General features: G+C 35.7%; 4 protein-coding genes and 1 pseudogene across 5 annotated transcripts in view; 1 reads left to right on the top strand and 4 right to left on the bottom strand.

The window, feature by feature from the left end:
- Window positions 1-22,729: 22,729 nt before the first annotated feature.
- Window positions 22,730-25,526, bottom strand: LOC143631642 (protein NRT1/ PTR FAMILY 1.2-like). The gene is made up of 4 exons (XM_077100339.1): window positions 25,049-25,526; window positions 24,735-24,953; window positions 23,766-24,306; window positions 22,730-23,585 (listed from the first exon to the last, which is right to left on the bottom strand). The coding sequence occupies exons 1-4, from the start codon at window positions 25,176-25,178 to the stop codon at window positions 22,730-22,732; spliced, it is 1,746 nt and encodes a 581-aa protein (XP_076956454.1). The 5' UTR covers window positions 25,179-25,526.
- Window positions 25,519-28,412, bottom strand: LOC143631643 (protein NRT1/ PTR FAMILY 1.2-like). Its single transcript, XM_077100340.1, has 4 exons — window positions 28,226-28,412; window positions 27,937-28,154; window positions 26,632-27,155; window positions 25,519-26,347 (listed from the first exon to the last, which is right to left on the bottom strand). The coding sequence occupies exons 1-4, from the start codon at window positions 28,410-28,412 to the stop codon at window positions 25,519-25,521; spliced, it is 1,758 nt and encodes a 585-aa protein (XP_076956455.1).
- A 1,193-nt stretch (window positions 28,413-29,605) lies between these two features.
- LOC143631644 (protein NRT1/ PTR FAMILY 1.2-like) lies at window positions 29,606-32,834 on the bottom strand. Its single transcript, XM_077100341.1, has 4 exons — window positions 32,564-32,834; window positions 32,279-32,496; window positions 30,543-31,063; window positions 29,606-30,437 (listed from the first exon to the last, which is right to left on the bottom strand). The coding sequence occupies exons 1-4, from the start codon at window positions 32,691-32,693 to the stop codon at window positions 29,606-29,608; spliced, it is 1,701 nt and encodes a 566-aa protein (XP_076956456.1). The 5' UTR covers window positions 32,694-32,834.
- Window positions 32,835-65,593: 32,759 nt separating this feature from the next.
- LOC143631657 (sulfite exporter TauE/SafE family protein 3-like) lies at window positions 65,594-68,683 on the top strand (annotated as a pseudogene). The gene is made up of 11 exons (XR_013153400.1): window positions 65,594-65,798; window positions 66,094-66,254; window positions 66,336-66,536; window positions 66,631-66,695; window positions 66,952-66,979; window positions 67,061-67,152; window positions 67,227-67,313; window positions 67,410-67,460; window positions 67,544-67,849; window positions 68,328-68,468; window positions 68,544-68,683. The product of XR_013153400.1 is annotated as a sulfite exporter TauE/SafE family protein 3-like (transcript).
- Window positions 68,684-70,466: 1,783 nt separating this feature from the next.
- The window catches only part of LOC143631658 (DNA N(6)-methyladenine demethylase ALKBH1C-like), a 3,690-nt gene continuing 2,067 nt past the window's right edge, over window positions 70,467-72,089 (bottom strand). The window contains exons 3-4 of the mRNA XM_077100348.1: window positions 71,731-72,075; window positions 70,467-70,816 (exon numbers count right to left, since the gene is read on the bottom strand). Of these exons, the coding sequence (XP_076956463.1) occupies window positions 70,541-70,816; window positions 71,731-72,075 (621 nt within the window). The 3' untranslated portion in view covers window positions 70,467-70,540. The remainder of the gene's footprint in view (window positions 70,817-71,730; window positions 72,076-72,089) is intronic.

Raw genomic sequence — 72,089 nt, forward strand, 5'->3', positions numbered from 1 at the left:
GTTTCCGGGAACTGTGCCGGATAGTACCTCACTTTGTAACCCCCATATCCCGTGGTATTCAAAAATATATTCACTTCTTACCAACGATCTTTCATGATGCGGCGGTTAGTCGTGACCCTCTCTCCATCGATGTGACCTAGTTGCTTCCCTCACCGACGATAATGTTAGGGATGGAACCTTGTCTCGAAAAGACCCCAAACCTACCCCTGACAAGACCAAAACCGAATCCACAACTAATACTAATGCCGAATCTAAACCCGCTCCCAACAACAATACCTCTTCCCATTACAACAAAAACCACAACAACAAATGTGAAGCCAACCATCAGAACTATGTCGTTAACCAATCCAATTACCAACCACAACAAAACCAAAATGCCCTGAACAGAGACCCTACACCGGACCTCATCCTTTACACTCCAATTGTAACCGCCATCATTTTGCTCAATCCCCGTGCCGACTTTGCACCCAATGCAATCGTTACGGTCACCTTATTAATACTTGTCGTTTGCCACCTAGTGCACAAGCCGTCCCACAACAGTCGGTGCCGCCTTCTGCTAGACCCGCTAATACACCATATGCCCAACGTGGTGCCCCTACCACCCGTGCATGTTAATATGGTGGAGACCCTAATCATTTCCGCAACATGTGCCCCCAGCTTAGCCATGCTCATCAAGATCAAGCTATAACCGCACCCTACTACGCTACCCATGCTCATCAAGTCCAAACCTATCAACCCCACGTCCTTCTCCTCTCGTCAATCAAGATCATTCTTACTTAACCCAAACTTATCAAATTTCGTACCCGCAAGCTCGAGTTTACTAAACATACTTTAATCAAACCCCACTCTTGTAACCCTTTCAAGATTAACCTATTTAAGCTATTACGAATCAATCTACCTCGACTGCTCAAGTTCTTATGAATCCAACTCATCAAGGTGATCCAAGTCTAATTAATTAAGCTACTAAAGGACTCTGAAGACTTTTACTGATTTCATTATTCTATCTTAATTTATTTTGTCTTTTTTTTTTCATTTATGTATTGTAACGACTCCTTATGGTATCGAATAATTTCAATTTGAATTATTTATCCTTTGCATATCTTATCTCATAAATAAAGTTTATCCTATTTTTAATATCGTACCGCTAACTTATATTCTTTCGCTTGTTCAGCACTATCCATTTTTATCTTAACTTCAAGTAATCCTTTTCCAATTTTCAATATTTATACATTTATAAATTTCACCGTTTTTATTAATCAACTCAAAAGTTCATTTTATTCTTAGAAATGTTTAAAATTTATTAAAAATTTTGCTTTCACACAAAGTTATGTCTTTCAAATGTTTTGTAACCCACACGATGGGACGAATTATGTGGACCATCTGACTATCTAAATAATTATGGGTCGACATGTAATTATCCAAATCCTCATATGGAAATCCTATATATACACCGTTGGTATATCCTCATATGGAAATCCTATATAATCCTATAATTATGGGACAACGGTTCAAATGAGAAGATGATAAGGACATGTGGATACGCCGTTGGTATATCCTATATATAAGTGCCCTTATCGTATTTTCATTTGGAGCGTTTTTCAGCCACTCGAAGTTCCATGTTATGGTAAAATTTTATTTAAAAAGTTTTTCCTTAAAGTTAAATGATTTTCAACACGATTATGTTTTAGTTTTCCTTAATTTCCTCGACGAAATTCCCTAAAGTAGGGGAGACTGTAACATTTTGAATTTTCGTATTTGGATAATCCAAATTGGTTTTGCATGTTTATTACTTTTAAATATTTATATAACTTTGAGTTTTGTAACATCCTACTTTTGGTTATAATTATAAAATAAATTTCGTTTATTTCTTAGTAGGTCGTTATCGGTTTAGATGAATAGAAAAAGAGTTGGTCTAGTGTTGGGTGAATGGATATGGGTTATGGACTTGGGTATGAAAAAAAGAAGGAAAGACCATGGGCTTAAGCCCATGATCCCTAAATATATAAACCATAATCACCATTAATTCCCTCATTTCACACATATTCCATACACCACCAAAACACACACTTAAGCTCTCTCTCTCTCTAGCCGAAATATAGAAGAGAAAACCGATCCCGACCCAAGGTATGATAGTATTTTGCTGTATGAGCTTAAACCCGTTAGGTATAGTCACGAAACGACGAGCCGACACCGTTAAACCGTTTAACTCACGAGATCCGGGTAGAATCGGGTATAAACCGAACCTAAGATGAGCTTAGGGATCACCCTAGCTCATATCTGGATCGAAGGGGACGAAAAACGGTGGAAAAAACGATTAGAATCTCGTTTTTCCGGCTAAAACAAGGTTTTCCGGCGATGACGGCGCCGGAAAAACATGTACGAGGTTGTCAGGGAATGTTCTGACATTCCCTGACCTAACCCTAGTTCGCTATGGGAATCTAACGAATTAAAAGGTAATTCGTTAGTTGATTCGTATGAGGGGGCATAACGAACTAGCCTTAGTTCGTATCTGATTCGTTAAGGGAAAGGGTAGCGAATTACCCTGGATTCGTGATAGTTAGTTCGTTAAAAGAAATAACGAATTAGAGGGTCCAATTCGTTGCTTTGACTGGTTCGCTATATGGACTGATTCGTTAAAGAGTCCAGTTCGTTAAGGGTTCAATTCATTATAGAAACCAGTTCGCTAAGATAAGCCAATTCGTTATGAATCAGTTCGAATTAAAAGTTTAACAGAATGACAGAATGGTCCCTGGAATTAGAAAAGAATGACTTAATTACAAAGAAGCCCTTGGACTTTTAAGTAGCAAATTATTTAATGATTCAAAATTCTAATGGAAAATGTGTTAAGACAGTTAATAGAAATAAAAAATGTTAAGACAGTTAAGACAGTTAATGGAAAATGTGTTAAGACAGCTTAAAGCCAGCCAGGGGCTCTGCCCCTTGGACCCCGCTAGGGGCTGCCGCCCCTAGAACCCCCGCTGCTAGGGGCGCTGCCCCCGGAACCCCGTTCATTGAGGGTCATAATTAAACTAGAAAGACGATATGTGTAGTGATAGTTTATTGATACGTATAATTATTATACAGTTAGTCGTGCACAGCTCAATAAGGGAATAACCGTAAATGGTGACCGCAACCGCATTGAGGTGAGTTTCTAGCCCCACTTCCTTGTTATCTTTTCGGGGCTGTGTGCATACTCGATGTGGTAGTTAATACACTTACCTTACGTGATAAGTGTATGCCTTGTATGATTTATGTATTACAATTGCTTGAAGGAGCGTGAACGATCTTCGGATATTGCATGTGCCGTCAAGTGTTAGTTAAAGGTATGACTGATATGTATGATGTACGAATGACGTATGTATGATGTATGAACAATGTAAATATGAAATGTTGATGGTACGTGAACGCTCTTCGGAGATTGCACATATTGTCAAGGAAAGTATGTAAATGACATGTATGTTATAGTAGCACGAATGTAGGGAACCGACCCTAATAATGTCGGCGAATGTAGGGAACCGACCCTAATAATATCGGCGAACGTAGGGAACCGACCCTAATAATATCGGCGAAGGTTATAGGGCGAAATGCTCTTTAAAACGTATATGTATGAATGAAAGTATGTATGTAAGTATGAAGGAAAGAATGAAAGTACGTATGTATGTAAGTATGTAAATAAATATGAAGTATGTACCTTCGGGTGCATATATCAGCATGTGAATGTATGGTATGACGTTTGATTAACTAGAACTCACTCAGTGTAGCTGACTTTTATTATGCACGCAGGTGAGTAGAATGAGGAAACTTGTCTGAGGGGAAGCACATGGCATGGATTTGAAGACACTGGCATCTCAATGAAGTGTTATGTTATGATGTTCTAAAAGACAATGTTTTATGTTTAAATAATTTGAATGCCCATTAAGACAAGAAAGAGTGGTTATGTAATATAATGGTTTGAATGTTTTAATATTCCGCGAATGTTTTTATTAACTCTGATAGTATGAACTGCGTTTATGAGTAAATCCGACGTTAAAGTGAGGCACCGGTAATGGGGCCTACAAGTTTAATACTCAAACACCCCTTAACTAAACTTTAACCCATTCTTGCACCCTCCACCATAGACTATGGACTTGTTTGCAAAATTTCAACATTATCTTCTTCTCTGTACCTCTTCCCGTCGCCATCTTCATACCCCCCCCCCCACTTTGCTTGGCCCTTAATTCACGATATAATCATGGAAATTAGCTATTCCAAATCGTTTGCCAATTAGTAATGAATCCCACCGACACTCTAATTGAAGAAAATGTTAACGAATTGATATCAAACTTCGTTAATTTCTAACCAGGGATGTCCTTACCATATTACCCTATAAATACATCATGATAATTCAATTAAACTCTTCCACGAGATCCTCTCAATCTCACGGCACCAAAACCTAACCCAAATTCATCATATCACACTGCCAAGACCGTTCTTGGATTCCATGTTGGCCGCAAGTTTTGTGTTCTTCGTTCACCATCAATTCATGATCGTTTCTTGTATTTAATTGGTGCAAATTGGTTATCCTTGATCGTATAACATAAACCCTAAATCAATTGTTGTAAACATTTTCTTAATTGATCAATTTTATTGTTAGGGTTTATGTTTGATTAAGGATGATGAACATCAGGTATAAGTTATATTATTTTGTTTTCATCATATGAACAAGTTAGCCACCTGCCCCGGTGGTAGGTGCACTTTGCTTAAACCCACTGAATCGGCCAAGGCGCGGATTCGAGCCCCCTAAACACGGTTTGGGTTTTTAATTTTTAATTTTTTAATTTTATTATTTTTTTTATCAAATATTAAATAAATAACAATTAATATGCATTATTTTAATTAATCGAATCCCGGTTATGTTAAAAACCCTCGTTTTCTCGATAACCTATATGCGTATAGTTGTTTAATGTAAAGATTTAAAAAATAGTATTAATAATAATAAATGTTAACATTATTAACTTTCACTTAAACCCTAACGAGACTCAAACTCATTCTAAATCGTGTTCTACTCTGTTATAATTTATGTTATCCTTATTAATTAGAAACCTTTTTATGTGTGTCTTGAAAAGCTTAAATCGATATTCTTGTCATCTCATTAATCCATTCTTCAATGTGAGAAGATCATTTCCCTCTTTTTAAAGTCTTTTAAATGTTTTGGGGACTTTTGCGTACCTAGTTTTATGTTTCAATAATTTATATATTTTGATGAGAAAGATCACAACATAAATCACATTATCTGTTAACGTCCTAGATCACACTTTTATTTAGATATTATCATGCCAATAACCTAAAATCGATTTATAGATATATTTTGTCCATTTTAAACTTAACAAGTATTTTGATGTCCACATTATATGTTAAGGTATATATTGAGCACGACACTTATGTGGTCCCCGTTTAGTCCGAAAAAATTCAAACTCCATCATACCTCAGGCATAATTTATGTTCATCAGTATCACCCCCGAATTGACTTTGACCCCTAATGATTATCAAGACATTTTGAGCTTAAATAAACTTTTTGCAATTTTTTCTTTTGAAACATTAAAGGTTGAACCATGGACTTACTAGCTAAACGGACTTACAAGCCTTCATATATAGTGTTTTGTCACACCCCAACCTAAGGCAAAAATGTCAGGACCCGAACTGATTGTTCACAGCTCTCAAGTTACTATCATGCAATATTTAAAAATACAATATCTATTAATTTAAATTAAATATTTCAAATAAAAATCAAACCAACAAAGTACATAATCTGAGCTTAAAAGCAACAATATAATTTAAATTTAAAATTTAAAGTTATGTCTTGATTTATTTCTTCTAATATAATTATCTCTAAGTTCTTCACAAAATCTTGATATCATTTTAAACGATAACCTGCATACGCGTATAAAATAAAAATAAAGTTATCAACACAAGGTTGAGTGAGTAAAACACCAGTTAGTTAAATATAATATAATATAAAAAGTGCAAAAACTGTCCTTATGAGTTATACAATCAAGCCAATGAGCAATTAATGAGTGTCGGTAAAACCATTGCCTTGCGAAGTGGGCATTCGCTACTACTACGGTCATATGATCATACTAATAATATGAATATGATGGACCTCTGTGAATGCGTTCAAATAAACAAATCAACATATAACAAGTTAGGCAATAATTGATAACACCCAAGGTTAACGTTTGCTATTGAGAGTACTAATAATATGTAAATACTGTAGATACGAACATGTCCCCAAAACATTTAAAAGATTGTAAAAGAGGGAGTGATTACTCACCTTATTAAATAAGCAAGAGGAATGAGTTCGATAAGAACGATAGTAAATAAGCGTCACGCTCGTCGAGAAATATCAACAGAAATATCTAAGTAAGAGTATTAGCGGATAAATAACTATGGATTAATGAATGGATTCCATAGATTTAAGATTGATTGGATGTTTGTGAAAAAATAATCTATTTAAATTTATTATATATTTATAAAGGTTATTTTTAATTAAAAATTGTAATAATGTATAATTATGTATAAAAATACATCCGTTTATAATATACTTGTACTAAGAATTATTTTAACATGTTACATAATAAGATATATTTTAGTTATGTATTATAAATTAAAAACCCTATTAAAATTTTATTATTGTTAAATCCTTTATAAATTTTTAATACTTATTACACATATATATACATATGGTTTTATGACTTTATCAAAGGTACGAGAAAACGACTAATTAACACGTCGGTTATGATAAAATATTAACTAATTATTATATTTATATGGTTTATATTGTATTTTATTGATTTGAAAGAGTTAATATAATAATAAAAAGGGATTTCCAAAAATAACATAACCAAAAACAGTTGGGGGAGACTCGAACCTGCGCCCCCAGTCGGCCTAACCATGAACAAACACACCCAAACTAACTGAGCTGGGGTGTCAGTTGGTTAGATCCTAAAACGAATTAGTATATACAAAAAACAGTTTTATCCCAATTCATAAGTAAACCCTAGCAAGATCAATTGGCCAAAACGTTAATTGTTTGGCCGATTAGCCATAGGGTTAAAATAAATTTTTACATCATGACGAATAGAACCATGTATCAATTTACCTTTAACGATGTTTAACCGATGATTAAATAGAACGATGAGCCGACGGCAAGAACAAGATGGCCAATTGATATCAGTAGGTTACGATAATATAATTGATTATCGGGGTTTAACTTGCGACGTCACAGGGAAGGTGCAGGCAATTTTAACTGAAATAATACAACTTCTATATGTTATAATACCAATTAGGTTAGACGGTTTGATAAATATGCAAAATTGATCTCATTCTACGATTAAAGTGTCGGTGTAAGTCGTTTAGGTATATGATATATTATTCACAGATCAATTCCTTGTTTACACGAAGATAAACTTCAAGAAATCAACATGGATATGGGTTTACAGGTTTGGGTAACGGGTCGTATATAATATTTTGACATATTTGCATATTGGTCCCTAGACTATAGATAAGGATACATAAAGAGTTTAAACTATAGTTAGGGTTTGTGTATATATCTCAAAGTTATTATTGAACATAAATAAATATAATAAACAATAATAATAAAGTTATAATAAAAAATTAATAGGTGCGATATTTTATTGATAAAATTACCCGAACATAGAAACGAGTCGGGTAACGGTTACAAAAAATTTAAACGAAAAATTCGAATTGTTTCATGTTTAGGACTTACTTGTTTGCCCCAAATTACGTGGTTCTAATATACCCCTTTTTGTTTGACAATTTATCAACACCTTTTGTTGAATTTGAATACTTTAAGTATTTTGCAGTTTTTCTACTTTAACATTTTGATTATCAATATTTTTTTCCTGACCGGTAACGGTTCATGTATGATTGACTAATAACATTTTTGCCTTCATCGATATGACTTATATTGGAGTTGGTATCGCTTCATAACCATATAATTACTAGCGTAGGCGGTAATTTAAGTTTATATCACTTTGACATTTACTCATTTGTCAAGCATATCAACACATCAAGCAATAATCTTATTCTTTTTGATCTACTCTTTTCATGTGCTAGGATCATTAGAGATTATTTCTTATCATTTTTCAAATGTCGGATCAATTTCTCAAAATTTTATAATTTTTAAATATCCGACTCCCTCTAAACGGGATAACTTTTTGAAACTCTTTTCTAATTTTCTTAATAAAATATAAATTATTTTTGGTAAGTCAAATGACTCATTTTTGTTTTTCTTAAAATAAAAGTGAAAATCTTTTTGGTGAGTTAAACATAACTCATTTTCTCCCTCTAAAATTGTTACATATTTAAAAAAAATATTTACAAATTTATATACAAAAAACATGAATCAGTTTTGATCAAAGGAGATCATGCCCAATCACTCAACAACAAACAAAAATCGGGCACGATCAAAGGCTTTTGTAAAAAGGTTGGCAAAGGTGTAATCTGTGTGGACCCTTTCAATATTGACAAGTTTCCGGTCATAAAAATCACGAATGGAATGCATTCGGATGTCAATATGTTTTGTCTTGGAGTGTTGGACCGGGTTTTTAACGATACACACTGCTGCTTCATTATCACACTTGATAGGGGTGTTAAACAAATTCAAATCGAAATTCAGCAACTGATGCTGGATCCAAATCACTTGTGAATAGAAAGCGGAGGAGACAGTGTATTCAGCTTCAGCAGTTGAGGTGGATACGGTGACTTGCATCTTGCATTGCCAAGAGATTAACCTGTTGATGTAGATGTGGTTCTCTAATAAAAAACAAGTATTTTAAAGTCCTAAATACATATAACTAGTATGGGTAAGTAAGGTCGTCTCCATAGGGAATCAGTGGAAAGTGCAAGTAAAACTCATATTTTATCTATTAATTAATTAAGGTGGACAGACGGTGTTAAGCGGTTTAGAAAAGTTGATTTGTAAGAACACACAATTATAACTTAAAGGTTGTAAACAATTATGAGAAAATGATTCACTTCATGTTCAAGTAATGTGATGACCAACTAATCACATATTCATAAAGATTAATTACGCCGTTATTATTAAACCTATTAGTTGGGTTGTGAGTACAAACGATACACTAACTGAATTGTTGACACAACTGAACCCCAATTTACCAAATTACCAGTTTAGCGTATGAAAATCAATTATAAGCAATGGCTAACGATTACTAGTTCAATGACATATGAGCTAACCCTACATGTGATGAACACAACCAGAAAAGTGATGCAAAGTTTGATAATTAAAATCATAAACTGTTTAAACAACCAATTCATAATGTAAAACAAGAGTAAAGACAATCAATCAAGTTTAACTCATTCAAAACATAGAATCTGATCAAATTTAGTTTACAAAAAACCCTAGCCTAAATTGAATACAATGGTTTTAGCCTGACATCGGCATCACTAAGGATTCGCTTATCTGATGAAAGGATGAAAGCATGCAATGAACTGACGAACTAGAGGCTTCGGGATGGTGGAAAATCGTCCTAAGGCTTGTACTTGGTTGCTGGAAGGAAGGATATCTCAAATGGGGGCTGAAAACTCAATATATTAAAGCTAAGTTAATTTTTCCCGTCAAGAGTCTCTTTTGCGTAGCGCTAACATCCTCTGACTATGTCCTTCACGTCGCGCGAAGGACAAAATAGCCGTGCCTTCATTCCTGAACTTCGCGTAGCGCTAACATCACCTCAGGACCCCTTCGTGCGGCGCGAAGGGAGACCTGACACATCTTTATTTTGTTTTCTTCTTTTATTATGCATAGGAAAACGTGTTGATCATTATGCTTCGTTTACATCCTCATTCCAAGCCCGTAATTCACCCCGATAAGCAACCTTAGCATCTTGTATCCTGAAACACATAAACACGCTTGAAGTACCAAAGTTCACATAATATTTCAACTAAAAGCAAACAATTAATATAATAAAATACATGACTTTAACCCGACCATCACTTGTCTCCCAGGAACTGACATCCACCCGATGTTGACTTTCTATCAAGATTGCATCCCCCATAATCGTTATCGGTGTAAGCATGCAATACTTGAGGGGAGTCTTTGGGATACCAAATACCTAAGCAAGGTGTTCCCTTTAGATACTGAAAGATACGCTTTACAGCGGTTAGGTGAGATTCTTTCGGATCACACTGATATCTGGCACACTGACAGACAGGGAACATAATGCCTGGTCTGTTGCAGTGAGATACATCAGGGAACCAATCATTGGCCGATAAATACGTTGATCAACTTATTTTCCACATGGATATGTAGTTAGCACTGGTCGGGTAGCAAGCGAAGTGATGAAAGGAGTGGAGTTCTTGAACCCAAATTTTAGAACGATGTCACGAACATATTTCTCTTGATGTATTAAAATCACGCCCGATTCCTGTTCAACTTGAAGTCCTAGAAAGAAAGTCATCTCCCCCAATGAGCTCATTTAAACCCAATTTTGCATGACTTGTGCAAACTCTCTACACAATTTATTAGATGTGGAACCAAAGATAATGTCATCAACATATACATGGACCAGAATCTAATCATCCTTCACCTTCTTTATAAAGAGTGTTTGATCAATAACACCTCTTCTATAGCCATTCTTCACGAGATGTTATGCTAATGTAGCATACCAAGCACGAGGTGTCTGTTGATGACCATAAAGAGCTTTATCAAGACAATAAACATGTTTTGGATTATCAGGATCTTCAAAACATGGTGGTTACTTGACATATATTTCTTCTTTCACTTTCTCATACAAGAAGACAATCTTCATATCCATCTAATGTACTTTGAAGTTCAGGTATGAAGCATAGGCCAAAGAGAGACGAACTGCCTCATACCTAGCAACAGGAGTATACACCTCATCGTAATCAAGACCTTCACGCTGAGAAAAACCTTGAACAACCAATCGTGCCTTATTCCACATAATGTATACCCATCTTGTCCCAATTGCTTTCTTGTTTTCTGGCTTCTTAGCCAGCCTCCATACATTGAGCTTTTTGAATTGTAACAGCTCATATTGCATAGCTTCAAACCGTGAGTTTCCCTTCAGAGCTACCTTAAAGTCCTTCGGTTCGACCTTTGAAATAAAACAAGCAAAAAGACATCTATTAATAGTTTCATATTTTCTCCTTGTTTGGATGTCGGTTGAAGAAGAACTAATGATGTAATTTGTGGGATGTCTTCGATGGATGGGTAGTTGGGGTACTAGGGTGACATGTTCCACTAGAAGATCAACCATCAGACTCTTAACATGATGAAATATGCGAGGAGCATTGATCAAAACATCATTGGCTGAGTGAAAGATGTCAGGTTGATCAACTAGATGTTCTTGTCCAATGGGTTCATCCCAACGATGTTCATCAAATGGAAGAGCAACTACAGTAACCGGCGTTGACACATTTTTATTAGACTCACTAGCAACATGCTCGTCAGTAGCAACAACTTGTACAATTTCATCCAAGAGGGAGGTGTGGCAACATATTCTACCACGCTTAGTGATGCTTGAATGTTTTGTCACACCCCAACCTATGGCGAAAATGTCGGGGCATGAACTGATTGCTCACAGCTTTTCAAAGGTTACTATCATGCATTATTAAAGTGTCAATATCTATTAAATAAATTTCCAAATAACAATTATCCATGCAAAATCCAAATACACAAGTACATATATCAATCAATAACAATATATCTCATTAAGTTTTCTTCTAGCATAAATCCTTAAGTGGTCTTGTACTTCACATCAAACGATAACCTGCATATGCGTTGAAAATAAAGAAGTTTTTTCAACACAAGGTTGAGTGAGCAACACACCAGTTTAAATGTTCATATAGAAAATAAGTATTTGCAAAAAGTCATATGAGAATAACAAATTAACCAAATGAGCAAGTATAACTGAGATGTCGAGAAGCACAAAGCTATAACGTGTGGCGTATGATCATACTAGACTGAGATTATGTTGGACCTCTCCGAATACGGAAGCATACAAAGCAAATAAGCACATAAACAAGTAAGGTATAAGTTGTTAACACATAAAACAATAGTTGCAGTTTTGAGTATAAGTATATATAAGAAATATGATTTACGCATATGTCCCCAAAATGTGGAAAACGAGTAAAAAGAGGGGAATGTGGTACTCACCTCGATAAACGCACAAAATTGATTGAGAATATTAAGAATGCGGGAAAGTCACACACGAACGATAAAGCCTAATAAAGAACAAAGAGAAGTACGGACAAGCTAAGTAAAGTTCAAGATAGATTATGAAAACTCGATAAGTTGATATTAAATTAATATTATATCCCTTAAATATAAATATAGAAAAATATTATATGAATAATTATTAGTTTGTTAATTGTATATAAAGTATATAAAAATAAATCGCGTATTTAAAAAATAAATATTGTTAGTTTGTTATTTTATAAATATGTTATAATTAACGTTTGCTTATAATATATATGTTAAAATATAAACATTAGTTTTCGTATATATACATATATTTTCACATATACGGACGAAAGATGTGAGAAAACAAAAGCTCTAAAGGGTCGGCTCTTAATAAAATAGCTTTATTTGTTTATTAATATTAATAATATACTTAATAAAATGTTTAAAATAAATATCAAAAATAAAACTGAAAATCGGGGTGGCAGGGTCTCGAACCTGCGACCTGCCCCCCATAAGTTATATGAACTAGCCAGCTGGGCTTAACCAGTACATGCAATATAACCCATAACCAAGTAATTATAAACAGAAACGAATTTCAATTAGTTTGAACATAAACCCTAACAAATCGGTCTGCTCAATCTCGTTATAATAGACAAAACCGATTATGGGGCTTTTGTTTAACATCAAAACACGATCCTATGTATGTATTTATTTACCTCGAACAATGAACGGAAGCGGTTTAATCGCTTCAAACAGGTGTTGGCCACGAAAGTTAATGAACGAGCAAGAAAACAGAAAAGTTAATATTATTAAGTATAGGGCTATTGTTGGCGACGGCTGAGGAAAGGCTGGTGTGAATTTGATTGCGTTTATGAGATAGTTTATATAGAAACAATATTAGGGTTCCATGCGTGAATAATAAGCTAAGGCCCATGTTCTGGATCCTTCTAAACGTAATTGAATGAGGGATTAGGGTCAGCTAGACGTGAATTACAATCTAGAAGTATATAATTAGATTTTGGATGATGTATTTGGGCTCAAGAACAAACTAGGTTTAAATTATACGTTTGGGTTCGGGTTTGGGTAAGGATATCCATTTAAAGAAATGGGTTATACAATACTTACAATCTAATCCCTGATGTTTAAAGATGGACACGAGAAGTTGAAACTATATGATTTGGGATAAAACAATAAAGATTTAATTATAAATAATTATATATTAATAAAATAATCGATTTTGCTCGATAAACGCCAATTATATTTATTTAATAAAAATAACCCGAACATTGTACCGAATCGGGTAAAAGTATAAGTTTGAAAACTCAAGTTGTTACATGTTTGATGCGAGTTCTGTGTGAACTTGTTCCACATCGTCGGCTGGTTGAGTCATCTGAATCGGAGTCAGATACATGTTCAACAGCAACCAACTCAGTTGAATCAGTGTATTGAGGAGTAGGGTTGTTAACAACTTGATTATTATTTTCTGGATGGGGAACTGCAGGTGGTACAAATCACTTGGAAGGTCCAACAATTAGATTCACATCAGATAGACTGTTGACCAGTGTTTACATCAACAACGGTTCAGGCAGAGAAGATGGAACTTAAGTGTTTGCAAGTAGGGGTGTCCAAAGTACCTAAACCCGATTAACCCAGCTCGGACCCGAATAAGTTAATTTGGGCCGGGTTAATAGGGTCACAAAGTATTAATCATGTTATTCGGGTTAACCCGAATTCCCCCGAATTGTTAATAGGGTCGGGTTTCGGGTTCATTTTTGGAAAAAAAGTCAGATTTCAGGTTAACCCGAATAACATGATTAGTGGTGATACTTAACTTTATAAACAATGATGAAAAGGTGAAATAAGCACTATAAAAATAATATTGTAAGCTTTATAAAGGATTTAATTATTCTACTTTTTCATGAATCGTTCGGCAGAAAATTAATTTATGTTGTATTCATTTAATTAACCGAACAAACATTAACACATGTTTCACTTATTCATTTATCTCGTTCGTTTATGATGGTTTATTTAAGTTTGCTTACGTTCATTCATGTTCATTTACATATTAATAGAGAAGTATTAAATACTATTTGCATTTAGAAATTATATAACCCTAATATGTTCTATATATGTTTGTTTGTGTTTATTTAAATGCGTTCATTTATGTATGTATGTGTTCGTTAATGTATGTACATATATATTCCTTCATGTTCGTTTATCTTTGTTTAATTGTGTTCATTTGTGTTCGTATTAATTTTAAATGAACGAACATAAATGAACACGAACATGTTTAGTTTTTAACCAACGAACATGAACACAAATAGTTGTTCAATTAAGTGTTCGTGTTCGTTAAAAGTTAAAAGAACGAACACGGAAATACCTTTGTTCATGTTCGTTCGGTTCGTTTACATGCATATACATATAATTATAAGATAATTATTTGAAAAATAAATTGAAAATTGAGTGGAATGAAAAATTTTGCAACCTACAAGTTACAAACACACAATATAACTTAAAAATATAAAGTAACATGGTTAACCCGACTAACCCAACCCGAATAACCCGAACCTGACTAACCCGAAACCCGAATAACCCGAAGCTTAATAGGGTCGGGTTTCGGGTTAGATATTTCTAAGGAAAACCCGACTAACCCGATCCGGTTAACCCGAAACTCGATCGGGTTGACCCCATGAACACCCTTATTTGCAGGTGGTGGGGTTGACATGCCACGAAACTCGTTGAACAGGTAGTCATAGTCAAACAACCAGTTAGGTCCCGTGCGAGCATCAATAGCGTTATGCTCTTGCCAGTCAACATTGAAGGATTCCACTATCATCTTAGTCTTCTTGTTGTAAACACGATAAGCGGTTTTGTTGGGAGCATATCCAACAAAATAACACTCGTCGGCCTTTTCAGCAAACTTATGATCTTGCTGAGCACCTGTATGGAGTATGGTGCATGGGCAACCAAATGTTTGAAGTAGTTAAATTGCGGCTTAGCCTTGTAGTAGACTTCTAAAGGAGTCTTCTTCAAGCGCTTGTTGATGATCACACGGTTTTGTATGAAGCAATCAAAAATGATAGCATCATCCCAAAATAACAATGGAATTGGAGTCTGACAACATAGTTCTTGCAGCTTCGATCAGTGTTCTGTTTCGGCGTTCAGCTACTCCATTTTGTTTAGGAGTGTATGGTGCACTAAATTGGCGATTTATTCCATTTGAATGACAGAATTCATCCACAGTCTTGTTACAAAACTTAGTTCCGTTGTCGCTTCTGATACACTTCACCTTCTTGTCTGTTTTCCACTCCACAAGAGTAATGAACTTGATTAAAAACTGGGCGGTTTCATCATTGTGCCCTAAAATGAAAGTCCAACTGAAACGAAAATAATCATCAGTAATCACAAGACAATATGTGTAAGGCCCCGTTGCCAGTTCCCTACATTTGGACATTGGATTTACTCATAAACACAGTTCTAAATATCAGAGTTAATAAAAACATTCGCCGAATATTAAAACTTTCATAAAACATTACAAATTAATCCATAACTTTGCCTTATCAAACAATTTGTCTTTCAAATCAAAACATAATTTATAAAATGTCTTGAGTCTTCATTTGTCACGTCTCCCCACTCAAGCTAGCTGTCTCATCCTACTCACATTCGTGCATACTAAAAGTCAGCTACGCTGAGTGAGTTCTAGTTAATCATACAACATACAACACATTCATTTTTACATACTTTCATAAATACTATCATACTTTTATCATACACTTACTTGCCTTCATAACTTACGTTTTAAAGAGCATTACGCCCTACTTTTCTTTAGTATTATTAGGTCCTGGTTCCCTCTTACCTCGAATATTATTAGGGTTCGGTTCCCTCTTGCCTCGAGTATTATTAGGGCCCGGTTCCCTCTTGCCTCGAATATTATTAGGGTTCGGTTCCCTCTTGCCTCGAGTATTATTAGGGTCCGGTTCCCTCTTCATTACCATACAACCATACATCATTTTTTTCATTCATACATATTTGCATATAGATCACTATCCATGCATACTTTATCTTATATACTTATTCCATACTTACTACATATACCTCCCTTAACAATACGTGCAATACCCGAAGGTCGTTCATGTACTATTAAGCAATAATTCGTCATATAACATAAATATATCACATTCATCATTAAGGCATACCCTTACCATTTAAGGTAAGTGTATTAACATTCACATTGAGTATGAACAGATCCCCGAAAACATAACAAGGAAATGGGGCTAGAAACTCACCTGAACTCTGTTTCTTTCTCCGTTATTCGTTAATCCCTTCTTTAATTGAGCTCGGCTAACTGTATATAAGTTACATGTATCAATCCTCATCTGATCTAATCTAACAGCCTAGTATTAGATTACTTTTACTTTGCATTTTATGGTTTTCCTTTATTTTGACATTCTAGTATTTTATCTCTTTAGGTCCTTACAATGCATACCATCAAGTGTATACTCGTATACATATACGGGTCGCCATGTATCCGAGTCTCAATATAAGCGAACTTAGATATAAGCAGACTTAGATATAAGCAAACTTAAATATAAGCGAACTTAGATATAAGAGAACTTAAATTTAAGCGAACTTAGATATAAGCGAACTTGTTATCAGGCGAACTTAATCAGCAGGCGAACTTGTAGCAACAGCTACGGGTTTGATCTTAAACCCCCTGACCATTTTTGTTTCAACATGTAGACCTTAAATATGACATTATCCAATCCGTAAATGTTCCCACGGCCATTTTCAGATAAGGCTTGACCCGGGGAATCGTAAAGTTTGGACTTTTAGGCTAAAAATGTTCAAAACTAGATCTAGGGTTTTCTTTAACGAGCCGTTCATAACCGCGGGTTCGTTAAGTTCATTTTTAACATCAAGTTTGCTACTTTATGGTTCGTTTCTATCCGATCTACTCTACGTTTAAGTTTCAAGGCTAACCGTTCATAAGAACGTAAACTTTAATATGAAGAACATATCTTTATGCGTTCGTTAGGTCTCGGTTATCTTGGTTATGAACTTTAGATCTTGTATCAATCTTGTATAATGAAGATCTATCAAGAATCAACGTTTGTTTGGCCTTGGATCTCTCTCTCTCACCCCACGGCCGAAAGTGGCTATGTGTGTGTGTGTGTGTTTGGAGTGTGTAGGCGAATATGGAAAGATGGAATGAGGATTTAGGGTTTTAGGTTGGTTTAAAGGAGTATTTATACTCCTTAAAGCCCATGGACCTAAGGCCCATCCCATCCCTTAATCCATCTTAATTATTCCAAGTCCATATTCTTTCTAATATTTAATCCTAATTAAATATTTACACACAAAAACTAAACACAACTTTCTTTATTTATTATTATAAATTCAGGATGTTACAAGTCTTCCCTCCTTAAATAGGTTTCGTCCCCAAAACTTAACTATTACTTAAACAGATTAGGGCAAAACTTGTGCATCTCATCCTCAGCTTCCGAAGTAGCATCTGATCCTTTGCGGTGCTTCCATATAACTTTCACTAAGGGTATAACCTTGTGACGAAGTTGCTTCTCCTTGCGATCGACAATCTCTATCGGTTTCTCAATGTAGTTCAGCTGTTCATCAATCTCAATTTCCATCAATCGCACGTGAGGCGTGTCATCAGCTAGACACTTTCAGTGTATAAAGTGGAATATTGTCGATCACAGATTTGTGAGACACTAAGCAGATATTGATTCAATTTCTCCACCAATTTGACATCATCAAACGTTAGGATTCCATTTAACACTCTTCCCCTTTTTGTTATGTTTCTTCCCACGTCCCCGGAAAATGAAATGTGTCCACCTTTAATCGGTTTAGCATCGAATAGTAAGGACTCGTCTCTCGTCATGTGTCGGGTGCAGCCATTGTCTAGATACCAAATACTATTGGCAGACCTTCTTGACTTAGATGTCTCGGGAAACTCAGCCACAAAATTACCAAAATTTATTTTATTATCGGGAATTATGAAGTGTTGGGGTGTTTCAGAATCAGAAGAGCAGTCCTTAGAATCCCATGCCAATGCAGGTTTCCTAGTTTTAGAAGATTTTCTGGACTGTCTTCTTCTTGGTTTTAAAACAAAATCCTCAGATCTTTCAATCTTTGGATTTCTTTTTATGTTTCTTTTTTGTAAGTCCATTGACTTATCAATCTTGGAACTCCTTTTTGATCTTTCCTTTTTGGTTATCCAAAAAGGTGGTTTTCTATTTTTTCTGTTTATGGATATCACGTCCATTTCACTAGCAGAACTATCAATTTGACCAGTTCTTGTTCTTGGGCTTGCTGTAGCCTTAGAATGGAATTGATTAAGTCGATTATTCATTTCTTTCTGCTTTCTATTCCAGTTCTTTCAATGGCTTGCAAGGTGAGATGGGTTGCCACAAACATAACAACATTTCCTTCTTGAATATCTATAGAACTCATCAGAACTATGATATACATGTTGTGGTGAAAAAAGTGATGCTTAGAAAGGAACAAAGAGGTTATATGATCTATAACCACGATCATCAAAATCATTTAAATAGAATGAATCAACATAATATTGTTGATGACAACCATAGTACGTAGTTGTTATCAAAGTAATTGTATAATTGAGGATGGATATATTAATTAGTGGATTGAAAGAAAGAGGGTTTGTGAAGTGGAGAATATTTACTAGATGTGCTAGCCTTTTTACTTTCAAATGATTTCTTTTACTATATTCTCCCACAGTTTTACAATCTTTTGATGAACAACTAGTTACGTTTGTTTCATCAATCATATTTTCATGCACATCTATTGCTGAAAGTTTCATCATATATTGTTTCACAATCACTATCAGACAAAAAACATCTTTTTCATTCAAGTCAATTTGAGAAGTGTCAACATCACACTCTCACATAATGCATGATCATTCAAAATGTTTTTCATTGTTTTATTACTACAGACAAGGTTAATAACTGATTTTTTTAGATTCACACTTGAATCAAAAAGTGAATTTAAAATCTTTTTCTTTCCATAACCCATTTCCTTTTCCACACATTTAATTCTGTCTACAACCTGCCAAAGAAGACAAACTACCATTAGGACTAACTGATGAAGGAGTGGGATCAACAGGTATGGAGACACGAGGAGTAGATATCTTTGGTTTTGGCACATAATCAATACCATAGACCATCTCATCCTATAGTGGGGTGTTGAAACCAAAGTGAGGTAGGCTAGTACAATTCTCATTAAAAGGCGTTGGAACAGTTGTATTATCATAGCCTATACATGTCTTTTCTTCACCCCAATTTGTGCTCCAATGATTCCATTAAGCTTATCATAGCTAACTCAAATTTTTCTATTTGAGCTAAATCTAATTCTAGCTTCTCAATTTTAGCATTTAACTCTGCAACATGTCTTTCATGATGCTCAGCTAGTTTATCAGATTGAAATAATTTCTCACTAAGTTTAGCCATATCATTATTGTGAGTTTTAATCCTAGTGGAAAAAACATTTTCAACCTTTTTGTAATCATTATTCTGACATCTAAGAACAAGATTTTCGTCTATCAAAGCAAATTTAAGAGTTATATAGCTCTTAACTTTATCAATACAAGCTTGAATGCAAAGTTTATGTACCTCCGGAAATCTCTCAGACTGTTTGATGTGTTTCAGCAGCAGGGCTTGATGAGGTAATGTCTTCATTTGCAAAAGCCATCCCAACAAAGTTTAGAGGGTTGATCAGCTCAACAAATTTGTCATCTTCCCAATCCAGCTTGTTTCCCTCAGCTGACATAGTGATCATGGCCTTCGAGCTAGACCCAGAGTTCCCTTTAAATGTGTTTCCTTTTCTCGATTCTTGGAACTCTTTGTTATAATGCGGAGTTATAATCATGCCTCTTGTCACTTCTTCTTCCCTCATTATCAGACACCTCAGTAATCTTGATGTTGTTTACTGCCTTTGATAAATTTGTGCACTCTCTTGCAAAGTGTCCAGTTTTAATGCAGTTGTAGCATATGAGCTTGTCTTTGTCGAAACCAATCCCATTCCCATCAGAGTCTCTAAAACTGTTCTTGTCATATTTCTTCATGAAGTTAGAGGCTTTGTGAACAGCCATGACCTTCTGATACTTAATGTCCATATTTTTGAGATACTTCTTATTGATTTCAGGAATGTCTCCTTGTTGAAATGAAGGAGGTAGCAGCTTTCCTTGTAGCAATTCCTCATAGCTTGCCATGAAGTCATGAAACAGTGCCACATGAGAGTCATCAACTTGAGGAGCTAAGTGGGATGAGCTGCTTGTAGGTTTCTTGATTTCATGGGCTTCCAAAGCTTGCTCAACAGCATCTAGAAATGAGCTTGAACTTGATGGTGCTTGTGGAATTACAGTGGTCTTGAATGCTGAGTTTTGAGCTTGTTGACTGGTAAACATGTTGACCCCACTAACTGCATGAACTGTGGGGTGTGCTTGGCTTAGAAAAGTTGTGTTGATTCCTGAACCAGTAGATATACCATCATGAAGAGAACTTATGTGGTTCCCCATTCTGAGTTTGTCTTCCATCTTAAATGACTTGATGATAGATGTTAAATCTGAAAGAGGAGTTCTTGGAAGATTTGGTGTTCTCTTAATGGTGATTGTTCCGGGTGTATGGTAAAGGGTTCAACAGCTTGTCATTGATTTCAGATTGATCATAATCAATTCCTACACTTCTTATCGTTGTAATCAATGTTTCAAACCTATGAATGAGATATGTAACCATTTCTCACTGCACATTATTAAACATGTTGAACTTTCCTTTCAACATTGTTTTCTTACTGTTCTTCATCTCAAAGTTTCCTTCAAACTTGTTCACCAAAGCATCCCATAGGCCTTTAGTAGTGGTGTGATCCCTCAAAGTTTGAGAAATCTCTAGTGAAAGACAAACACTAAGAACACCGTAGGTCTTTTGATCATCACTTAACATTTTCCTATCTTCATCATCATTGGAGATCACAGGCTTGGGAACTTGGCCATCAACAGTAGTAGCCATGGGAATATGTGGACCAGTCTCAATGGGTCTAAGAAGAGCATAATATGTGATTCTAATGTAGTTCTTAAAACGCATTTAAATTCTTCAAAGTCATTGTCCCATTTAAGCAGCTTAGGAGGCTTACTGGTTGTCCCAGCCTCATTCTCAAATATCATAAAGTTCTTTATTGCTTTGTTTTCAGTCGTCATGGCTTAATCAAATTTTAAAGTCCCAATATAATATGTGAGAAGGTATAAGTTCAAAGTAATCGAATGACCAAGCAGATTTTGTGAAAGATTGTAAGTTTAAAGTAATCGAATGGCAGTGTCAATCTAATCGAATAGCTAAAGTAATCGAATGACAGAGTAATCTAATCGAATGGAAGATTAATCCAATCGAATAGAGAAACTAATCGAATCAAATAGCAATTCGATTAGAATGGTTTGAAAATTTGATTAGAATACTTTTCAGGATTCGATTAGAATACTTTGAGAATTCGATTAGAATGCTTTTGTGAATTCGATTAGAGTGCTTTGGAGATTCGATTAGATTACTTAGGGGACTCAATTAGATTACTTTGGGAACTCGATTAGAATACTTTTGAGGAAAGTAAGGATTGTACTTTCCACACTTCTTTTCACACTTTTCCTCTTAAGGAAACTAAAATCAATCACTTCACAACTTGTACACAACTTGTAGATCTAAGAAACATCCATTTGAAGCTTTTTCACACTTTAATCTTGTATTTTAACAACTTTAACACCACAAATTCACACAAACAAACACTTTTTTAAGCCCGAAGCCAAGAAAATTTGTACTTTTAAGCCTGTACACACACTATCTTCAACTTTATGAACATGTAGAATCACAAAACTCTTGAAAGCCCGTCTTTTTCACACAAACAAAACCAAAATCCAAGGTTGTGACCCAAGATCCACAACCAGTAGAGCCCGAAAGCTCTTATACTAATTGTAGATCCGATGGACGGATCAAACAACAAAACACTAGTTTACTTGGATCAAGCTCAACACTAGCTAGCGGAAATCACTAGTGACGAACCGAGATCTCGAGTCTTGTTTGGTATGTTATTTACCGAAATGGATAAGGAAGAAAGTAGGAGAGGAAGATAGTTGGTGATAAAGGATAAGATGTATTTCAAAAGGTTTTTTTTTATGCATGAGTATGCTCAACCTTATATAGGTTTGAGCATATCATGCATTATTTCCATTCATGGGCCCAAATGGGTTTTGTTTACATGGCCTCGGGTCCAAACATACAAAGAAATAAACCGACGAGCTAACTATTAATATAACGTTTACGATGAAATAAATACAAAAGACTAATTAACAAAACAAGACCTTACAATTATATATGTTTACATGTATAAGTATACAAGACACCTTTTTGTGTACAACTGAAAAACTGCCTATTATAATTCAAGTGCTACTTACCTAGTTGTTCAAATTCATTACATTAAAATTTAAAACTTAACTCAAAGTTTGTCTTCGTTGCTACCGGATACTTCTTCATCGACTACATGGGACAACCTACTTTCTGAAGAAAAACTCCGATGAACACGACAACAGATTAAGTAGTAAAAAAAGTTCAAACACAAGAAACAAAGCAACCAATAGTAGTAATCCCCATGACCCTCATTAATATCATTCGATGGCCAACTTGCGTTGCCTCGTTGGCTGGTAACTGAGTCCACAATATTAGCTAAAAGGCTCGCAATGAGTGAAGCAATCGCGGAGCTCACCATGAATGCGGCCATTGCAAAACTTAACATACTTTTTGGAAGCTCCGAGTAATAAAACTCTAGTTGTCCAATTCCACTAAACGCTTTGGTTAAACCTAGTAATGCATATTGTGGGACTAACCACATTGCAGACATGTCAACCGACGGATTTGAGTTTGCTAAATCACGCCTTATGGTTTCCACGATTGCGAACACTACCATGGCCATGATAAAAAATATTAGCCCGATTCCCATTCGGGTTTTTGGATTGATCCCATGTGGCTCGTGTGTGAACTTTGCTAGATACGGGACCAAAATGCGATCGTAAAATGGATTAATCCATATTGTGACTGTCAAACGCATGAACAAGTTGAAAGATGCAGCCGGAATTTGGAACCATGAGACGATGTTTCGATTCATTTTTTCAGCTTGAAGTATCGGGAAACTTTGTAAAACGATCGTATATACTAGAATGCCCGATGACCAAATTGGTATTATCCGAAATAAGGATTTGAGAGATTCTACCTTTTCGACTGTGGGCTCGCTACATGAGTTTGGGCTTGAAGAACCGATGCTCGCATCTCTAACAACACATGCTTTGTTAAGAAACCTAGAAGACAATATAACACAAGTTAGATAATGGGTTAAAACACTGGTCGGATTGTTTCACATTGGAAATGGCATTTTTGGCACTTTTTAATCCGTTTAGTGCGTGCCATTATTTTTAATATTGGCCCGCTATATTTGTTGAAGTAAATTTATAAAACATTCACATGATTTTGTAACTGACCTTAGGTTGTCGGTTGGCTCAAGCCGATCCATATCATTGCTATGGTTATAGCATTCAGCGGGAAGAAGGTGGATCTTACGGTTCCTAAAAGCATTGATTAAAACTTGTCCGAAACCTGAGAACGGGCTCTCGTTGACTTTAACTTTGACATAAAGAGGCGACCCGAGTACGAACATGAGAGCCGCACAGAAGATCACGAAAACCGGAACCACAAACCCGATCCGCCAACCAAATTGGTCTTGAATGTAGACCACCACAGTAGAAGCAATAATTGCGGAAAAAGCGAAGGCAGCTAAATACCAGTTAAAGTAGCTATCAATGAGCCTCTGGTTGTTGTTATAGTGTTTGAGCTGGTCTGCACCAAAGGCTAGGGAGCATGGTCGGATGCAGCCCGTCCCGATTGAGATTAGACCCAAAGATGCGAAAAGGAAACCGAGTTGGGTCAATGTCGGTGGGATGCAACGGGTGTTGGCTTCTTGGCAAGAAGAAGCCGAAGGTGTTAATTGTGGAACCATGGTCGTCATCCAGAGAATACTCATCCCTTATAGCAACAATGTTATGTTGTAACGGTAAATAAGTTGTACAAAAAGCTCACTGCTCGCTCAAAAAAATTGTTTGTAAAAAAAATAATAAGTAGAATATTTTTTATTTTGCATCATGCGTACTTTTTATAAATCAATTTATCAGTGTCATAAAAAAATTGAAAAATAAATTAATCGAGTAGGCTCAAGTATTTACGAGTTGAGCTAGAGGTCAACTTTTCTTAGACATTTAGAGGATCCCACTTGGCAGTTGGCACTAGTATCAGACTTTGCCTCCAAAGTTATAGTGATGGACATTTTGGGGTTGAAATACATCCCTAACGGTAAATGATGATAGACATGTAAACGAACCGAATAGACACATCGTCTAATGTTATTCGAACAACCAACAAATGCAAACACTTGAACAAGCGAATATGCATGATACTTACCAAAAAACTGACGAAAGACCCGATAGAAATGACCCGAAAGCGACCCAAGTAAGCGTCGGCGATGAAACCTCTGAAAACGGAGAGACCGTGGAAAAGTGCTGACCAGATGTAGTATACGGTGCTTGCGGTCACAGCTTCCATGTGATAAACTATTAAATAGAAAATCATGTTCATCATCAATCCATAGCTCGCAATCCCCTCAAACGTTACGTTCACTGCCCCAAACACAAACACGAACACAATCATAATCAAAAACCAAATTGATAGTTAACAATGAGAAAAGAATTTGATGATGTTGACGTTAACGTACCGATGACGAACGGCATGGTTCTAAGACCACCCTTCCGAACATGATCACCACGATGATTGTCGGGGAGTAACTTCATTTGTAACTCGGCATCGGTACTGCTTGATTCTTCTTGATTCAAGTGTGCTTCCATATTGGTGGATGTTATGTGAGCAGTAAGTGAAACTGAGAGAACTGAAGATTACACATAAAGAATAATTGCAAAGGAATATTTATCACTTTAATGTGACATTTCAACTTACAACATTAATATATGGTCATAAGACTCGTATCACTGAATTTAATGGTCCCAAGACATTGAAAGAATTAAACATGTCACAAATAAGTAGATTATATGTCTAGATCATATCATAACTGAGTACACATATAACTTATTTCAAGTAAGTCATCGATAATAATAGTCTAATACATAAACAGCTAAAGTTTATAGCTTCAAATAAACACCAAGTTATTGAAACATTAATAGTTAAAACTCAAATATTGTGCTCAATTCTATCGCGTCGTTCTTCACTGGCATCATGTAACAACCTACTTTCCGACGAGCGATGAATACGACAACAATTTAAGTAGTAGAAAAAGTTGACCAAATTCACAAAACAAAGCAACCAATAGTAGTAATTCACGTGGCCTGCATCGATATCACTTGATAGCCAACTTACACCACCTTTATGGCTCGTAACAAAGTCCACGTAATTAGTCAAAAGGTATCCAACGAAATCAGCAACCGCCGCGCTCAACAAAAATACGGCCATTGCTAAACTCCCCATACTTTTTGGGAGCTCGGAGTAATAAAGTTCCATTCGCCCGATTGTGTTAAACGCGTCGGTTAAACCTAGTAAGATATACTGTGGGACCAACCACATTGCTGACATGTCAGCCGACGAGTTTGTGTTTGCTAAATCACGTCTTATGGTTTCCATGATTGCGGCTACTACCATGGCTATGATTGACAATATTAACCCGATTCCAATTCTGGTTTTCGGGTGGAGCCCGCGCGGTTCATTTGTAAATTTTGCTAGTAAGGGGACCAGAATTCGGTCGTAAAACGTGACCCATATCAGGACGGTCAAAAGAGCGAACATTCCGTAAGATGCAGCCGGGATTTCAAGCCATGGGGAAATATTTCGGTTCATCTTTTTGGCTTGAAGTATCGGGAATGTACTCACAAAGCATGTATGTGGCAGAATGCCTGATGACCAAATGGGTATTATCCCAATTACTGACTTGAGAGATTCCACCGTTTCGATTGTGGGGACATTACATGGAATCGCATCTCTAACAACACACGCTTTGTTAAGACACCTAAATTAAAACATAACATAAGTTAGATTATTACTCAAATAGGAATAAAGAAACATGTCAGCTAACGAGTCAATACTGGTTTTTTAACACTGTCTAACTAAATGGTTATATATTTTTATGTAAAACCTAAAATACAAAATAATGCAAGTTAGATTATTACATGTTAGATAACAAGTCAAGACGAGTATATTTAGCATGTATAATTAATTTGTCATGTTTAACCCGTTTAATATGTATTATTTTAATTTTGTCCCACATGATATAATTCATTTTAATTGTCAAACCTTAAGTTGTCGGTTAGCTCAACTGGATCCATTTCTTCACTATGGTTATAGCTGTCACTGGGAAGAAGACGGATGTTTTGGTTCCTATAAGCAACTATTAAAACTTGAACAAAACCCGAAAACGGGCTCTTGTTGACTTTGACTTTGACATAAAGAGATGACCCGAGTAGGAACGCGAGAGTAGAACATAGCATGACCAAAACAGGAACCGCAAACCCGATTCGCCAACCAAATTGTTCTTGAATGTAGACCACAACAGTAGACGTAACAAGTGCTGAAATTGCCAAAGTCGCATAGTACCAGTTAAAGTAGCTATCCGTTAGCCTCGGGTTGTTATGGTGTTTAAACTGGTCCGCACCAAAGGCCATGGAACAAGGCTTGATGCAGGCCGAGCCGGTTGTGATTAGACCCAAAGATACCAACAAGAAACCGAGTTGAGCTGGTGTTGGTAGACCGAAACCGGTTCCGGGTTCTGAAGGTGTTAACTGTGGAACCATGGCAGTCAACCAGAGAAAAGTCATCCCCTGTAACAACAATAATATAATGTAAACTAACCGAAAAAAAGTAATAAATAAAATTAAACAGAGGCTAGTAAGATGGGATGCTTTGGACAAGGGGCGCAAATGAGCCAAGCTGCTCATGGCTCGGATTGATAAAAAGCTCAAAACGACCCGAGCTTTTGCAAGCTCGAGCCGAGCCCAAGCCTTAAATAAAGATCGTTTAGTTACTGAGCCGACCTCGAGCCTCGAATGGGAATGGGAAGCTCATATAGGCTCAACGCTTTGAATGGGAAGCTTGTTTAGGCTCGTTAAACCTTCACAGGCATTGTGTATTTTTAAGTTTTACCTCTTTTGAACTTATGTGTATTAATTTCACATTGCAAAGTCGAGCTTGAGCCCAGCTTTGACTTGTTTAAGGTGCTATACGAGCTAAAATAATTTAAAACGTATATAAATTAAATAATAAATAATAAATGAGCCAAACCCGAGCTTGAAAAATAACTAGCGAGCCAGCCTCGATCTTTAGAAAAAAGAGCTCTCACCGAGCCGAGATCGAACTCAAGCACCGAAATGCTCGTAATTGACATTAAACACGCGTAACCGGTGTCAAAAACCGGAATCCAAGCTGAAATGTACAATAATTTCAAAAAGAAAAAAAAACTTTTTTTAACCAACCCATTTTGACCCGAAACCCGTTCTAAACCAAAACCCTTTCGACCCGAACAAAAATAACCCTTTTTAAATCGACCCATTCCTACTCTAACCCATTCTTACCCGAACCTGCCAGACCTAACTTTTGACTTACAAGGAGACTGGAGAAAGAGCCGATGGCAATAGCCCGAAAGCGACCCAAACACGAGTCGGAGAGAAAAGGCCCAACAATGGAGAGACTACAAGACAAAGCCGAAATCATATATATTACACTTGTTCCAGTCACAGCTTCCATGTTATAAACTTCCATCAGATACAATATCATGTTAGCCATCGATCCACCACTCGCAACTCTCTCGAACGCCTCGTTCGCTGCCCGAAAACAAATTAAATATAATTCAAAATCAAACAATAAACGGATAGGTTAATTTAAAAGAGCGTACCAATGATGAATGGCATGGTTTTGAGACCACCCTTTTGAACATTATTATTATTATTATTATTATTATTATTATTATTATTATTATTATTATTATTATTATTATTATTATTATTATTATTAGTGAGTAATTTGGTTTGTAAGTCTTCTTCATTGATGTTTGGTTTCTCATGATTCATGTCTTGTTCCATTGTTGATGGATGGGGTTGCAGTTTACTAAGTTTGCATGTTGTGTTTGATGAGTGACTGATTGTAGGAAACTTCAAAATTCCACCGCTGGGAACTATATGCCACGTGTAGATTTTTTTTGTTATTTGTAATTATAAAATGAGTTTATGTATTATTAATATTGGCTAGAAATCTTTAAATTAGTTTAAGTTGTAATTATGTATCCCTCAATAGGTGGATCGTTAGGGGCTTCGTCCGTCCGGACTATTGGCTGACTCAGGCTACCTTTAGCCAATGAAGGTTGCGTACGGAGTATCCCTTAGTTGGTCGTTCAAAAAAAAGTGACGGTAAAAGTAATTTGAATTGATAAGTGTAAATTCATTTACCACATTTATTGCACTTAATATAAGTGCACAGTATTGAAATAGGATTTCAAATCTAAAATTCTAAAATGCTTACACCACCGCATAAAAGCAGTGACCTGATGTAATAAATAGTTCTTACTGGTAATCACATAACACGCAATCTTAATTTTTGCTCGTTATCACACAGCACATAGCACACATAGCCTTAGTGAACATTAATTCGTGTGGTTTTATTATCCCAACCCAATGTTTTTACATAGCTTTAAAACACTAGGAAAACCTCCTGCATATGGTGTTTGAATTCTTTGTTTTAACGGAGCTTGAATTCTGTTTCTTTAATTTCAACTCAAGTCATTGTAAATTCAACTGTCTATAAATAACTTTTACCAGTTATATTAAAAAGCATAAAGTTAAAACTAATAGTGAGATTTTAATGCTATCAAATCCTTCTTCACGTTTCCTTTTCGGTTTTTTAAGGGGTTTTCTTTTTGTGGTGTTTAGTCGGTCTCTTTTTAGTTTCGTTGGCTGTTTGTCTTCGGGTTTTTGCTAGTTTCCCGATAGCTTGTTATGAAATTTGCCATTCAAAAAAATAAGACCCTTCTTCAACAACCTCGTGAGTCATGTGACAACAAATTCTTAGTAATAGGAAAAGCTAAGCAAATTCATAAAAAAAAAAAACTTGACAACAATAGTAGTAATTCTCATGGCCCTCATCATCGATCACTCGATAGCCAGATTACGTCACTACCTACACAGTATTAGTTACAAGGCATCCAAAGACATCAATTACCGTTGCGCTTACCCAAAACACAGTCATAGCTAAACTCGTCATACCATTCAGGAACTCGAACCTAGCAATGGATATCATCTTCAATGCTATCACGTCCTTCGCCGACCTCATGTAACACCCTACTTCCCGACGAGCGATGAATACGACAACAAAATAAGTAGTAGAAAAAGTTGAGCAAATTCACGAAACTAAGCAACCAGTAATAGTAATTTAAATGGCCCTCGTTGATGTCACTCGATAGCCAACTTACGCCACCTCCTTGGCTCGTAACCGAGTTCACAATATTATTTAAAAGGTATCCAACAAAGGCAGAAATTGCCCCGCTCAACAAAATCACAGCCATCACTAAACTCGCCATACTTTTTGGGAGCTCAGAGTAATAAAACTCCATCCGCCCAATTGTATTAAACGCATCGGTTAAACCCAGTAACATAAACTGTGGGGCTAGCCACATTGCTGACATGTTAACCGACGCATTTGTGTTTGCTAAATCACGTCTTATGGTTTCCATGATTGCGGCTACTACCATGGCTATGACTGGCAATATCAACCCAATTCCAACTCGGGTTTTTGGGTGGAGCCCGCGTGGTTCATTTGTAAATTTTGCTAGTAATGGGACCAGAATTCGGTCGTAAAATGTGATCCATATCAGGACGGTCAAAATAGAGAACATGACGTAAGATGCAGCCGGGATCTCAAGCCATGAGGTGATATTTCGGTTCATCTGTTTGGCTTGAAGTATCGGGAATGTGGTCACAAAGCATGTACTTGGTAGAATGCCCGATGACCAAATTGGTATTATCCGAATTATGGATTTCAGAGATTCCACCTTTTCGACCGTGGGGATGCTACTTGGAATCGCATCTCTAACGACACATGCCTTGTTCAGAAACCTAACATAACAATTAACACAAGTTAGATTATTACTCAAACCGGCATTAAAAAAACACGTCGCATAACGAGTCAAAACATGCTTTAATTCGTATTAGTTGTCAAACCTTAAGTTGTCAGTTAGCTCAACTCGATCCATTTCTTCGCTATGGTTATAGCTGTCACTGGGAAGAAGACGGATCTTACGGTTCTTAAAAGCAACTATTAAAACTTGAACAAAACCCGAAAACGTGCTCTTGTCGACTTTGACTTTGACATAAAGCGATGACCCGATTAGGAACACGAGAGTAGAAAAGAGCATGACCAAAACCGGAACCGCAAACCCAACCCGCCAACCAAATTGGTCTTGAATGTAGACCACAACAGTAGACGTAATAACCGCGGAAACTGCCAAGGTAGCATAGTACCAGTTAAAGTAGCTATCCATGAGCCTGGGGTTGTTATGGTGTTTGAATTGGTCAGCACCAAAGGCCATGGAACAAGGTTTGATGCAAGCCGAGCCGATTGAGATTAGACCCAAAGATGCCAACAGGAAACCGAGTTGAGCCGGTGTTGGCTTGCTGCCGGTTTCGTGTTCTGAAGGTGTTAATTGTGGAATCATAGATGTCAGCCAGAGAAGAGTCATCCCCTGAAATAAAAAGAAACTAGTAAAATGGGAAATCGAGTTAAGCCGGCCTGTTGCCTTTCATGCTTCACATGAGCTACTCAAGCCATATCGATGGAAAGCTGGAAACGATCCAAGCTTTTTCAATCACGAGCCAAGCCCAAGCCTCAAATAAAGCTCGTCTAGTTATTGAGCCCAAGCTCGAGCCTTGTGTGTTTTAAGTTTTATCTCTTTTGACGGTCTATGTATTAATTTCATAAGTTTAGGCGCGTTTAAAAGTTTCTAAATATATGTAGAAATAATAAAAATAATGTGTATGAATTAATTAAAATATAATAAACAAGCCAAGCCTCATATTGAAAAAACAATTCACTGATTGAGCTTAAGCTTTATAAAAAGATACGAACTCGAATTGAGCTGAGCTCAAGCTCAAGTAAAATAACCGTGTGTTAAGGCAACGGAATGTGTGTAACTAGCATTAAACATGTGTAATCAAATCGAGTAACATGTAATCAAATCAGCGCACATAACCAGCATTTAAACCAAGGTTGCAAAAGTGGTTAGGCGGATCCTTGACGGCCGACTGTGGAGTTGGGTGTACTCGGCCGACTGTGGAGTTGGGTGTACTCGGACACAGTAATATAAAAGAATAATTTTTGGATATTATATATATGTCAAACAATAAGTTGACTAATATTTATAACAAAACAAAATAGGTGAATATCGATGTAAATAGAGAATTCGAAACTATTTTAAAACTTGCTAATAATTAATTAAAAGATGATATTCATTGGATATATGAATTATGTTTTATTTTTTTAAAGTCAGTGTCGGGCCAAAGAGAATTCGAAACTATTTTAAAACTTGCTAATAATTAATTAAAAGATGATATTCATTGGATATATGAATTATGTTTTATTTTTTTAAAGTCAGTGTCGGGCCAAATTGGCCGACTAGATCCGATTATGGATGAGGTTGACCGCTTTTGATAGATTTTTAGTAACTAGATGGAGTTAAAAAAAACTCGGCATAGGCGGGTAGCGATTACTCGAGGAGTACTCGGCTTTGCGAACCTACTTTTGATTTATACACACGTAACCGGTGTTGAAAACCATAAGCAACATGTTCGACCCGAACCAAAATAACCAATTTTTCATTCGACTCGTTCCGACCAAACCCGTTCTCACTCGTGACCCAAACACACTCGTTCCGACCCAACCCATTCTACTTTTGACTTACAAGGAAACTGGAGAAAGAGCCGATGGCAATAGCCCGAAACCGACACAAATAAGAGTCGGAGACGAAAGCCCCAACAATGGAAAGACTACATGAAAAAGCCGATATCATGTACATTACACTAGTTCCAGTCACAGCTTCCATATGATAAGCTTCCATTAGATACAATATCATGTTAGCCATCGATCCGCCACTCGCAACTCTTTCGAAAGCCTCGTTCGCTGCCCGAAAACAAAATATAATTCAAAATCAAACAATATATTGATAGGTTAATTTACAAGAGCATACCAATGATGAATGGCATGGTTTTGAGACCACCCTTTTGAACATTGTTATTATTATTATTAGTGAGAAGTTTGGTTTGCAAGTCTTCTTCATTGATGCTTGATTTCTCATTGTTCATGTCTTCTTCTTCCATTGTTGTTTGATGGTTTAGTGTGTTTGCATGTAGTGTTTGATGAGGTTTGTCATTTGTACTGGGGACCGACAATAGGAGACTTCAAGATTCCACCGCTCGAAACTTTATGCCACGTGTAAATGTGGTTTTGTTATATGTTATTAAGATAGGAAAATACACTCAAATTTATTTTTTTTTATCACTAGTTCTATAATCTTTTAGGGTATTTGTTGTGGGCTGTAAAAATGGGCGATAATGAAGTTTTAGGCGCGACAACACCGCCCCCATGAGCTACAAAAGGGGCGAAATGTTTGGGGTGGGGGTGGGCGACAAATACTTGTCCGGGGTGGATGTTTGAGAAATATTATTATTATAATATATTATGTGTGATATATATATATATATATATATAATGGGTTACAACATCATTACATCTCTAAAACAAAAACCCACTTTTTACTGAGCACATGTCACATAACCTAATAGTTTTAAAATCTTTTTAGTTTGTCTATTTCTAAATCAGATAGGCATGGCTTTCCTCGAGATTTTGAATGTTTTGTACGACGTACTAGTATGAATGAACCCTTAAAATATGAACTTATATAGATAACAATATACAAAAATAAATTTATTGTAGCTAATATAATTAAATGAAACGTGAGGCTCTCCTAGATTCGGATGGCTTTTCTGGAATTTCTAGGTCGGGTCAGTTAGTATTGTTTTTGGAAATGCTAAACAAATTCGACCGGTTAATTTTTAAGCTTTAGAGAGAGAGCGCACTATCATAGAACATAATTCAATATTGTAGCTCTTTACGCCCCAATCACAATTCACAACTACAACTTTCGCCACTTTTCATTAATAGTGATTTTAATTGGCGTTTGAAAGTGAAGAAATTACTATAGATTTAGATTGTGATGAAAGAGATTTCTTCAATCATTTTAGAACTTGTATTAATACTAACGCTATTCGTTGTGGGCATTATTAAATGGGTATGGTGCCGTTGCCACGCAGGCAAAGGGCGTGGAACACCATTACACTTAAAAGGATGAAATGGTTGTTACTCATGTTGGAGTGGAGGTCTTTGTAAGGTGAGTGTGCACCCTTCACCTCTTAATTCGTAGGGTGAGTGTGCACCCTTTTAGCCTGTATGGTTTGTCAAAATTGAAAATCATATTAGGTTTGAATGAGTGTGCACCCTCCACCTCTTAATTTGTAATGAAACTTACTGGATTTTCGTTTGATGCTAAGTAAATCTTAGTTACATAAAATGAATTGATGGCATTCATATTACCAAACCATCCACCACCTTGACTCCTTCAACCTAATTTCTATTTTTAAGTTAATATCTGAATCTAAACACAAATGCCATATACAAATGGTAGGTTTACTAGTCACTGTCACTCTCTCATAATTTTATATTATATTATATATATATATATATTATATATTTTACAGCTTTCGAATCACTCAGTATTTCACTATTCCTTTTATTAGGTTTTATTTTGTTGTATTGTTGGCTAAGTTTTTTATACAATTTTCATTAGCTTTGTTGCAATACACGTGTTTTGAGTCGGATTCACGTGTTCTTAATTCAAAATCACATGCACCGGATTTTCTTTCTTTTACCTCAACCTACCACTTCTACCCACCATCCCCAATCTTTCTTCTTTGTTCTCTCTCTCTCTCTATCTCTCTCTTCTCGAAGCCATCACCCATATAGGTTTTGAATTTGAGATCTTGTAAGGCCCCGTTTCCGGTGCCTCACTTTAACGTCGGATTTACTCATAAATACAATTCTTACAATCAGAGTTAATTAAAACTTTCGCGGAATAAATAAAACTTCGATCATTCTTTACAAAACATTACAACTTGTATTTAGATCATAACATAAAACACCGTGTTATAACATCATTTCTTTTATCATTAGATGCCAGCCATTCAATCCATGCCATGTGTCGTCCTCGTGCTAGCTTTTTAGACCTGTTTACCTGCGTGCATACTAAAAGTCAGTTACGCTGAGTGAGTTCTAGTTAATCAAGCAACTTACCATACAACCATTACATGCAATCACATACGTTTCCGAAGACACATAGTCCACTGTCTGACCTGTTCACCTTACCGCTTAACCACTTAATTGTCCCCTATGTCTTAGCCACTTGTTTTACGAAAGCACATAGAGGCTTGCCCTCCCACGCACTCACGTTATGCCACTTAATAACGAAGGCACATATAGGCTTACCCTACCACGCACTCACGTCATGCCACTTTAATAACGAAGGCACGTATAGGCTTACCCTACCACGTACTATCATCATGCCACTAACACCCTTACTAGACCCTTGCCACTTCTATCACACTCTACCTCTGCTTGTCTACAGCACACTTTCTATCATTACATCATTTACATAATAACCAAGTTACATAATAATATTTACACACACTAATAGCCACTTATTAATCAATTCCATTGGCGGTTGTGCAATATCCGAAGATCGTTCACGCACCGACAAACATTCATTCATAACATAATACTTACTATCACATCAATCATTATAGCATACACTTACCACTAAGGTAAGTGTATTCACACTTCACATTGAGTATGCACACAGCCCCGAAAACATTACAAGGAAATGGGGCTAGAAACTCACCTGATTGCGGTTACGTTCACCGTTAATGGTTGTCCTTCTCTCTAGCTGTGCGCGACTAACTGTATAACAATTACACATATCAATTAACTATCACTACCCATAGCGTGTTCCCGGTCTAATTATAACCCACAACGAACAGGGGTCCGGGGGCAGCGCCCCTCGCAGCAGGGTTCTAGGGGCGACAACCCCTAGTAGAGTCTAAGGGGCAGAGCCCGTGGCTGGGATCGAGCTTCCAGGTCAGCTTGGAAAAATTTTATTTCCATTAACCGTCTTAACACATTTTTCATTAGGATTTTAATTCGCTAACTCATTCTCTATAACAAATTAAGCCTGGTTCGTTAACTGATTCGTCAGCTGATTCGTTATTCTGGTTCGTTATCCTAGTTCGTCATCTTGTCATCATCTGGTTCGTCATTCTGATTCGTTACCTGATCCTGAATTGATTCGTTATCTAAACATATATAACGAATTGGCTGAGCTGATTCGTTATCTGGACATAACGAATAGGTGAACTAATTTGTTATCTTGCCATAACGAATTGGTGAACTGATTTGATATCTTTCCAGAAAGAATTGGCTAATTAATTCTTTACTTTACCTTAACGAGTCACATCTTTCTTATCCAGACTTTGACCCTGAGGTCAAAGTCAAAATCGATATGAACACTAAACAATCAACTCATACCAGATCTGCAATAAACCTTTGTTTCTTAACGAAACAACACGATTTAGGTACCAATGAACTCGTAATGCCAGCGCCTACAAACCCCAAGGGTCCAATCATCCAAATATCCGTGTTTGTTTGGTGCGATTTAAGCATCTATATTACGGGTTCCTTTGGGTTAACAATTAACCTATCAAATGCTAATCAATTTCAGTAAGTTTTGCTTCATTGGATTCGTTTTTACCATACTAAAACAGATCTATGATTTCTAGACTAAATCCGAACTTAAACGAACATGTTCTCGATATAAACGTACCTTAAACGAGTAGGTTTACGAACACGGTTTAGTCTTGATGTTGTTTTGGTTCGTCACGACGATCTAGCACCAACGGGTTCGGGTTTCACCTTTGGATATTGGCTCGGGTTAAAGGATAATGTTTGTGTGTGTTTTTTTCAAGGTGTAGGCTATGGTGTAGAGATAAAATGGAAAGGATTAGTGTTTAAGTGGTATTTATACTCCCCTAAGCCCATAGACCTAAGGCCCATCTTTCCTTTTTGGTCCATACTTATTCTCATTTAATTAGTGATATGGTTTTATTATACATATTTTTTATATTAATATTTCCTACAAATTGAGTAACTTTTGGATAGTTTTTATTGAATAATTGGTCTAATTGGGTCATTTTATATTTTAAGGTTTTAAAAAACAATAAGCTAAAATAAACTATTTTACTAAAGTTGAGATAAGTGAATGAAACGTTTGTTTGATAAGTGTGTTTTATATCATGATAAAATGTATCGAGGTTTATTCTTAAAAACATTAAAAGAACTTGCGTTTTAATAAGTATTTTGCATAAAAGAATTATTGTTATTATTATTCGTGTACACATGTGAATCCACTTTTATAACTATTGTTATTTGAAAGTATCGTAAATAAAGAAAAGTAATAGCACTCATGATAATGAATTGATTTTCATGATTCTAGGATAAAGAAAAAATAAATCAAAAGACCATGTGCTTATGAGACAAATTCAAGAGGTATGGGCAATGCTAAAAGAAATATATATGAGCATGCTCATGATTAACCGAATCCACATACCATCAGATGGGCCTCGTTGGAAATTTGGTAATTTTAATGGAAGATAAAAACATAAAATGGGTGAAGTTAGGCCCATAAAAAATTGAAAGGCAAAGACGGTGGAAATTTGAGGGTAAAGCATATATATTTTCTTTCTTTGGCCTCGTGAGACACAGCCGCAAATTTTAATTACGGGGTCACAGCAGAATAACAATAATTGGTGGCAGAAGGTTTGAAAGAGAGTTCATCCAAAGAAGAAAGAATTAGAGATAAAGCACTTTGGTTCGAGCCAAGATCGTTTGGGTTTAACACCTACTCAACCTAGCATCATCACTATTCGGTTTGAATTTATTATTTTAATCATGAGCTTGGATGTTGAACTTAATTATTTTTGTTTCTTTGATTTTAAGATGTTAGGCTAAACTTATTACACTACCTAGGTTTTAGTTGAGTACTATGTTAATTTAATGGTTTGATGAACTAGTTATTTGACTTTGGTTGATTTAATATTGTGGTAAAGTTTTTAATTGGTTTGGTCATGATATTGTTGCGTAATAGAATCTAGTTTATTGCTTTAATATTTATTCAACTTGTTTGCGGTTTATGGTCGAAATAACCGTAGGAATTATTTATAAAAGTTTACTAGATTTTTATTATTCTTTCACTAGAGAGGCCGAGAGGCAATTTAATGTTGTGTGATCTTCGTCTTTTGCGGGTTTGGGTAATAATTACACGGGAGTGGGTTATCCTAGGTCCCTTAGATTATTGTGATACAAGTTTTGTTCAAGTTAATTAAAAATACCCCCTTTATATTAATATATATTGTATCCGAAGAGACCGGGAGGTGATTTGGGTTGCGGGGTACCATAGTATTATTAGGTAAGGTGAGACCGGGAGGTGATCCAACCCTTTAACAATTGAGCTTCACATGTCATTAAAGTTCTAGGGTGTCGTTGGTGAGGCCGGAAGGCGATCTAACGTATTTTAGTGGTCTTTAGTGTCATATTTTTTTAAGGTATTGTTTTTCAACCAAGTCAAGTTCGTTAGCTATTAAGTTTAATTGACTGATTCACGCACTTTTTGTGATCACGACGACTAATAAGAGAAAACAGATCGAACCTTGGACATCTTTCATACAGTTTCGAATACGAAAAGCCGTTGATATTTCCAGAATAAGCGACACGACACCTGACTTGGATCTTCAGTCAAGTTACTTATTAATTTACCTGACCAGTTGATTTCATTTAAAGTTTATTTCTTTTCGGAAACCTTGGGTACAATGAATTCAGTCATGTTATTTGGAGGCCATGCAATTACGGATCTCTATACTTGCATCGCATATCAGCAAAATTCATGACACTCGTTTTGATTACCCTTCCCCTGATGTCACTAACTCGCGTAATCCTACAAACTGGAAGATTTAGACTCTAACAAATTATTGTGACAGCGCATTTTCATCATCCTCTCGTCATAAAAAAAATATCCTTCGTGACCACACGCGAAACCTCAAAACACGTGTTGAATACACTTGCTTCATGAAGTTTTAATTTCTTAATGCTTAGATCATTCCAAGATAGCTAATTGTCACATTTCCATTTCATGCAAATTCATAGTGGGTGGAATTTACCTTAGATGTGTATGGTGCAACAACCTCCCCAACAACCTCCCCCGACACGTTATATACGTCTGTCATGCTTCTATGATCGTAGGAACGCGGGCCGTCATGGCCTGAAAGAAAATTTAAAGACTTCTAGCTTACTATTCTATTGGCCATATGTTTTTTTTAATATTGTTCCGACTCTTGTGAGTAACACATGTGACTACCATAACCTGTTATAAGAATTCTCATGCTTGAGCTTCCATGAATTCAATTTATACTTTGGACCAAGTACAAAATGACTCGTATCGGTATTAAAATTCTAATACGCGGATTCACCTCGATGTACCGCATTATCATGAGCCAGAGTGGCTTAGCTCACTAGATCTTAAACGTTAATGCCAGTTCAGCAACGATAACTATACTTAATTACTAGGCATGTAATGAACTCAATCTTACCCATGAAAAGAAATTGGACTATCGAGATTTAACCTCGTAGTGCTTTATTTTTTAATTGTGCTATTTCCTTACTTGTGTTATGAATATTAAAATATTAAAATAATATCTCGAGCATATGTTTATAATATTATCTATGTGAAATTACATGCTAAATGATTATGTGTTTAGTTCATAGCTTGTTTCATGAAATTGCGATCGATTTCGCGTAATTTGTATGTTTTCACCTTTTAAAAGGTAATATTTATGATAAAACAACGAGGCTTTAGTTTTATGAACTTGGGTTAGAATTGTATTTGTAATGATTCGTTATAATCCAGTTGTGGTGTTATAAAGTTCGTTTAAAGCCAAAACTGATTCTGGAAGGACCATTCTTGTAAATATAATTTAATATAATATTAAAATAAATAATCCAACCCTAATACCCACCCCAAACCGTCGCCTCTTCCTCCCTGCTCCCTCTCATAGATCGCAACTCACAAACCATCTCCACCATCTTTAATTCAACCTTGGGTCTTGCAATTAGTGGTGTATTTAAGTGATTCTCAGCATTCCTAACACTAGTTGGTAAGTTTTTATGCATTAATTTCATGTTTTAATGAGTTATAATGAAATCCTATATGTTCAATGTCTGTATTATTGATGAATATGATGCTAATTGATGAATTAGAACCCTAGGGACATCATAAACATGTTAGCGATTGAGTTTTGATCACAACAGTTTGCTGACATATTCTTTATTGTTTATTGACTGGTCTGTAACTTGATTTTAAATGATAATTTTTGATCGATTCTTGATTCCATGATGTTCTACTTTGAGTCTAGTTTCCAGAAAGATATAGTTTGTAATTTTTGGACGGGTTTTTAATAGTTTTTATGATTTTACAAAACTATGTGTCAAGGCTGACGTGAGGAGTCAAATTCTGGTCTGTATTCCCGATATCATAACTCTTTTATGGCAAAGTCAAATGGGTTGGTTTTACTTATGAAACTTCAAATTTCCAGTTAGGATTCTAACTCAATTGGTCTTGATTAATTTGGTTAAGTATTGATTTTTAACCAAATAAAAACTTAGTGTTGCGCACTGAAATAACTGCACGTGCCTTTCTGGTTTGGATGATTTTTTGTGATTTTTGTGTGCATTGGAAATATATAAAATAAATATATTTAGAAATATAAGATATTTATTCTACTGTGGTAAATATTTTATAATTTATTTCTATTATTTTCCTATGTAATAAAATACACCTTTGCATGCTAAAATCTGTCTTATAAATCCAGAATTTGTTCATGTGTTATTTGATGAGATGCATGTTTATTTGGCTAATACTAGATATATGAATTGTGTTAGAACATGTTTTCACTCATCAAAGTAATATAATCACCAACGGGTCATCGGGTCAAACTTGTTGCATTGTGAGTCATTACGTGAACCATATGACTATATGTTGTTATACACTTGAGTTGTCTAGTTGCATGATCGCACTCTCATAACTTAAACACTTGTACTAGGTAACATTTAGCAAGTCAAGTGCATTCTTTTGTTTTTGAGGAAAGTCTATTACACGCGTCAACAGGTGAGTTCATACTTTTCATACTTGTTTTCGGGGAGAAAACACAAAACCTTTTCCTATACTTGTTTTCGTGGAGAAAACACGAACTTACTTACATACTGGTTTTCTAGAGGAAAACGCAGTGACGCATTTTAGATTTTTCGTAATTTCTTATATATCACAAGTTTATACTAGATTCCCTTATATCACTTAAAGTCCTTACGTTACCTTAAACCGATAGGATGGGATCGCGGGGTTATATTGAGTAGTACTACTGGGTTTGACAAACCCCACTCGGGCTAGTCGCGCTAGCACGGCTTTGATGTCGTAAAACGAGTGTTATATTTACCTAACTTTTATACGCCAGTGTTGGTGATAGACCTGGTAAGAAGGCATACATACAGTCAGTTTCGGTTCAAACGTCTAGTAGCTTGTGAATGGGTTAGCTACCCTGGTATATTTGAAATGGGCTAATTCTACTTACATTACTCTTTACTATAACTTATGAACTCACCAACCTTGTGTTGACCCTTGAGTATTTATACTTGCCAGGTTACTAGGTATGCTAAGGAGCACGTTCATGCATTTGTTTGGAGTTTCATTATAGCATGGATATTTACCTTACATTGTTTTACACTTGGATAGGTTGTACATGTTTGAGCATGTAACTACTTTGTTTTTAAATTGTTTACATTTACGCTTCTGCAAACGCAATTACATTGTAACTGGATTTTCTCATATTAATGAATGATAATAAATGGTATCTTTCATATTAAATGATTGTTTAGTATAACAAGTGGCTAAATCCTGGTATGTCACGCGCCTCGCGGTAAAACCCCGTTAGTTGAAATTTGAGGGTGTGACAGATTGGTATCAGATCCATTGGTTATAGTGAATTAGGTTTGTTTTCAAAACTAGTCTATAACCGTTTTCAAAGCTCAACAATTGTTTTTCAAACATGTCAACCCAGACACACATTTCATTCATGCATGCATTGCATACGTACAAACGGAGTATTCACATAGTATTAGTTTTGCATTTGCATAGGCATTTGTTTGTGACATAAATAGGTACATGAGATAGATACATACATAGCATCCAAACATTTCAACACACTGTAAGCTAGTAAACATCATCCACCTCACTTTCCTCGCGTGAAGAGTACGTTAATCTCGTTTTCACATCAGCATCTACACCCCTTTCACACCACTGGATTTGAGGAAGACACTGGTATGAATCTATTAATGGCATCGTCAGACATGATGAGCTTTTCAGATCCTCATTGTGGTGACCCCAAGAACTAGCATGTTCTATGCGACAGTTGGTTTCGCTGAGAACGAATCCATCCTTCACCTACTAGCGACAATACCCCAATCCCAGTAGCTTTACTCCACTTCGAGCCAGAACTCGTGGGTCTCAGATGAGACACAAAACGTTGAACCTAATCCTTGGAGGCAGTTTCACAAAAATTTATTTTCCATGGAGTTGTCATTAGTTTCCCGAGCCCTATACTCAAACTCCATATTGACTCGGATCAAATGGTTCTCAACTACTCTTTCTGATTTAACTCATAATTAATCGGCATATGATCGACGACCAAACTTTTGACGATCCTTTCAGTTTTGGTAACGCTCTATACTAGACAATCCAATTTAAGGGACAATTTGACAAATGGTAAGAAGAATTAGGGTGAACATTCAAACCAAATCATTATTACGGGTGCACACGGAATAATAATTTGAGGTGCATGTGAATCCTAGTGACTCATAGCGTGTGGATAAATGGTCAAAATCTTTAATTTACAAACCTAAGTTTTCACTTTCAGTAAAAGTCCCCGTAACCTGTTTAACAACTAGTTAGTATCGTTAAATCTGTTCAACGGCTGATAAGCACGACTATCCGGTTGAAGACGACTATGGACACACTGGCCATTGTTGATGAGTTTTGCCACTTAACTTTAATCCTTTAAGTGTATCACTAAACTTAAGACCTTCATCCAAATTTCATTATCAAAACCATCTTGATTCAAAACTTCTCTAGAATCTCTTGGCCAAACCTTCAACTTTGTCTTGTGCGCGGAAATTGAAGAATACCTCGTAAACTTACACCATGTCCCTCACACTTCGTCTATGAATCTCTTTTGACTATATTATTCTGACCGATGGTCAACTTTCCTTCTAACTTGATTTATGCCCTGCCATAACGAACTATGTAACCGGATTCTCTCACAAGATAAATATGTAGCCTCAGGGACATTAGAAAACAGTAATTCAAACCACCAAACCCCTCAACTGAACATGATGACTTACAATATTATTTGACCCCTTGTGTGGTTGGAATCATCAATCCATGAGAAATCGTTCCGGGTGAAATCTCCTTCTGAGACCTCACATTGACCAAGTTTACTTATAAACGCAGCTTTCATTATCCCTCATAACGTGAACCTGCAATTTTTTTTTCTCGTATGGTTATACTCTTTATTTAGGAAAATCCCTAATCATCAAAAACAACGCCATGGCTGACATGGAAACCCAACACAGATTCACCCTGGTTTGCTTTCAAATCTATTTGCTTATGTACTTGTTTAACTGCCTTGTGGAGAAGATGACCTGAGTCACCTAGTTGTTGCATATACCAGCTCAAACTCCCTATTAACTTTTATTTTCTCTATTGGTAAACCTCAACTCTAAACCCCGATGGAGTTGCAAGACTGACCTAACATGACGGATAATTGGACCCTTCCTTTCCATTAAACAACAAGAAAGGTGGTAATCGCACTCCTGAATAATCGATCAAACTTCTGTCATGACGTTACTCGTTATGAAACTTGATCTGAATGAAGCCCAAATAATTGCGTTCTTCTTGTGCCTTTTGTATCTCCCTACTCTAGACCCCTAACTTGAGAATATTTTCTCATAAGAAGCTATTTCTAAAACTCGGAGCATATTTTATTGCACATCGGAGGATCAAATCTGTAATGCGAACAACCCCTGCCAGTCTACGTAAGGCTTTCTCTTTTTTTTCAAGGACACTTCTTTACCCAACGAACCAAATTGTAAACCTGAATCTCTCGAGGTACGACAAATTGGCCAACAAGCTGATTATTCCCATGGATACACTATGAACCATTTCAGACAGAATACCTAAACTCAATCCTTTTGGACTAACGTTGAGAAAGAATTCGGTTATTATTTTCTCTGTTTATCACGGTTGAATAGCAAAGTAATTGTTGCTTATGGTTGGCAAATAGAATCACCGGCGATGTGCGGTTAGTGTGGTGGGTTTGCTACAGTATCCTTATATGTAAACATTAATGGTACGTTGAAGGTGGAGATTAGAGACAAATCATTAACCAAACCTTAGCACCTTAAGCATCTATGCTTCTGCTTTGACCTTGAGGAATCGACACTCGCATCAAAGAGGTAGGAGACAAAGGCCACTTTACGACCCTTAATCGACCCACTGGAATTAAGTAAGAAACCTTCTTACGATGTTAGACGCGAACCCTAATTCCCGCTAGAGTGGTGGAAGAGATTAATCGATTACTTCCATATGATGATTCAATGTCTTGCTCCGAATGCCCATCCGACTTAACGACTAAACTACTAGAGTGAGTTAGTTTATACCATCCTTTGTTTCTAATACTCGGACCTTGATACGGTCAATTATGTTATTAAAACCATTCCTTGGATATGTGTTCCATTCCTCGCTAAAAGCCACAACATTGAACCGCGCCTCTTATTCTCTGACATCGCGACTAGTTCTCAGACTAAAGTCGTATCATGATCGTTGGGGCAAGGCGAAGTTGAATATCAAAAACATTCTGGCTTGTTACAATGACAAGAAAATCCCGTTGGGAACGAGAGCAAACTTCCATGGACTTCATCATCAAGTATCTCGAACTATTAGCGTATGCGATGCCATTTAAGTAAATCGTAGTTTAATTGACTGATTCACTCACTTTCTTGTGATCACGGCGACTAATAAGAGAAAACAGATCGAACCTTGGACATCTTTCATACAGTTTCGAATACGAAAAGCCGTTGATATTTCCAGAATAAGCGACACGACACCTGACTTGGATCTTCAGTCAAGTTACTTATTAATTTACCTGACCAGTTGATTTCATTTAAAGTTTATTTCTTTTCGGAAACCTTGGGTACAATGAATTCAGTCATGTCATTTGGGGGCAATGCAATTACGGATCTCTATACTTGCATCACATATCAGCAAAATTCATGACACTCGTTTTGATTACCCTTCCCCTGATGTCACTAACTCGCGTAATCCTACAAATTGGAAGATTTAGACTCTAACAAATTATCGTGACAACGCATTTTCATCATCCTCTCGTTATAAAAAAAATATCCTTCGTGACCACACGCGAAACCTCAAAACACGTGTTGAATACAATTGCTTCATGAAGTTTTAATTTCTTAATGCTTAGATCATTCCAAGATAGCTAATTGTCACATTTCCATTTCATGCAAATTCAAAGTGGGTGGAATTTACCTTAGATGTGTGTGGTGCAACAACCTCCCCCGACACGTTATATACGTCTGTCATGCTTCTATGATCGTAGGAACGCGGGCCGTCATGGCCTGAAAGAAAATTTAAAGACTTCTAGCTTACTATTCTATTGGCCATATGTTTTTTTTAATATTGTTCCGACTCTTGTGAGTAACACATGTGACTATCATAACCTGTTACAAGAATTCTCATGCTTGAGCTTCCATGAATTCAATTTATACTTTGGACCAAGTACAAAATGACTCGTATCGGTATTAAAATTCTAATACGCGGATTCACCTCGATGTACCGCATTATCATGAGCCAGAGTGGCTTAGCTCACTAGATCTTAAACGTTAATGCCAGTTCCGCAACGATAACTATACTTAATTACTAGGCATGTAATGAACTCAATCTTACCCATAAAAGAAATTGGACTATCAAGATTTAACCTCATAGTGCTTTATTTTTAATTGTGCTATTTCCTTACTTGTGTTATGCATAATGTCACAGCCAAGTGCAACAACTTTTACAAACATCGACTCGTATCTTTTACAATAAACCTCTCGGTTATGCTCTTTTAAGTCCATTTTTGAATGGATACTTGAACCTCCGGCATTCTCAAGCACAGTCAAAATCATTTATGCTAGACACTTTTCGCCTCTTTGTAACGCTATATGTTATGACGCTTCTATTGTCAATAACCTATGGTTGTAGTTTCGAAATATTTTAATTAAAAATTCCGGGACGAAATTTCTTTCAACAAGGGGATGATGTGACAACCGGAAAAACTTTTTTCTTTACTTAACATTTGCAACATTGCCAAAACATTAACGACACTAGTCTATAGACGGCAAGTCTACTTAGTTCATTTTGATCATACATTTAGACAGGAAGTCTACTTATTTGCTTAGCAGCTGATATCAATTTTCGGGACGAAAATTCTTTCAACAAGGGGATAATGTGACACCCGGTAATTTCTAGTTAACACCGTTAATACAAGCTCCGTTATCTCAGACACTCATTCATGCATTTCACTTATTAGGGTTAATTAAGTGTGTCGGTTATTGAACAAACATTCACGTACCAGTAATTAGGGAATTACTGAATCACGCGGGTCTGACCCCGAACGTTGGTGAAAATATTAAAATAATATCTCGAGCATATGTTTATAATATTATCTATGTGAAATTACATGCTAAATGATTATGTGTTCAGTTCATAGCTTGTTTCATGAAATTGCGATCGATTTCGCGTAATTAGTATGTTTTCACCTTTTAAAAGGTAATATTTATGACAAAACAACGAGGCTTTAGTTTTATGAACTTGGGTTAGAATTGTATTTGTAATGATTCGTTATAATCTAGTTGTGGTGTTATAAAGTTCGTGTAAAGCCAAAACTGATTCTAGAAGGACCATTCTTGTAAATATAATTTAATATAATATTAAAATAAATAATCCAACCCTAATACCAACCCCAAACCGTCGCCTCTTCCTCCCTGCTCCCTCTCATCGATCGCAACTCACAAACCATCTCCACCATCTTCAATTTAACCTTGGGTCTTGCAATTAGTGGTGTATTTGAGTGATTCTCAGCATTCCTAACACTAGTTGGTAAGTTTTTATGCATTAATTTCATGTTTTAATGAGTTATAATGAAACCCTATATGTTCAATGTCTGCCTTATTGATGATTATGATGCAATTGATGAATTAGAACCCTAGGGATGTCATAAACATGTTAGCGATTGAGTTCTGATGACAACAGTTTGCTGACAGATTCGTTATTGTTTATTGACTGGTCTGTAACTTGATTTTAAATGATGATTTTTGATCGATTCTTGATTCCATGATGTTCTAATTTGAGTCTAGTTTCCAGAAAGATATAGTTTGTAATTTTTGGAGGGGTTTTGAATAGTTTTTATGATTTTACAAAACTATGTGTCAAGGCTGACGTGAGGAGTCCAAATTATGGTATGTATTCCCGATATCATAACTCTTTTATGGCAAAGTCAAATGGGTTGGTTTTACTTCTGAAACTTCAAATTTCCAGTTAGGATTCTAACTCAATTGGTCTTGATTAATTTGGTTAAGTATTGATTTTTAACCAAATAAAAACTTAATGTTGCACACTGAAATAACTGCACGTGCATTTCTGGTTTGGATGAATTTTTGTGATTTTTGTGTGCATTGGAAAAATATAAAATAAATATATTAAGAAATATAAGATATTTATTCTACTGTGGTAAATATTTTATAATTTATTTCTGTTATTTGCCTATGTAATAAAATACACCTTTGCATGCTAAAATCTGTCTTATAAATCCAGAATTTGTTCATGTGTTATTTGATGAGATGCATGTTTATTTGGCTAATACTAGATATATGAATTGTGTTAGAACATGTTTTCACTCATCAAAGTAATATAATCACCAACGGGTCATCGGGTCAAACTTGTTGCATTGTGAGTCATTACGTGAACCATATGACTATGTGTTGTTATACACTTGAGTTGTCTAGTTGCATAATCGCACTCTCATAACTTAAACACTTGTACTATGTAACATTTAGCAAGTCAAGTGCATTCTTTTGTTTTTGAGGAAAGTCTATTACACGCGTCAACAGGTGAGTTCATACTTGTTTTCGGGGAGAAAACACAAAACCTTTTCCTATATTTGTTTTCGGGGAGAAAACACGAACTTACTTACATACTGGTTTTCTGGAGGAAAACGCAGTGACTCATTTTAGATTTTTCGTAATTTCTTATATATCACAAGTTTATACTAGATGCCCTTATATCACTTAAAGTCCTTACGTTACTTTGAACCGATATGATGGGATCGCGGGGTTATATTAAGTAGTACTACTGGGTTTGACAAACCCCACTTGGGCTAGTCGCGCTAGCACGACTGTGATTTCGTAAAGCGAGTGTTATATTTACCTAACTTTTATACGCTTGTGTTGGTGATAGACCTGGTAAGAAGGCATACATACAGTCAACTTCGGTTCAAACGTCTAGTAGCTTGTGAATGGGTTAGCTATATTTGAAATGGGCTAATTCTACTTACATTACTCTTTACTATAACTTATTAACTCACCAACCTTGTGTTGACCCTTGAGTATTTATACTTGCCAGGTTACTAGGTATGCTAAGGAGCACGTGCATGCATTTGTTTGGATTTTCATTATAGCATGGATATTTACCTTACATTGTTTTACACTTGGATGGGTTGTACATGTTTGAGCATGTAACTACTTTGTTTTTAAATTGTTTACATTTACGCTTCCGCAAACGCAATTACACTGTAACTGGATTTTCTCATATTAATGAGTGATAATAAATGGTATCTTTCATATTAAATGATTTTTTAGTATAACAAGTGGCTAGATCCTAGTATGTCACGCGCCTCGCGGTAATACCCCGTTAGTTGAAATTTAAGGGTGTGACATGGATGTTGATCATCATAGTGTTCAGGACATAGTCACAGGAAACGCTAGGTTGGCCACGATCCGCGATCCAGATCGTTTGTACCAGATCGCGGTACAGAATCGAACCGATCGCTCATGATACGCGATCCGGATCGGTAAAATTGACTGTACCCAATTGGTGCACAAACCGTACTATGGTCGTCATATTCGCGTTCCCGGCTTACGAATTCGGTGATTGGGATCGTGCAAAACTGCGTACCGGACTCCCAGAAGCCAATTTCGCACTCTTTTGAACAAAAATGTATAATAAACTGCCATGATTTTGTTCACTGAGGATGGTTCAATGATGCAGAGATGTACTGAGGAAACGGCGCTAATGTGAAGGAATTAGGTTTAGAATAGAAAGTAGGTCATGTGTCTATTGGTTTATATTTAAAAATTATACTTTTCATCCTTAAAGTTTGAGTTTTATTGGGACATACCCTTGGCTTTGTAGATAAATGTTATTTATAATTAAACCATATATTAAACTTATTTATACTTAAATTTTAGTTAACTTACGTTAGAAACTTATATAAGTTATTAAAAATATCTATTTTAGATTGTTTTGTATATGATACGATGTACCAGATTATATGGTACACCTTATCGCGTACCGAATTGGCGTTCCGAATGAGCCTACCCCCACTCGTACCGAATTTTTGAAATGCACGAACCGCGTATCAGTTTCTGTATCGCGTACCAGACCGTACCGTGATCCATGTGACTATGGTTCAGGAACCAATTGATTGAACCGCTTTTAATTGTTGATTTAAGGTTTCGTGATTGTGCGATGGTGGTCACCACCGCCTGTGTTTGTTTTCGTTTGTTTTACCATAGTCGGTTGTTCATTTCATCGCTGCTCGAGGGTTTATAAAACCCACCATCAGTGACATGTGGTTTTTTATGTGTTATCTTGTTGTCCCCACCGGCCATTTACCATCGTCTATGGCAGCGACAAGGCTTCAGCGGCTACGTTTACGACCTTGATTTCTATTGTTTCTTGGAACGACCTTGATATCTGTTGTCACCGGGTTTTGTATCGGAACATTGGGTGACAGTAGTGTGGTGTTGGAGGTGGCGTTTATAAAGTCAATAGACAATGTTGTGATGTTGTCGTCGGTCGTTTCTGGTCGTCTATGGCGGCTAGGTTACAACGGTTACGACCTTGATTTATATTGTTTTTGGATACAACATCGATTCTATTGTTTACAGTTCCGTAACCCTTGGTGACAGTGACATGGTGTTGGTTGTGGTCTAGCGTTTATGTTGTTTGTTGCAACGGGATTTAGTTGAACCTACAACTGAATTCTAAAATTACCTTCGCTTATGTTTGTTACTACGTGCTTTGTTCATTACCTTTGTCTGCATTACTATAACGAACCTTTAATGGTTTTCAATCACTCGATACAAAATCATCATGTTCGACAAATTAAAATTGCAATAAATGATTGATATGTGAATGAAGTGTTAAAGAGTTACTTTACATGTTTTGTTACAATAATTCTCATATGCTTGCAATGTGATATCATAATACATTATGTAACAAAGGAAATAAGGTCTGCCCATACTTCTATCATAATACATTATGTAACAAAGGATATAAGGTCTCATATACTTCTAATTCAAACACTACAACCCTTTTCTAATTCCAACACTACAACCCTTCTAGATTAATATAAGGTATGCATCATGATTTATCGTGAAAGTTTTAAAAGATTTTTATAGGTTTTGAAGGCTAATTCTTAGCATAAACATGTTTCTCAAATATGATTTTCACCCTAATTTGATTTTAGACTTGCACTTGGAGTTGGACATTGATGGCTTTGAAATGACTTATAGAAATGGTTGAAGTTCAAGGAGATAGTTGAAGGTATCTATAAAGATTTGGAGGTGATGATGATCTATAAGCCTATTACGTTCGTTGTTTTGGTATGGAAATTTAGTTGCACCACAATAAGCTGTTGGTATGGCAATTTAGTTGCACCGCAATAAGCTATTCTACGACTTTATTTGATGGGATTACGGTCTCACACCCCCCGCAACGCGGGGGTCTTAATACTAGTATATATTAAACTAGGTTAGAACCCGTGTGATACACGGGTTAGTAAAAAATATATAATAAAATAAAACAAAACAAAAACACATGTACACAGAGTAATAATAAAACAAAAACGATAAAAAAATGATAATATAAACAATTACAAACATTTTTATTAATCTCATAAAATTACCAATATGATACACGCAATATATATTAGTGTTTTGTAGTGGTTAACAAACGTTACAAAACTTTAAATTTTCTATTAGTAAGTTTTCATGAAGACTAAATCTTAAAGTTGTCTAATACTTTGATTGTTCCCTATCAAAACTAAATCTGAAATATCAACAAAAAAACCATGTAAAAAAAGACCCAAAGAGGTCCTAAACTCTGAAAATATGTTTTGAACAAATAACTTGTAAAAAAATAAATTAATAAATAAATACTCATTTTATTTTAAAATAACTATTTATAAACAAAATAATAATAATAATAATAAATATCTCATTAATTCCAACACATGATAGCCCGAGCTTGGGAACAAAATTGTTGAAAAAGATTGTAGACCATTTGAGCATCCAAAGATCAATGCTTGAAAAAAGAACATAATATTTGACATCAAATATTGGAAATTAGTTTGCATATAATTATTCTTTAATAATAAAATGCATGCAACAAATTAAAATAAATGCCACGGGTGACTAAGATACACATCACCGTACACTCCAAAATCAAAACTCAGCCGATTATCCAAGAAACATTGAAGAATTACAAAATAATAATGATGTAAGCATTCAAATTTTTTCAATATGAATAAGTATTATATTAAAGAATGTACCTTTCACCAACATAGATGTAGGAATAACAATACGCGCGTCCAGCTGAAAGGCAACGGTTTGCCGGCTCAGCATAACAAAAGGCTGAAAAATCAGCAGTAATTCCAACTATTATGAAAGAAGAGCCGAGAGCAGGAACATAATGCTCTCACACTATCGTTCCCATAAGAATGTAGACCCCAACTATATTTGTTGAACGAAAATATAATTCCTTTCATATACCTACCTATATTAATCAGTTTTATCATCAAAGTACTAAAATATTTATTTTCAAAATGGGTGCTTATTCTCACCCTTACATTCTTATAAAAATGTGAAACATCAGTCAATGTTGCAATTTTAATTACAAAAACGTCTCAAAGTATATTGGTTGATACAAAAATGATGATTTCTCTAACAAATGGAAAAACCTTTCTAGAGCATTTTAACCACTGTAATCGACCTAAAAAAATTAGCAAACTGTAGAAGACTAAGGGTACATATGTTTTTGTCCTATCATGACAACATTTTATTTTTAAAATCATAAAAATATGTTCAAAACATATCATGAATTCAAATGGTGCAATTTAAATGCACAAATAAATAATTACATTTTCTTATACAAAACACAATCAATTACTTGAATATCACCCAAGACTTGATTGCTTCTAAGGAGAATACCAAAAAATAATCGTACATACCGATCTTGATTAGATAACACTATATATAATAATTGAGACAATGAAGACACAAACAGAATGGTCCATGGTTCAGTAAGCTCTTTGATGAGCTCTAGATCAAAAGGGTCCAATCAAAGGGGTCTAGAGGTCTGGATATTTATATATATATATATATATATATATATATATATATATTTGGCACTTGAAGTCTTATTACATTTCATAATATTACACTTCAAAGACCCATATCATTACTTGAACATCACCCAAGACTTGGGTTCACCATGTCCGCATTGTCCACATTGTTCCTATAAACATTACACACTTACTGTATATGTATATAAGTATTCATCCAAATTGAAAAAAAAAACAATAATGACACAAAATTATAATGGAAAAATCCCAAACCTTAAGAACATCGGCCAATGGGAATTGTTAGGTTTCAGCCTGAATGTCAGCCTGAAGGATGGAAATGGAATTGCCTTTGACATAGTCTGGTTGTGTACATAATCCACTATATGTGAATTCAATTTTAATTTTGATTAAAAGGAAAAATGAAAAAAATGCCAAAATGACATGTGACAATTTAAAGGGATTTGATGAAAAGTATTTTTTTAATTAAAAGGAAAAAATAAAAAAATGCCAAAATGTCATGTGGCAATTTAAAGATATTTGATAAAAAAATATTTTTAATGAAAATGAATAAAATAAAAAAAAAATGTCAAAATTCCATCTGCCAAATTAAGAGATTTGATGAAAAGTAGGAGATGGTTGCTTGAAAATCCACTCTTTTATTATATAGATAGATTACAACCTTCTTTACAAAATGGGTGCATTAAAGATTGTACTTTAAGCTTATTTTGTTGTAGAAGGTGGTGAAGAGAGTGTACCTTTGGTTAGTTTTGTTGTACGACTGCTGCCTATCAACGTGTGTCTCTGGTTTTAACACATTTATTCTACACGTGGCCTCCTTCTGTTGTTTCTTGATTGAGGTAATATATGTGTTCAGAATTCACATGGAGATAGAAGTCACCATCCTCACAACGTCCATCATCCCAACCCTCAAGTCTGAAATCTCAATTGTGTGTCCATCACCAAAACATACGAACTTTGAGGCTCTGACTCCACCATGTCGACTACTCTCTTCAATTTCTAGAGGAAATCTACGTTTCTGTCTTTTGATTTTAGGGTTTATGTACGTTTTTGCTTTTCTTATTTGCTTTCTTATCTGTCCAACCCTTATTTTGTATGCAATGTTTTTCAGATTGAGTGAAAGAGGGGGACAATTTAAATGAACGGACTCAAAGCAAAATTAGGTAATCTGTTGGTCAATTTGTTCCTTTTCCAGTCGTATTTCATTAATTTTCAACTTCGATTGCATGTGATTTGGGATTTTTGTGATTGCAGGTACTTTGCAAAATTAGGTAATGCTTTGTTCACTTAGTGCTCAATTTGGGTCTTTGGTTTTACATTTTTGTTGTATAATGTAAGTTTTGGTAATTAGGGGTTTTAAAAGTTTGTTGTTGTAACACCACGCCCCTAACCCTTTTCAATTTAAGCTTAAAAGTACTAACTTAGGAAGTACAGGGACCAAAAGTACATATTCTGAAACTTTATTCCCACCGCGATACGCGACGGAGTAACAATCAACCCATCGCGATGGGCTTGGTGAATCACCGGACACGTGTTGAAACCGTGTCGACACGTGGCACAATATGACAGGCCACGTGTCACCCGCAGATAAGGCGGCGTCTTTTTGCGGCGTCGCGATACGCGATAGGTCACAAAGAACCCATCGCGTATCGCGATAGGGTACTGAATCAGCCTATAAAAGGGGGTGACGGGTATTGAGCTCTCCTCATCCCATTTCACCTCCACTTTCACATAGTTAACATCGAAAGGCGTGCCCGGTTGTCGTAGTAAGCCGACGTGCTGTTTTCTCGTAATACGTGCAAGAAACGAAGTTGGAATTAAGCTAGCAATCACATAAGCGAGTAGATCAAGTCCTGCCATATCGTGTTATCAATCTAAGCATCTGAATTAAGGTAGGAGTTATGTTTAAGTTATTTGAATTATAGCTTAGACTATCAATTGAGGCTATGGCCTTTAACCTTGATCGTATTTTACAAACATTCATTCACAAATCATGTTTTCATAAAACGTTACTTCATGATGAAGTAATGTTAAACAAAAGAGATATTTTGACGGGAATGTAGTAACTGGAAGGGGGATATCATTAGTAGTAAGTTTCTTGCCTAAAGAAAAGTAATTCGCATAAATCCCAATCAACCGAAGGACCCGTTTACTTACCTGGAGAAACTTACCAACGTGATAGAACCTATTAGGCCAAAGCATGCTATATCAAACGTCACATAAAACTAAGTGTTTTCATTCACAATCAAAGATAAACGATTTCAAGGTTAAGCTTACAATCATAGCTTAACATCATTCAAAACATTTATACGAACCTATTTATGTATAGGTTAATATCATTCACAGTCAATAAATCAATCAGTCAAGGTTTACAACACCGACGGTACAGGTGAATACGTTCAAATCTTTTTGATCAGTCAAAATATATTTATACTCAATGAGACGAACGGGTGTTTGTCTTAACGAGTCAATCAATGTCTACATGAGATCGAGTAATCTCTAAAACTTTATAATACAAGATAGAAAATAAAGTCAACTCAGACCGAATACACATGTGTCTGGATCCAAACATAACCGTTCAGCCTAATCATTCTAAGGCTACGTGGCCGCGGGCTAATGATCATAACTAGTCTCCCGGAAAGGGCTACGTGGCTCGGGAACAATTGTGTGTGTAGGGCAGCGGTACATAGACCAGAAGTAGAAATGCTTCTGCTGAGCTTGTAGAGAAAACTATATTTGTATTATATTGTCATTCAAATGTTTTATTAAGTCATACGTGTTCACCAGCATATAGCTGACGTATTTTTCCAACCCATTGCAGGTAATTAAGCGTAAGTAGCATTAGCAAGGATTGGAGTCTTATTGAAGATAAAAGTGCGTACAAGATGGCTCCACTTTTGATATAAAATCCTTGTAATATGAAAACATATATTTTGTAAACTAATACTCGGGTATTTAATTCCCGATTAAATTTTCAATGTAAATTAATATTATATTCAACCTAAAGTCTTCCGCTAAAATTAATCCATAAACTCTGATATATTTACAAAACAGGTACCAACTTGTGGTCACACGCCTAGGCCCTAAGTCGGGGTGTGACAGTTGTCTTGGTGTATGATCATTTTTTAGCCGATTTTCGATTTTGTTTAGCTGTTTGGAACTGCTTTTGATAAATAGAATCCCCAACTAGTTAAAGTATGTGTAGTGGGTAGGGAATTAGGGATTAGTTAAATTTTTTACCAATTTATAATTGGTTCTTAACTGGTGTATGATCTGTTTTTAGCCTGTTTTCGGTTTCGTTAAGCTTTTCATTAACAAAATCCTGAGCCAGTTCTCAGCTGCTTCCTATAATATCGGCTACAAATCAGTTCAGTTTTTGTGTTGGTTAAGTTAACCAATTCTTTTGCCGGTTCAGTTAACCAATTCTTTCGCCCATGTTTCACTGATTAAAGCAAACAGAATAAAGCTTATACATAACTTTAGCACACTAAAAGACAATTTACGTATTTATTTAACCTGCCAAAAACATAATTATGCTGTTAATTATGTATTAATACATTAATACAACAATTTAACAGAGTGAATAAGCAGTATGCCCAAATCACTGTCACCCAGTGTAGGCGAGATTCTATCCAACATCACACTTGCAATTAAGATTCTTTAGTAACATGATGATAGTTTAAACATTATTGGATTAAGATACAATATTAGTTAATATATATGTGTGGTTGTCTTCTATTATATAACTTGTATCTAAATTGTTTCACAATGGTTTTGTTTACTAACGTTTGAATTGAATTAATGTGCAACCAACCGAGACAAGCGGACTTGAAGGTAACGATTTTCAACTTTGTATTTTGCAGTTTCATTTTTTGACATACAGAAGATCGCATGATTTTCCAGCACTGACTTAAATCAAACAATGAAATCCTAAGTGCTACCAGGTGCTGATTTAGTTCATAGGCATGTGAAAGAAAATGACGAAAAAAATTGAAGACAAAATCAATTTAGAGGGGAGAAGATGAAATCAATTCAGAGTCATATATTCCGAATCGAGCGTATTCTGCACTTTTTGAGGTAATCAACTACTTTCTAAGCTTTAAACTTTGACTTGATTCATATGTTGTAGGAACTTTACAACATCCCTAGCCCTTTTTCATTACTATAACATTTATGAAATATATTTGACAAATTGTAGAGTAAGTTTCTACCATAAGTTGGATTTTTATTGGAAATAGAACTTACTTTGAAGATTGGCCTGTGAAAAAATTTGCATATTTATCACTGTTAAAGATGAATAAATGTTGCAAAATTTTACGCCATTTCTTTGTTTCCACTTTAATAAAATATTCGTTTACTTTCCTTACACTCTTCCAAATGAAATATTTTGAAAGAACATACTGTTGGGTTTCAACGGTGGTCAAAGAACGATTTAACGGTTTAAACACGATTTTAATATTCGTTTCGTATTTATCATATTAACAAATAAACGTGCGCAGCGGAATAATGAGTAACCACCATAACGAAACCAAAACAAGGATCTGGTTACAATCAATACGAGCACGAGATCTAAACAACCAAACAACCATAAACATAAATAACAGTATTAAAATTTACCTCGGTTATGAATAACCGATTGAGACACTAGTAAACCCAATGGGCTTTGAGCCCAAACACCACACTAAAAGCCTTATTCACCATTTAACCTTGTTTAATTGTGTCTGGTTAACTAATTTAAGCGGGCTTGATGTTCATTATCCCCGGTGTAACTCTCACGGGATATAACCGGGTCGGCCCGCGTTGACTTGACCCGAACTGGTCCATATTTCCAACTGTCTCCCACTTGGACGGTTTTGGATTAAGTAGCACAACGCTGACAGCTAGAGGTGCTCTAGCTACACATAGATGTCCCCAACTGATTATGACATTTTTAAATTCATTAACCAAAATATCTTGGAATACATTATTTGAAGATAATGAACTTATAGTAATCGTTGTCATCTATCATTTCCGTATGAGACATCAATTGAACAATGAGACATTGATCAAATCAATTTCATATAGTGTTCAATTATTGTAGTTCTCGATATTGAGTCAAAGTGGTCCAATCAAACACACAGTAAGTTTGGGTGAGGCCTCACACTTTACCAGTTTGAATCAACGAGGGCACCATGATGTCTAACTGTTGCATTTATGTAGGAGTACAGAATCCCATCTTGATTACATACAACTCACACTGAACTCCAGAATATTCCCAATCAATGCCTTTATGACTGGCAGTTACGCAACAACGATTAACATGATCAAAGAATACTCTTCGGTAAACGAAAGTTCTAATATGTATCTCAGGTCTAAGGATACTAAATGAGTATACCATTATCAAAACATCTTATGATCAAGATCCATGAAGATGATTTGATGCGAGTTACATCCAACGTCATTCATAATGAGGTATGTGAGTTTGGAAGTCAACTCATTGAGTCCAAAGTCAGAATAGTCTTAATTCAGAATCGTTCCCACGAATCTGACCGACTATGGATAATTTAGAATACAATACTCATGGATTAAACGTATTAAAAGAACATAGTTGTATTATTCAACGTTTGCATTTTAACCATTAAATCAAAAGTGAACTGAAAAGTACAACTGCTTAAATGTTCATATATCCAAATACTAAATCAAAATAAATCACTAGAAAATCTGAGCCCGATAGCATCTCTATGTTGATCATGTTTGTCCTGAGTCATTGGCTTAGTGAACGGGTCTGCTAGGTTTTGATTTGTGTCAACTTTGCTTATTACGATGTCACCTCGTTCCAGTATTTCTCGAATAAGGTGGAACTTCCTTAGGATATGCTTGGTTCTGTGATGAGACCTTGGTTCTTTGGCCTGAGAAATAGCACATGTGTTATCACTGAACACCTCGATTGGTTTGTTGATACTCGGAACCACATCGAGGTTGGTGATGAACTTCTTCATCCAAGCAGCCTCCTTAGCATCATCTGATGCAGCTATATATTGGGATTCAGTGGTTGAATCCGCCACTACACTCTGCTTGGTCCATTGAGAGTGAAAACTAATCCTGACTGTGAGCGAGAACCATCTCGGCCAGTCTCGAAGCTAGAATCAGTGTAACACCTTACAGTAAGCTCTTCTTCCACTCTTCCAAACACCAAGAACATATCATTGATCCTATTCAAGTACCTCAGAATGTTCTTTACTGCAGTCCAATGGGCAATGCCAGGACTTTGCTAAAAACGAGTGGTCATGCTCAAGGCATACGAGACGTCAGGTCTAGTACATAACATAGCATACATGATAGAACCAACCGCAGAAGCATATGGAATTGCTTGCATGTGCTTTGCTTCAATGTCCGTTGCCAAATATTGCGATTTGTTCAACACGGTTCCTTTAGTCATTGGAACAGCTCCTTTCTTGGAGTTTTTCATTGAGAAGCGTGCCATTACTTTGTCTATGTAAGTACTTTGACTTAACCCTAGAAGCCGCTTAGATCTAACTCGGTAGATCTTTATTCCCAGAATGTATGCGGCTTCTCGAAGATCTTTCATTGCAATACATGATTCCAACCGGTGTTTAACTTCCTTAAGCATAGGAATGTTGTTTCCAATGATCAATATATCATCCACATACAAGATAAGGAATGATATAGTGCTCCCACTAGCTTTTCTGCAAACACAAGGCTCATCTTCATTTTGATTTTCTCTTCAAAATTAAGATTCCAGCTGTGAGATGCTTGCTTAAGTCCATAAATGGACTTGTTCAATTTGCACATCCTATTAGGATATTTAGGATCGATGAAACCTTCAGGCTGAACCATATAGACATCTTCAGAAAGGTGTCCATTAAGAAAAGAGGTTTTGACATCCATTTGTCATATCTCGTAGTCATAGTACACGGCTATAGCAAGCAGTATCCATATTGACTTAGTCATAGCAATGGGCGAAAAGGTCTCATCATAGTCAACACCTTTAGTTTGAGTAAAACCTTTCGCGACTAGCCATGCTTTATAGGTTTGTACATTTCCATGCATGTCGGTTTTTCTTTTGAAAATCCACTTGATCCCTACTGCCCGACCATCGGGGTGTAGCTCAACCAAGTTCCAAACTTGGTTATCATGCATAGACTACATATCGGCATTCATGGCATCTTGCCATTTCTCAGATTCCGGATCCAAGATAGCAGATTTGTAGTTAGTAGGTTCGTCTTGAGACTCGGCTACTAATAAGACTTCGGGACCATCTAAATGCCACAAGTATTTAGAATTTGGTATGGGAGTCCTGCTACTTCTGCGAACGCTTGTGTTCATGTCTGATGTATCATCAACAACAACTTGTTGATCAGACGCTCCAACTTCCTCAACGGTTATTTGCGGTTCTTGAATTTATTCAAGATCGATAATGTTATCTCCAGTTCCTTGATTGAGAAATTCTTTCTCGAGGAAGTGGCATTTCCTTTTGATAGAAATCGCATTTGTATCAGGATGAAAGAAGTAATAACCGCTTTGGTTATAGTATTCTACGAAAATAACTTTTGCGCCGCGGGGATCGAGTTTGTCATCAGATTCACTTGTGACATATGCATCACATCCCCATACTCTAAGGAAAGACAAATTGGGCTTTCACCCATGCCATATCTCATATGGGGTTTTGTTTACCTTCTTAGTTGGAGCTAGATTGACAATGCGGGCGGCGGCCATAAGGGCGAAACTCCAAAAGGAGTGAGGCAAGTTGGTTCTAAACATCATTGATCGAACCATGTTTAGCAAAGTTTGATTCCTCCTCTTGCTCACGCCATTATGTTGGGGTGTGCCGGGTGGAGTGAGCTATGAAAAAACTCCACACTTTTTAAGATGACTGATGAACTTTGAGCTGAGATACTCTCCATCTCGATCTGATCGAAGTATCTTAATGGTTTTCCCAAGTTGGTTTTCCACTTCGTTTTAAAACTCTTTGAGCTTTTCAAAAGTTTCATGCTTGTGTTTCATGAGATACACATAAACGTATCGACTATAATCGTCGATAAAAGAAACGAAGTATCTTTCATGGTTTCTAGGCATGGTTCTGAAAGGTCCACACACATCAGTATGTATGAGTCCTAACATATCTTTTGCTCGTTCACTTTTATTAGTAAAGGAGTCCTTGGCGACTTTGCTAGCTAAGCAAGATTCACAGTCGTCAAAAGAGTCTAGTCCTGTGGATTTAAGAATCACTTTGGATTGGAGTCTTTTAACTCATGCCTTGCTTATGTGACCAAGTCAGCAATTCCATAGAAATGTATCATTGATGCCAGATCTGATACGTTTTGAAAGATTATATACGTTATTATTAGTTTGAACAGCAATCTTATAAATAACATTTCGAGGTTTAGCCTCAAAATAAAAGATATCATTTAAGTAAGAAGAAATAGCCATGCCATTAAAAACATACTTAAAACCTTGTTCAAACAGTAAAGAAACTGAAACGATGTTTTTGGTCAAACGAGGAGCATACAAACAATTATTCAAAGGAAAAACAAGGCCAGATAGACAAGTAAACTGAAATACTCCAGTTGCTAGAACTGGCACTCTCTTCCCATCACCAACGATGAGTTCCATGCTGCCTTTATTCAGCTTCTTCCACTTCTCAGGCTCCTTCAAGACATTAACGATGTGAAAACCACATCCGGTATCAAATACCCATGTGTTGCTAGAGACAGTGAAAAGTTCAATAATATATATAGAAATACCTCTAGAGGAGCCTTCACTACTGGCCCTCTTCATTCTGATCTCAGCATGGTATTCGGGACTATTACGCTTCCAGTGACCCATTTGGTTGCATCGGTAGCACTGGCGCTCCTCAAGGGGCGGCGCTGGTATCTTTGGAACCCCTTTGTTAGCATTGGTGGCACGAGGGGCAGCAATGGTAATATTCTTCTTGCCTTTGCCTTTACAACCCTGACTCTTGGATTTAGGCTTCTTGACACCAGCAGATCGTATCATCAGAACTTTATTGGTTTTAGAGGGAATGTTCATCTCAATCGTCTTGAGCATGTTGTGAAGTTTTGGCATTGTCTTCACCCAGACATTCATGTTGAAATTCATTACGAACTGGTCGTAAAAGCTGAGGAGAGAGTTTAAGATGAAGTCCGCTGTCATCTCATCTAGCAGGGGATAATCAAGTTTCTCGAGTTGATCGATGTGCCCTTTCATCTTAACGACATGCGCAATGACGGAAGAGCCCTCTACCATCCTGCAGCTAATAAGTTGTTTCATGGTGTCGAAACGTTCTTGACAGGCTTGTTTCTGAAATATGCTCTTGAGTTTCTCAAGCATCTCATAGGCACCAAAGTCTTCCAAGCCTTTAGCAAGCTCGGATGTTATGGTGGCTAGGATAATGCAGGAGACCTCAGCCGAGTCATCCCTATGCTTCTCAAGAACTTTTCGAGCAATGGCTGTATTTTTTTTAGGCTCGGTTGGAACAGGTCCATCAAGAACATACAGTCTCTTTGCCAGGGTGAGAAAAAGTCTCAAGTTGCAGTGCCATTCAGTTTATCCTTCTCAAGGATAGACTTAAGGGCGTAGGACGAGTTTTCGTTAGTTGACATCTGATTAATAAAGCAAAAGTAAATCTTTTAGTATTTTCGACGTTGTAATCCTATTATTAATGACCTAATTAACATTAATAAAATAGGAACTTTGAGAATCTGGCTTCCATTTATTAATGGCAGCTGTAACACACAACATTAATAAGTGGTTATGCAGACTGACAACGATTCCCAATTGTGAATAGAGCACAACTCCCGATTATGAGGCCTATTAAGACAACGATTGCCTAAATAGATATGTTTAGCCTCATCTATGCCCACTTTAAGTCTTCAGACAACTGTAGCACGTAACGGAAGAGTAAAGTAATAGTCGTCCTAATACAGTCACATGTGAAATGGCCGGATGTGTCAACGAAACGCTTTCACCTTGATGGGATAGGCTAGAAATCAAGCACGGTGTTGTAGCTTCAAACACTTGAAATTTCGCAGTGCGCCTCAAGTGTGACTTATAGTAGGATGGCATAGACTATTGTTTTCTAATTGGGATTAATTTTAGAATTACTGAATAGAGTTAAAGACAAATTTTACTGTATATTATCGGGACAACATGATGAACCATTTCATCTCTCATGACACTTAGTTTTAAATAACCTATTAAAACTAAGTTTATCGTGATATGACTAACCAATTTTAAGTTAATAGAAAAACTATAAAGTTATTAGCTTTTGGAAATTAAATAGCTTTTAATTTGCAAAAACATAACTGTTTAATTAAAAATATTTATTTTAAATTTATTTGGTATTAGCATGGTATATTATAACATATTATAAACAACTAAGCAACCACAATAGCAAATAATAATATGTAAATCCCAAAAGGCCAAAATAGGTGATCAGTCTTGCTAGAGCCAATTAGCAAGACCGATCGGGTCAAGGGGTCACAACACAAAACAACCACAAGGATGGACTCTTGGTGCATCCTGTCATCTTGACCAAACTCCCACTAACTCCAACGATCATGTGAGCTTGTCCTCGAATATCTTCGGGTCTTCTTTATTACAAAATATAAAATACTAACAATTTTCCTATTACGATTTTGAACCATCCATATGGCTAAAAGAAAACCATAAAAATATAACCGAATATAATACAACTTTGAACCATCCATATGAAAAATCAAGCTCATACATCCAAACACACAAAGGTCGGGGCCGGATTTACATATTCAAAATAAAAGACCGGGTAGTATTTTGGTCAAATAAAATAAATAAAACTTTGACCAAATCAAGATTACCCAAAATAATATCTAGATCAAAAACTTTAACCAATTAAAGTTTATGATGTAGATCCGGTAAAAGACCGGTATCGACTCGTACGTTGTAACCACGTCTTTGATACCACTGTTGGATTACAACAGTGGTCAAAGAACGATTTAACGGTTTAAACCCGATTTTAATATTCGCTTCATATTTATTAATCGTATTAACAAATAAACGAGTGCAGCGGAATAACGAGTAACCACAATAACGAAACCAAAACAAGGATCCGGTTACAATCAATACGAGCACGAGATCTAAACAACCAAACAACCATAAACGTAAATAACCGTATTTAAGTTTACCTCGGTTACGAACAACCGGTTGAGACACCGAGAAGTAAAGAACGATGCTAGGCGACACAACAAGGCGAGATCCAAGATTCTGGCGACGTCACGGAGGTGGACGGCGGCAAACGGCAGCTGTAGAGGCTCCGGCACAGCAGCGACAGCGGGACAGCAGCAGCGACGGCTGGAGGGCGGCGGCGCCGGCAGTGGCGGCGACGGCTTAGTGGTGGCGGCTAGGGTTTATGTGTGGAGCAAGTGTATTAACATATTAAGATAATATGTGGATATTTATAACTAGTAGATTATGGTTTAATCTACTATTAAACCCAATGGGCTTTGAGCCCAAACACCACACTAAAATCCTTATTCACCATTTAACCTTGTTTAATTGTGTCTGGCCCGGTTAACTAATTTAAGCGGGCTTGATGTTCGTTATCCCCGGTGTAACTCTCACGGGACATAACCGGGTCGGCCCGCGTTGACTTGACCCGAACCAGTCCATATTTCCAACAGATACATCCTATTGCAGAAGGATCTCATGTTAGCTATACGCACACTTCATAAGATAATTTATATAGGCTAAAACTATAGTTAATACATTAATAAAAAAAAGCTAATATTTTGTATGATTAATATAACAGTTTGAAGCTTTTGTGTAATAAATATCACCATGATTCTTCTATAGTTTGTTTTTTTGATAGGTTTCTCTTCCATTCGGAGTTTATTTTGATGTTGTAAAATTGACTCTTATAATTAGACCTGCCAAAGCTAGGAACAGCCTTTCCAATGCAAGGTTTGAAGCCTAAGTTGGATAAAAAACCGGATTACTCATGTGAGAGACGTCCTGGGCAAGAACTGATGACAATACATAGCTGAAATAATGAGTTATCACAATTATTGTTTTTTATATTTATGCTTTGTTAAATAACAAACAATACGTTTTAGTTGAAGTTGGCTGGAAATCAACCATGAAGTGTACTTTTTGTCTAATTGCGTGGATTTACTCGCCTAAGTTTACTATTTGTCTAACACGCTATACAATGACCCGCGCAGCGCGCATGTCGGCCTCCATACTAGTTCCTTATTTAAATTGAAGTTAATTTTATACGAATACAAGTATACAACTGCACATAAAATATTAGCATATGACCCATAAATGTCCATTTTGGATTTTTAGAGTTATTTGGTTTTTAGAACATTTTCAACACCAAGAAATCGTATGCTAATCGAAGGAATTCTTAGCTTTAACATAACTGGTAACTGAGTATAATCTATCGTGTGATTTGGACTATAATATCACTATGCATTGATTTTAAATGATTTGTTAGATCGAGAGCGAGTTAAATAAGAATATAAATATTTTATATGTTACCTTGAAAATTTTATTCATGTTAATTACCTATATAACACATACATATCCCTTTTCTTTTCTTGCTCTCTTTATAAGTTTTTCATAATTTCTGAATAACATGTTATAGTATAAAAAGATATGATTTTAATAAGAACAGTAATGCGAAGGGTTTAGTGTTTCTCATAATTGTTCCATTATTTGTATGTAGTAAGGCTTGCCATCACCACTTTGGTGGGGGTGATATGGAAGTTTTTCCTAAAGGTTCAGGTTGAATTAGAGTTGTTGGTTGTTAATTAGGAACAAAAATAAGCAAGTAGGACTAGCTCTTATCAACCTTTCATTATCGTTCAATAAATTTAGATTACCATATTTGTTAAAGTAGCCAATAAGTAGATAACCTTATTGTACAAGATAACGTTTGGGAATTCAAAAAAAACTTCATTGGTTTCAGAAAACTCAAGTGGGTCGGAAATTCAAAATAACAAGTTACCATGCATATATTTCTCTAACATCTAATTTTATACAAATTGGTGTGACAAAATAACAAGTTACCATATATATTAATATTTGTCACTACCCTCATATTGTGATGCCACTGCCACACCATTAATTTTAACAAGCCTGAAAACCACTTAACAACATGCAATTCATATTTCTTGTGTTCTTCTAATATCTCTATATCTTCAGTTGAACAATTAAGTTCAATCGGAGTACTTATAGAAGAACAATATCAAGAAAGTGTTACAGGGTTATCGTATTGAATGATGGAGATTGGAGCACATAGATGTAGCATGTTGCGAGTTGTGATGATGATCCTGATGAACTTCGTGTTCGCTTCTAGTGACTGAAGATGCGGCAGCAGTTGCAGGTTACGACGGTGTAGATGAACGGACTACCGCGTATCTTGTGAAATTGGTGAAGAATATGTTTCAAACAAATGGAACTGGTTATGAGCATGTTTGGCCTGTAAGTTGACAACTTCATTAATAATATATAACTTGAACAGGTATTTTTATTTCGTTTATAAACTTGTGTTTCACTTAATGTCATATTTTTCTAATAACTTGTGGTTGTTAACTTAAAAAAACAAACTAATTTCATTGATTCTAGATTGACTCTTTCTCTGAATACGGTTTTATAATTAATTAGTCCCAACAACACATGACATGCTAATCGTGTGTTCGTTAATCACCGTGGCACATGATACTAACTACACATGACTAACTGTTAATACTTTAAAAATGAAAAATTAACATAACAGGATATGGAATTTGGGTGGCAAAGTGTTGTTGGTAGTTTTATTGGATTTTGTGGAGCAGCATTTGGGAGTGTCGGTGGAGTTGGAGGTGGTGGGATATTTGTGCCAATGCTTACTCTAATTATTGGTTTTGATGCTAAATCCGCTACCCGCGATTTCAAAATGTAAGAATAGATTACATCCAAATATATAATTTAATGACACATTCTCACATGAGTTGTGTTTAAAAATTGTATGTATTTCAGGTATGATCATGGGTGCGGCAACCTCAACTGTTTATTACAATCTTAAGTTAAGGCATCCGACGCTTGACATGCCGATTATTGATTATGATTTGGCATTGCTTATTCAGCCAATGTTGATGCTTGGAATAAGTATTGGAGTTGCTTTTAATGTGATTTTTGCTGATTGGATGGTTACAATTTTGTTAATTATTCTTTTCATAGGTATTGTTATGTTTAAGTTCAATTGTGTATTTTTATTTCACCCTTTGGTTGTTTGCTAAAATCACATTTCAAATTATAAATGGTTAATCTACAGTCATATCAACCAAGGCATTCTGCAAGGGTGTTGAAACATGGAAAGAAGAAACAATCAAGAAAACGGTAATATATATATAGATAAATTTCAGTGTTGCCAAGTTTTATAATATTCAAGGAACTAGTAGTTAAAATGACTAAAAAGAACAGTTTTATTGAAATAAAGGAACTCGTTTACACATATATAACCGGTTTTATTGCTGATGGTACGAAACTGATTATTTGACGCCTAGCTAGCTAGTTACATAATCTGTTCATTCAAACTATTATTTATTTCTTTAAAGAAAATAACGGTAAGTTCTTGAGCATATTTTTTTTTCAGGAGGCTGCTAAGCTCTTGGAAAGCAATGGTAGGATTATTTGATATATCATGATTGCAAACATTATTTATTCTATTATAATTTCCACTATTTTTTATATATAAACTACAGATGGTGCCGAGGCAGAATACATGATTCATTCTCGTGATCCTAGCAACGGAAGTACAAGTACATCCTACCCCAAAAGAACGTTAAATACAGAGGTGAAACCGCTGCGAAAAAGCCTGATTTCATTGTATAAATTTTTGAAAATATATTTTATATATAAACATCTCAGGTTACTATCTATGAGAATGTTTGTTGGAAAGAGCTAGGCCTTCTTGTCTTTGTTTGGATTTCATTCCTTGGTCTGCAAATCGGAAAGGTAATTAATTAACATAACTTAGAATGTTACATTGTTCACGTTTTCTATAAGCTTTATTATTCTATGAACTTATGAATTTGCATATGATGGTGACAGAATTATACTTCTACTTGTTCAACATGGTATTGGGTGCTAAACTTATCACAGGTATACTTTCTAACCATTTTTTTTTTCCGATTAGATAGTTTTTGACAATAATACTAGTTATATAATTAATTATTGTTATGTAGATTCCAATTTCTTTTGGAGTATCTGGTTATGAGGCAGTTTGCTTATATAAAGGAACAAGAACTATATCATCAATTGGAGATTCAGCCAGCAACCTTAGCGTAGGACAATTGGTTTTGTATTGTTTTTGTGGTGTTGTAGCTGGTTTGGTTGGCGGCTTACTCGGCCTAGGTGGCGGTATTATCATGGGCCCACTCTTTTTGGAGCTTGGAGTACCTCCACAGGTTTCAAGTGCAACAGCCACATTTGCAATGACGTTTTCGTCATCTATGAATACTACCTTCTAAAGTGTTTCCCAGTTCTTTATGGTAAGCGCATAGCTTTATAGGAAACATATCACACGTGTCAAAATTTGTGCTCAGTGTAGTTTTAATGCATAAAACCTTTTAAACCTTTAGAAAGATATATAACTGAAAGATATATAACTGTTGAAATAATATTCTTCTTGTATTTATATAATTATATTGTCACACCAATTTGTATAAAAGATAGAGAAATAATTATTTAGTTAGATTAATGGATAATTTATCGGTTTGTTAGTAGAGGTCCCTATATCAGTCTACAGTCTCTCAATGGAGGTCCTCCTTTATATTCCATTGTGCTAGCTAGTAAATACAATGTCTACTTTACCCTTTAATCTCAAGAAAAGAATTTTCTTCCTATTTTTTTTGGAAAAAAAGTTTTTTGGGTCAACCCTAGTCGTTTCAACATGTACGAAAGGTTGCTTATTACCCAACACGTCCATCTTTATCTAAACTGCTTATCTGATTATTTATAATTCTGTAGCCGCTTATTTTCTACTCGTGGCAACGATTGCTGCGTTTATCGGTCAACATGCTATAAAACAACTGACTATGAGGTTAGGGCGCGATTCACTTATAATATTCATCCTGGCATCCACCATACTCATTAGTGCAGTAACATTAGGTGAGTTTTTTGACTAAAATTTTTGATGAAACTACATGGGAAACTTGTATTTTTATTAATGTAGTTTTTTTACAGGTGGAATTGGAATCAAAGACATGATTGGGAAAATTGAGCGAGATGAATACATGGGATTCGAGGATCTTTGCAAGTATGAGGTCTAAAAACTAGATTAAAATTATTTCTATAAGCTAGAACTTGTCAAAATTCTATGATGTGGTTACTTGTACCTCGCGGTGTAAAAAATGTACTGTGCCAGGAAAGGCAGGCCTAGCTTAAGATTGTTTCATTTATACCAAATCCATTTTAGATCCAAATTGCTTCTAAAAGTTGATGTTACTACATCGATGATTGTGGGACTTTGTTTAATGTTATTTATTGTTTGTTATCTCTAATGACTTGTACGTTTGTTTCGTTGAAACATGTTCAATGGCGGTTCTAGAATTATGTGTAAATATATTGGTTGTTTTATACAAAAGTTGCAACTTGTAGGTTTTATTTCCAGACTGTCTTTTATTTAGTTACATATTCATGTTAATGGTTACTTTGATCTTCGTGACACTGAATTACTCGTCATCCTCGCTACTTTTCTGACTATATTCTTCTTTATAACTCAATCACTCTTTCTACCAAGCCTACCACTTTTCATCATGCTTATAAATAGTATGTATGATGGGATGCAATGTGTACTGAAAATTGTTGGCTTACACTCCAACCGGGCCTGGATAATGGTTCTAGTTCTTGCTTACACTAACATTGTTGGCTGTAAGTGGGTATATAGAATCAAGCATTATCTTAAAGGTTCATGTAGATTTAAATTGGTGTCCATTGTGTAACGGCTCACGAATCAACTCTGATCACATTCTTTTTTCGTTCTATATGTCGACTTTGGTTGCGCAATATATAAGTCAATGTTGTAATACTCCCACTATTTGTGTTTTTTTATCTTTTGCGTTAATTAAAATTCTTTTGTCTTTGCATCAAAACTTGTGGTTGGGTTCAACCAAGGCCAAAGTGCATGCGACAAATATAACGAATGAAATTTCTTGAGTTTCTTTTATCAAACATGGTTCAGAAACAGCTAACCGAATGAAATTTCTTGTTCTTGAACGGTTCACGCAGAGATAAAAAAACAACCACAAACAAAATTTATTTGATTTGACTAACATAGAAATGTCAATGTTAACGGTTCAGTTAGGCTACCAAGTTTGTGTTGGTGCTCTTTTTAACATATTCATATGTTAATTTTACACATATATTATAGCTTTATGTTAATAACATATATGTACTTTTACCCGTGCAGTGCGGCGGAGCGCGTTAAATGCGTTACATGTTCGAAAGCTACCGACGGGATCATGACGGTAACTTGGTCAGTATCGGTTCATCAGTTGTTTGCAGTAAACGTTTTGTTGCCAAAGTTGAATGTGAAAAGAAAAAAATTATATTTGGCGGGTGAAGAAAAAATTACAGTAATATATTTTCAAAAAGAAATCGAATTGTCATTCCAAAAACCGCCCAGTAATTTCACATGATTTAATTGTTGTATGCTATGATGCAATACTTACTAGAACTTAAGTTATGGGAGTAGAATATAATATATAATGGTTTGATTATGAAATGCTTAACTAATTTTATATATGGGAGAATATTGCATCATATTATGAGTACCAAATTACACTTCATTCTATACATTTTAAATGCCCACTTGAGTTTCTTAATTTATTGTAATCATAATATATAGTCATTGCAAATTAGAGATGGCTGGAAGATCATGTTGATTGTGTGTTATGTAAAACAAATCCTTAATCATGACTTCACCTTATATATAGAAAACATATAACTAGAGAAATGTGGAGGAATGTCATGCGGTCCAAACGATTTCAGAAATTACGTAATGGGCTATTATTTCCTTTATCAAGTAACGCACTAACTTACAACAGTTAAGAGACTAAATCAATCATCTGAAATATGTTCACACCAAAACATAGCAAACATTTAAGATCCATTCCTACATTGTGATGAACATCATCAAAATCCCAATATTGACATAAAAACAAGCTTCATAAACGATCGAGTCAATACATTCTAAAAGTTAGATTTAAGCGACCCGACCTCATATCTGTTGCTTCTTTAAGCAATATGGGAGCAGTATCAGGAATGATACTAGTAACACCATGATATACTAGCCTCGATTTCCCGCCAAATATCAAAACATCCCCTGATTCCAAAGTAACTTTTTCTGCTTCATCTTCAGATCGGGTTTCACCATATTTAAACTCTGCAGAGTCGCCTATCGAAAATGATACAACGGGTAATCCTTTCTTTATACTCTCTTCACTTTCATCTTTGTCCTAAACACATATCAACACATATGTTAATTCACAATCTTTTATTTCACTTTCATCTCTAGCAAATAAATATATATCCACATTTCTACTTTTGAGTTTTTCATTCGGTTAGTTATAATTCAAACTAATCTACATCTTAAAATTGTTAAAGGGTAAAACTGGCATTCTGCCAAATGAAAATGAGACAACTATACATATAAAACTGTTCTTTTATTTTTTTTAATTTATTTCTTTTGCGAACAACTTTATGCGTATTTGAAACAGTAAACAAACCGAAAGTTCAGCGAACCTTTTGGCGGGAAGTTCGTTTGTGTGTGTTCGCTTAGTAAACAAACGAACACAAAGAAAGAATTCTGTTTGGTTAATTAAATAAGCGAACACGAACAGAGGCCCCGTTCGTGTATGTCTGTTACTGGACGCTCGGTAATGTGTTCGTTTATGTTTGTTCTTTTACATCCGTTAACGTTCGTTTGCGTCCACTAATGTTAGTTTATGGACGTTCATTTACAAACATTAACGTTCGATTATGTCCGTTGTATCTACAACATATTATAATTTCTAGCAGTTTAAAGCACCAAACTTTAACTACATAAGAAAACCCATTAATAAAAAGAAATCTTGAAAATAAAAATAAACAAAAATATCATTGCGGAAAGAATTTCAACAATTATGTTTTTAGTCTATATCTTATAGCAGTTTAAAGCAACAAAGTTTAACAACATGAAAAAAAAAACCCATTAATAAAAAAGAATTATAAAAAAAATAAAAATTAGCGGTGCATAAAGAACTTCATAAACTATGTTCTTTTTTTATTTTTAAACAACTTCAATCACATTTCTCTATTTATTAGCAATCTAAAGCAACAAACTTTAACCAATTAACAAAAACACATCAATAAGAAAGCTATAATTTCTAACCTGATGAAGACCAAGCCTGCCAGTGTCTGAATAAAAGTTGACGATGCATATATCAGGTGACATGTTAGGAACAGCTTTGCCTTCATTTGAACCACCAACGTTCGCACGATTATACTCATTTGAAACTTGTATTGATTTTTCAACCATATCACAAAACTCTTTAGGAATCCCCGGAGGTTTAGAGTTATCAAACGGTCTTAACTCAGAATACATATTAGTCTCGGGGTCCCAATTTTTACCGAGACACGTCATCTTTAAATGTAGTTTTGTTCCACTACTATACCCAGGTTGGTAAAAACCTCCATCAGTAATTCCAAGCTCCCTGCAAGTTTTTACGATACTAATCTGAAAATAAAACC

Source organism: Bidens hawaiensis, unplaced genomic scaffold (assembly GCF_021521415.1).
Source record: "Bidens hawaiensis isolate Kalapana, Puna unplaced genomic scaffold, B.hawaiensis_p1.1 tig00006190_1, whole genome shotgun sequence".
In the NCBI taxonomy this organism is placed as follows: domain Eukaryota; kingdom Viridiplantae; phylum Streptophyta; class Magnoliopsida; order Asterales; family Asteraceae; genus Bidens; species Bidens hawaiensis.

What these genes read in the sequence shown, in the direction of transcription:
- LOC143631644 (XM_077100341.1), bottom strand. Translation starts at nt 32,693, where the DNA reads ATGGAAGAAGAAGACATGAACAATGAGAAATCAAGCATCAATGAAGAA. An exon ending in GCTCTTTCTCCAGTTTCCTT is followed by an intron (nt 31,064 to 32,278) that starts GTAAGTCAAAAG and finishes TTTTTATTTCAG; the next exon opens with GGGATGACTCTTCTCTGGCT. An exon ending in GAGCTAACTGACAACTTAAG is followed by an intron (nt 30,438 to 30,542) that starts GTTTGACAACTA and finishes TTGTTATGTTAG; the next exon opens with GTTTCTGAACAAGGCATGTG.
- LOC143631643 (XM_077100340.1), bottom strand. Translation starts at nt 28,412, where the DNA reads ATGGAACAAGACATGAATCATGAGAAACCAAACATCAATGAAGAAGAC. An exon ending in GCTCTTTCTCCAGTCTCCTT is followed by an intron (nt 27,156 to 27,936) that starts GTAAGTCAAAAG and finishes TTGTTGTTACAG; the next exon opens with GGGATGACTTTTCTCTGGTT. An exon ending in GAGCTAACCGACAACTTAAG is followed by an intron (nt 26,348 to 26,631) that starts GTTTGACAATTA and finishes GTTTTAATTTAG; the next exon opens with GTGTCTTAACAAAGCGTGTG.
- LOC143631642 (XM_077100339.1), bottom strand. Translation starts at nt 25,178, where the DNA reads ATGGAAGCACACTTGAATCAAGAAGAATCAAGCAGTACCGATGCCGAG. An exon ending in AACCATGCCGTTCGTCATCG is followed by an intron (nt 24,954 to 25,048) that starts GTACGTTAACGT and finishes TGTTTGGGGCAG; the next exon opens with TGAACGTAACGTTTGAGGGG. An exon ending in GAGCCAACCGACAACCTAAG is followed by an intron (nt 23,586 to 23,765) that starts GTCAGTTACAAA and finishes ATTGTCTTCTAG; the next exon opens with GTTTCTTAACAAAGCATGTG.